This window comes from Bidens hawaiensis, unplaced genomic scaffold (assembly GCF_021521415.1).
Source record: "Bidens hawaiensis isolate Kalapana, Puna unplaced genomic scaffold, B.hawaiensis_p1.1 tig00026837_1, whole genome shotgun sequence".
Classification (NCBI taxonomy): Eukaryota; Viridiplantae; Streptophyta; class Magnoliopsida; order Asterales; family Asteraceae; genus Bidens; species Bidens hawaiensis.
Genome location: NW_027494319.1, coordinates 156,264 through 228,352, shown reverse-complemented (window position 1 = coordinate 228,352; position 72,089 = coordinate 156,264). Strand labels below are relative to the sequence as shown.

Sequence of the window (72,089 nt, the reverse complement as noted above, 5' to 3'; positions counted from 1 at the left end):
CAGTTGGAGAAATCTAAGTAGGCTTTTCAGTTAAACGAGTTCTAGGGTTTTCTAGCTCGGTTTTAGTGAAAATGGCATGTAAATGAAGATTTTGGTTCTGGAAACATTACAGGGGACTATGTGGATGGCAGGGGACATCCAAGAGAAATTTGGGATTTTTCTAAGATCGTTTGGTATTTACGACATATTTAGTGTTTAAATGGTGTTTAAAAACAAATAAATAAATTTTAAATATAAAAAATAATTCCGGAAATATTTTTATAAAATTCCCCACTGTCAAAAAGTGATTTGTGCAAAATTTAAAGATCCGAGACTAAACGGATAATTATTTGTGCTAAAAAGAAGATAAAAACAAACTTTTAAAGTCTAAAACGCATAAACCGGTAAAGTTCGTCTAAACGAACTGACTGGTGTATAAAAACCCTAAAAATGAACTATTTTCATATAATAGAGTTAAACAAGTAAAAATGAATCATACGAAAGTAATTCGGATGATTTGGGTATTTTTAACCGATTTAACAGTTTCCGGTACGCCAAAGACGGAAACGGGTCCCGCGGCCAATCGGGGCGTCTAAACCGAGCTCAAATTTCACAACTTTAATTAAATTATCAGTCAACCACTACTTTCGGGTCGTGTGTGACCAAACTCATTTTTGAAACGTAAAAAACGGATAACCGTGCTAGGCACGCAAAACGAGAAAAACGACTAATAGTAATTGTGACCATGGAACTCTAAACGATATCACAATCTGAGTCCGGAGAAGTGTTTCTGGGTTAACATTGCCCCCGGAACGGTTACAGTACTGGGTTAACAGTGTCCCCAGATGTACCGGTTAACACGGTTAAAGATTATATAAACAATAATTGTATAATAACGATCGTAGGGATCATATTACAAGATTTGGACGTGTTAGTTGATAATGATTGTTGTTACCTGCTTGCATGTGCTAAGGTGAGTTTCACGAGCCCCTTTTTCTGAATTGTTTTCAAATATTTTCCCGGGGCGGAAGCATGTTACTATTGAAATGTTTAAGTACATACTGAACGCATGGATTTGCGTGTATTTATAAATATTTGATTATACGGGAATCGTACGGAATGGGTACAGTACTGGGTTAACAGTGTCCCCAAATGTCTCTAGAAGTGTATCGGGGTTAACATTGCCCCCGGAATGGGTACCGTACCGGGTTAACAGTGTCCCCAGATGTCCAAAGAGGTGTTTCTGGGTTAACATTGCCCCCGGAAAGGGTACAGTACTGGGTTAACAGTGACCCCAGATAATATTATATTATGATATTGATTTATCAAGGTTTACTCAAATTGTGAAACTCACCAACTATTCGTAGTTGACCCGTTTTCTCACATGCTTTTCAGGTACAACTAAAATGAAGTGATTGCTTACGTGCTAAGTGCTTGATGTGTGTAAGATTTGCGTGCGGGATGTTAGGATACATTATAATAAATAGAATTATGAATCGTATTGTATGATGTGTGTATCACCTAGACGGTAATGAATTACGAGATAATGTAATTTTGAAGTATATTAATGCATTCAGTTTTCTTTATAAACAATGTGGTTGATATCAGAGGCGTCTGTTGCATCCCGTTTACGTTTCCGCTGCGGTTTCGGGGTGTTACACCATCGCGGTATGCGATGGCCATAAATAGAAAGCCGTCGCGTATCGCGAAGAATCTTGTAGCTATGTCGAGTCAGCCCTAGGCCTGCGTATCCTCCACGTTGCGGTACGTGATGGAGTTAGTTGGATAGCTTATCGCGATGGGAGACAAAAATACTAAGGCGGACCTTAAGCGGCGATGCGAAGTGCAAAGTGCGCCATCAAAGCGCCACATTGCGCCCATCGCACTTCGCCCGAGCCCGTGCGCGTTCGGGTGCTTCGCACCCTCCGCTAGGACAACTGGGTGTGATTTGTCTTATAAGAACATTAACAAATAAATTTTCTTTCTTATAGAGAATTCACTAGTTTTATAATCTAGCGATGTGGGACAAGGACTTACACTCCTATTTATACCATGGTGGAAGGCTCTCCTTTTTCTTCCTCCACCAATGTGGGAAGGAATTTTCTCCTTTGTTTTCCTTACTTTTTCCTTTATTATATTTTGTGGTTTGTTATATCGGGTATATTAGAAATTTCAAACCCGTCCCAAACCCGCGAATAATTTCAAAACTAATCCCAAACCCTAATGGGTCGGGTATGTCGGGTTTCGGGTTTTCCCACTGGGTTTGGTTTTCATTGCCATCCCTATTAGGGGTGATTGTTGGCATGTTAACTAATGCCCAACCTGTTACAAGTTCGGTGACCGGGTTGGGTTAATTCCTTGAATATGTTTGGTGAATTAAGGGTATTTTAGGGATTACTAATTAATGTGTATTACAATTTGGGAGTTATCCAACTTGTTTGTTCTTTGAGTTACTTATTCATACCTGTGAAATCTTCCATGGTTCCATGATCGAGTCTAAGTCACCTAAACGCGATTAGAATGTCACCATTCCGACTACTATTTCCACTTGAGCACATTTAGCTTTGGGGTTCGCCTCTCATCCACTACCATTAAGCCCAAAACATGTACATGATATTTGAGAAGAGGCATTCCTTATGAACCCAATATCAGTCCACACAAAACAAAACGATGTAAGATTTGTCTAACGTGTTCAATTGAAAGTCAACGCTTGCGGGATTCCAAACTCATCTACATATACTATTAAAGCAAAATCGTTATTTCACATGTCATTCAATTAGAGTAGCTAACTAGGATGCCAACTACTACTATTATCATTTATAGAATTGAATTACTAACAAAGTTATAAAATGTAACTTTAAATATTGTATTAAATGAGGTTTTAGATATTTATAAATTATAAAATTTTATTTGTCATTATTTATATCTTATGTTACCATAAGGTATGTTATTACATATATTATTAAATTTAACTTTTTGTTGGAATTTTTTAAACTCCCGTTGTGTATTACACGGGCTATATTCTAGTAGAATTTTGTAGCAGGTTGCTAGTGATTTTTAAAACATTCATTCTTGCACAAAAAACGAAGAACGGGAAAACACCAATGAGATAAGGTCCAAGTCCAGTTAGAATGGGTCCAAAGCTGAAGCCTCTAGATTCGCTTCAACACTTAACTCGGTATTGGCCGGATTCAATGATATTGATAATACATTCATCACAGAAAATATGAATATGTGTGGTACTAGGGAAATTGAAGATTCTTACCATGAACTCATGAAGATTTAAGTCTGTATGTTGGTCACTTAGACCAAAACCCGTTAACCCTGGGCTAATTAGAGTTAAGAGGTATACTCTACACTATGGCTATACGCCTATACTACATGCCGTTTATATGTTAAATGCTTAAATGTAGGTGTTGTTTGTTTTTGAAGACAAAAATTGTCTGCAATCGGATTTCATCTGATTTAATGTCTGCAACTGAAGATGTGGTCTGAAGGTCTGCAATCTGAAAATATAACATTGTTTGTTTTATAAACTGGAAATCGTCTGCATAAGCTGAAAATTAATTACATATATATTACAGTAGATAAAAATCATTTAACGTTTGTAGACTGCTAAAATAATTAGTAGTGGCGTACGCACTATGGAAGTGGGTGGTGGTAGACGATTGTGGTAGGCGGTGAACGGTGGGTGGTGGTGGTGGACGGTGATGGTGGCCGACAATGGGTGGTGATGGTGATGAACGGTGGTGATGGGTGGTGGATGGTTGTGGCAGGTGGATGGTGGTGGCGGCAGACAGTGGGTGGTGGCGTGGCGGGTGGTGGTGGATGGTGGTGGCGGGTGGTGGTGGCGGTGGTGGACGGTGGTAGTGGGTGGTGGTGGCGCCGGAAGGTGGTGGTGGCGGCAGACGGTGGATGGTGGTGGTGGTGGTGTTGGACATTGGGTGTTGGTACTTGGTATGATGTTAAGAAGTGAGAAGAAGTGTGAAGATGATGAAAAAAAACTTATTTTTAAGACCATAAAAGCAGTTTTCAGATCTTTTATTTTTTTAAAAACAGACAGTCTTCAAGAGCTTATGTCTGCACGCTCGCAAACATAGGCTCCTTGCAACCCTTATAAGCAAAAACAAACACAACAGTGTTCAGTTTAGTTTATAGGTATACTTTACACTAGCTATAATACTTCATGCCGTTTATATGTTAAATACTTAAATGTATACTCTAAAGATAATATGTTATTCCAAATTAAACACTTTATTTAATCACTGATTCATTCATATAATGAAATTATAATAATGGATACAAAAATGGTTTTGGTTGAGTTAATGGAACCCAACTTAAAAATGGTTTTGGTTGAGTTAATGGAACCCAACTTGTTAATGTACTTAGTGAACATATGTCGCTAGGTGTTTCAGAAAACAGTTTTAACATTTAATAAAAATCACAAGAATTTTAAAAAGTATGAAAATTTGTTGATGGGATTTGCCAGTTTATCATAACAGGCTGATTCTGTTGGGCCGATACTTTTGGGTCACAGTTGTCGCTTCAATCTTTTTTAAATGGGCTAACACCCAAATACCCAATCGTTCTCTTCTTTCTTTCTTTTTTTATTTCACTAAATTAAATCAATCTCATTTTGTTTTAGACTGATTTCTTAAAGTAATTAAATTTTATACTAAATTTAATCATGATTGTTACTCATGAGTAAATATAAACTAGTTCTAGCAAATTATATTGTTTTAGTTCTCTTATTATTTTGTGATGTGCTCCAAGTGCTATTAAGTGTTGTTTGATTATGACAACTGCTCTTGTTACAATAAATAGTTGCCGTTATATTTTAAAAGTGTATATGTTTGTATAAAGCAAAATTATAGACTCGTCAATGTAAGTTAACTCATTTAAATATGTATTCCAAAAAGAGTTTTAAGGTTTGCTAGTAGTTGTAAAGAGAAAAAAACGACATTAGAGACATGACATCTAGCTACCCTGAGAAGAAAGTATCTTGGGTTCTACGTGACACCTTTGTAGCACACCAAAAATTTGTTTCTCCGCTCTTACTTCTCATATCTTTCTTCGTTAAATGACAAATAATTTAGAGTGATAATCAAATCTTCTAAAAAATGTGTGTTATGAGGACTTTAATTCCTAAATTTTCATTTAACTAAATCATTAATTGTTAACCAAAGATTGTTTTATAATTCTTAAATCCTTATCATTACTAAGTATATAACATTATATTTATTCAACTCATGTAGTACACTGGTTTTTAACTTAGTTAGATAATAATGGACTTAAAAATAAGATAAGTATACCAATAGTATATAGCACATGAAATAGTAAAAAGGCTTACACATCATAATTTACTTGTTTGGACCATTAAGGATATGATATTATGATGTAACCTGATCTGCTCATAATTGAACTTGTCAAAGTTCTGAATCATAGATATGAACCATTCAAAGTTGACAAGAAAATAAAAAATCCAATGTACAAAGCATCAACCTGATATACAATACTGAAACAAGGCTGTTCTCTTTCAACATTTAGATCTATGCATATACATCTTTGTAACCAGTGTGCATAATTAATTGCTTTTGCTTTTGCTAAAGTAATCATGTATGCATATGCAGTAAAATACATTTATCTTTATTCCTTGCTACTTGGAAAGCTTACACTTTAACTTGAAATGTCTATCAAAACATTATTCATTTTTAAATTCAAAAAAATTAAACTTGGGTGTTGGCCCAACCCGGCCCATGCTAAAAATATCCTATGCAATCGATATCGCCGATATATCAGTGATATATCGGTTATCGGTCCTTGACGATATATAAATCAAAATCTCGGTTTAGAATATCGGTAACGATAATATCGACGATATTGACCGATATTGGACTAACCAATATTCACAATATCAGTGTTTTAAGTCTTAATTATCAACTTTTAGTGTCCAATGTTAGTGTTTTAAGTCTTAAATCAATTATTATTTGCTACAATTGTTAGTGTTTTGTAATTTGCAAAAGGTTAATTTGTTAATGGTATGAGACTCAAATGTCGGTCCTTGACCGATATCCGATATTTTTCCGCATTAACTGCTTAGAAAATATCTCCATTACCGGACCGAACCAAACCGACCTTACACGGTCATTTTAGCTAGCACCTCTAGTTGATTGACAATAATCATTTATATACAAGAAAGAGACCTTTATTGACTTCTGATCAGTTGAGCATTTCTGTACCATTCATTCATATACATTGTGGGACTATTGATTAAGAAATAATACAAGTGAGCAAAAAGGGTGAAAGTTAATCTCAATTCATTGAACAAATTATAAACAAAACTAATAATTGTTTCTTCTTATTTGAACCGTTAACTACAGTTTTATAAAAAAGATAGACCACATGTCGAAACCAACTGAAATGGTCAGTCTGCTTCGATTTAGACAATTCAACCAGTTTCAACGGTTTATAAACATGCCATGAAACGAGGGGAAGGAAATCGGGAATAATAATGTTCTATGAATATTTATATCTTTTGGAATAATGTTCCCGCGTTACAAAACCTTAGAATCATATTCCTTGACCCTACTAACCATATATTTCTTTGCCATAATATGTCAATCAAATTGTTGATCCAAAGGTACCACCCTTGAGAATCAGATTCACAAGCTAGAGATGCATTGTTGTACAAGCCAGAGATACATCTCCTATTCTCATGATGAATTATTTTTTGTTTCATTTATTGGTAGCAAAACATTACCAAGATTCTCTAAGAGTAAGGCCATTATTTGGGAACATCTGATCCCTAGGAAAGCATTTTTCTTTTTGTTGATTTGTTACACTCACATATAAGTAAAAAAATAAATTAAAATAAAGTAAAAGTGGTGTGTTGCTACATTGTATGTATGTAAGCTTTTATAAAAGCTTCTTTAACTTGTTTGCTTTCCCATTTCTCAACAAAGGGGTCAATGCTATGGTGGCTTGTACTTTGTGCATTGAGACTTGTACAATTGGGTTCAATAAAAGAGCTTATTCTTGAACAACCAGATGAACAGATGAGAGCATAAACAAAAAGTTGGGTTCAAAGGAGATTTTGGATTATAATAATAGTCTTGTAGTAAGGATGTGTCTCTTATTGGGAGTTGTACAAGTGCTTTGAATAGTTGTACTATTGGATAATATGATATTGTAAGATATTTGAAAAGTACCCAATGGTTTGAGAGGTGTAGTTAATGAGTGAATCATTTTTTCACTTTTATGACTATAAAATCCAAAATGCTCCATTACAAAGTAAAAGAATTTCAATGATTTGATTTGTGCCAAAGGGTACATAACATACACCAATGGGAATGGATAATGGGAAGACCCACTTTATTCCATTTGTCTTTGTTTTCATTTGTTTAACCTAGAAACATGGTTACAAATTAAAATATGGAATGATTTGTGGGTAAGACTCTCTTACTTTGTATAATTTGTTCCATTTTGATTGAACTAACAATGAATTTAATGTTTGATTGGAAGATAAAAACTGAAATTCGAACATATATTGTTAAATTTCTAAAGAAAGTTCGTATTCGATTCATATTATACGAAATTAAACCAATAAACTTATATCTTTCACACGTTTATCACGACATTGTTGTCATTTTTTTATTATCACCATCATTTCGTAACTGCCATCATCGCCGTTGGCCCATGAAAATCACGTTACATTTTAAAAAATGAAAAAATCAATCATGGCTTTTTAGTCAGCTAAATGCATTACATATTTAGATATATATCAATTTCGCAATCACTTTCTTAAAACTTAGATTCTTTATTAGATGTCAATTTCAAATTTTTAATAGACTCAAGTTCTTTAAAAAAATCACAGGATTAGGTACATGAGATTTCAATGATTAAAAAGCCGATTAACCGGTTTGTAATTGATAATACTATTGACTTAGCATTGAAATTCCTCACATCCAACCATCAACAATGGCTCAGCAACTTTAACTAATGGTCTAGAGCGAAATTTAAAAACGATATATATCTATTAAAAGTGAACTATGGTTTCCGTCCATGTGGTTTGTCTAAATTTGCGATTTTAGTTCAACAATAGTTTCAAATTTGCAATTTTCGTCAATTTGGTTTTATTTCACTTGCAATTAAATCCAACCTCAGTAGTCCCGTTAAGTCTAGTCGTTAAAGTCATCAGCGTGCCCCTCACGTGAGGGGTAGCTTTGTCTCTTTTTTTTCCCAAATACCCCCAAACCCCTCACGTGAGGGGGGCTTGCAAATTAGGGTTGGGGTTTATTTGGGGAGAAAAGGGACAAAATTGCCGCTCACGTAAGGGGCACGCTGATTGGTATAACGATCAAGTTTAACTGAGTTAGTGAGGTCGGGTTTAATTGCAAGTGAAATGAAACCATAGGTCACATAGCAAAATATCATAAATTTGAGACTATTGAACCAAAACCGCATATTTAAATAAAACACAGGGACAAATACCACAATTCACTCATATATTAATCTTTTGCATATGTTAATTTATTTCAAGTTTATTTCTCTAACTTTTAATTCAAATTTTTTAAATATCACCTAAAATATTTTTGAAATAACCAAACTTTTTCAATCTATAAAATTGTCAAAACCCATTTTTGATAACAATTCAGTTTTTCTAATTGTCTAAACCCATTTTTTATAACAATTCAATATTTCTAATATAGTTAGGTATATAACCTCTTCTTCTATAGTCTATTTTGTATGTGTAATGGAATAAACAAAGAAATAAAATTAACAGACAAATAAAATGGATCATTGTCATTTCATTATCATGTCTGATTAACCTATAAGAAAAAAATAAATTATTACATTGTAATGTTCAATATACAGAAAAAAGACAAAGTGATGATATACAAATAAAATAAAAACCTCTTAGCCTAAAAAAAGTACCCAAATAAGACAGTGATGGTGGCGGTAGCGATGATAATGATGGTAGCGGGGGCCGCAGAGGTCGTAGTAGCGGTCAGGATGTGGTAGCAGCGGTGGTGGCGACGGTAGTGGTAGTGGTAGTGGTGGTACTCCTTTACCCTCATATCCGCCTCTTAAAGCATTCCCTACTCGTTCCCTGTCATCATCTCTAAAACTACGCTAAAAATTACTATATTTCTCTCTCTCGATTAATTAATAATATTTTTTTATATTTTAATCATTATAATTTGTCTCTCCTCTACTTACAACAAAATTCAACAAATATTAAAAAATAAATAGTGAAAAACAACCTATCCTGAAATTTACAGATAATCACTACATTTTATCTTCCCTCCATTCATAACCTTGTCATATAATTTGCAAATCTCTCTCATAAAATTTAAGAAATAAGTTGGAAATGCTCTAAAAACTGTAATAAAGTATTAGAGATATATATCTCTAATATAAAGTTCCAACACATTCTTTACGCCTTTGGTGCATTGACTCAGTTTGGGCACAACACATAACGGAGAAAAGATATATGGAATGCCGATAATCGATGCCTTCAACCCCCATATTCACAACTCTTCATACGATAATGCAACCAGTGGCGAAGCTTGGACGTGAACGTCGAGGGGGGGGGTTTAAATTTTTGGTTGAAAACAGGTAAATTTACACTACGCATAAAATATTTCGAACAAAAAACGGCTAAATTTACACTAACGCGCGAAAAAACAGGGGGGGCCGGGGCCACCCCTGGCCCTCACTATCCTTCGCCTCTGAATGCAACCTTTCATCATAATATGTTTCACAATCTTCTTGTACCATAATCAACAGATCGAGTTTGTGTACACGTCTCTATGAATCGTCTTAATCTATTCACCATCAACATGACTGTCTCTAGACGAAAATACCATATTTGACAAAATGATCAAGTGTTAAATTATACGGTTAAGAAGTCATAAAATCATGATATCACCGGTTCTTCCCTAACTCGCTCCCGTACGATAAACGAGATGGTCAGAAGGGTTGACCAATCAATGATGTAAGGTTGTGTTGCCTTGTATATATATATTTTTAATTTGATTCATTTTAGATAAATAATATTCCAGATATTCCAGATAAATAATCAATAATGTAATAATGTATCCAAACTTTTGGTTGAAAGCTGTTGTACATTTGAATAAACTTTTGGACGTGCTTATATAAATAATAATGATTATAATTTTTTTAACTCAATGAAAGTAGGACTAGGGGTGTTCATCGGATCGGATAACGGATTATTCGGGTTATTCGATTCGGGTTATTCGGATTTGAAAATTTTTAGACCCTATCCGAAATCCGATCCGATCCGAATAAGGAATATTCCTATCCGATCCGAATCTATCCGAATTCAATTCGGATCGAATTCGGATAATATCCGAATAATCCGAAATTATCCGAATAATCCGAAATAAACCAAAATCATATTTCTATTTATTTGTTCATAACATTTAATAGTTTAGAATCACAATAAACATACAAACTGGAAAATACGAATTATTATTAACACAAATTTAAAGTTTAAACTTCAAATAATAGTCTAATAAATATACTAAACCGGAAAATATGACTAAAACATGTTTTTTATTCGGATTAAACGGATATCCGAATAATCCGAACTTTCCGAATTTGTTAAATTTCATATCCGTATCCGATCCGAATCCGAATTAGTTATTCGGATATTCGGATTGATCCGATCCGAATATCCGAATAAGAATTCGGATCGGTTTATTTGGGTTTCGGTTTCGGTTCGGATTTCGGGTTTTTCCGAATTTCGGATTTCTTGAACACCCATAAGTAGGACTTGATCAAGTCAACCCATTGGGTCCCCTCATGGTCAAGAACATGGTCCACACGGCGTTTATTAACAACGAGCCATGTCATGCCATGGTGCATAGGCTATGTGCCCAGACCAAGTCAAAAAGTAAAACCAACAACGTCATTTTCCTTTACTTAGTAGTAACGGCTACATACATACATAGGATGCTTCTCGGTTACGTGTTTGGTTGTTGACATAAAACAAATTAAGCCGTTACAAATGTACAAAAAGTCTTTCCTAGTGGACTCGAATAACGTGAAATAAACAATTTTACTGGATATTATTATTTTTATAATATCATCGTGCTAACTTTTTTATGGAACAACGTTTTGTCAATTATCTTTTTTATATAGCTTTAAAATTATAAGGGCTATATGTTTTTTAAAGTTATTTTTACGCCACATGTATTGATTTTTTTTTAATAAAAAAATATATATTTGTGTTGTTATTACTGTAAATAAATTATGGAAATGAAATTATGTAATGTATATTACAATAAAAGTTTGAAAGCATTAATAAATAGTCGTGTGTTATGTGTTTGGGATTTTTCAAATGCATGTCTCAACCTCTCATACATTTTTTTTAATTTATTCATTAACAACTCACTTGTTTATATTATTGTTTGTTTGAATGGAAACTTCCTAATCGGTCACTCATCATTCAGTTAATTTATTCGTAAAGTATTTGGTGTTGATTCGTCGGTAAAATATATGTAAGTGATCCATCAGTGAATTGGCACAAATGTCAGACAATGCCTTCAATTGGTAATATGTCTGTGATGCTTCCATTTGTTATCCCTCGGTAAGATCACGGTAATCCGTCGATAAAATATTAACCCACAACCTTTTTCTCCTCCGTTGCTACCTTCATTTGAGAGGTCACCAATAACTTTGTTCGTTGTTGAAGTTGCTTTGATTTGTGTGATTGCTTCTATCAAAATACATTTAATTGTGAGGTTGTTATCTCATCCACAATCGTTGCTACCAAAATGCATCATTGTCTCATTGGTATTGAATGCTAAATTTCCTAATTAGCCCAATACTGCTATTTGTGACCAACATAAGATTTATGTGGAGTCTTATAGTGCATTTGATTGTTAATAATAGAGTCGCTCCCGATAATCGTTAATAATTTTGGACGAAATACGAAAAAAAATTAGGTCTTCAGTAAAAAAAATATATTTTATTAAACTTAAACAACTAAATATTTAATAGGCTTATTGGTTATGATTTCAGTTGTATAAAAAAAATAAATGAGCTTATATGAAATGAGTAATTAGGTTTAAACATTAAGATTACATAATGTTTTGCATACACACACGCGACGCGCGCACACACACATACATATATTCTAAAAATTTTGGATCTACCAGGATGATCGGGCCGGGGACGGTCACCCTCTCCGCCCCTTCAAAGCCGGCTCTAGTTAATAAGACTAAATGTAATTGATATCTATGTCGGTATCGTATCATTACCGACTACAAAAATTTTTAGTACTCGTATTCATTTTTATGTTTTTCCATTTCAATGCAGTCAGTTTCAGTATTTTTCGATACTCTATCACTCTCGGAACTGAATCGGTATTACGGTATTCGGTTTTAGAGTTGTATTTCAGGAAATAAAAAATTTGTATTGACAATGTATAACTACGTAATCCTACTACTCAACGATTAAAACCAGGGGTGACAATTTTTGACACAACCTAAACCCGACATGAAGAAAAATAACTTTTGAGTCAACTGATCGACCCGTTTAAAAAAGGGATCGGGTTTGGGTCGATTAGCACAATCCGTTTAAAATATGAGCCAGGTTGCGTGGACCGTGTAAAAACGTGTTGACCCGTTTAACTATTTACAAAAAACTTTTATTATATTTTTATTCGTGTTTTTTCATTTTTCATTTTCTAATCTTGTAATATTCAATTTATTTTCCATATTTTTAATAATTCTCAAAAAATATATATATAATTCATATTACTCATTTACTCTACCGATTCTAAATTATATCAATTTTGTTTTTAATATTTTTTCCGGTAAATAGGTTAAGCGTATCACGTTTTGGTTGACCCAAATTTTTGTGTGTGTGGGTTAGAGTTGAAATCTTTGACACAAATAATAATATAAGTTGGTTTCGAGTTGCATATTTTAACCCGTCAATCGGACACGATTGACACCCCTAACTAGAACTATATATTTTGTTTCCAGTAAGAATGTTTTTAACCGGTAACACGTAGGTGAAAACATTTTTTAATGAAAAAAAATTATTAGAATAAATCTAACTAGTAAGTGATTAGACAAGATGATACAAAATTACAAACCTAGAAAATCAACTCCTAAATACAAGTAAATGACCCAGATAGGCTCGTACGTGAATTTTTTTTATTTGTAGTGATACGAACAAAGTTTATCAATATGTATTCTCACACGTATAAATATCATATTGTTTTAACTTTTATGGATTCAAATTTGATAAGTTTAATATCAGACAACGATTAATATCTCCATGTTATCATTTGATGATATATTATATTGCATACTGAATATTCACAATATCTATCTACTTATAAAAAACAAACATAGTAGTGATTCGGAAAATCAATAAAAATATTTGCTTAAAACATGTTCTCCATTAATTTTAAATGCATAAAACATATTAAATTAAGTATTAATTTTCAGGAAAAATGATATTTATGATTTTTTTTTCAAACGGTGACTTTCACAATAAAGTTATCTTACTGCGCAAACACGTCGCGCCCCACCACCCCACTCAGGCCAACTATGTTGACATGATCGGGATCCACGCTGGCATCCGAGTTTGGCTTGACATTTCCGTTAAAACCCAGTTGGCTCACCCCGTCCGAAGGCACGACAGGTTTTAATGCTCTAGTAAACTCATCGACGGTCACCCCGTCCGAAGGAACGATGTGTTTCTGACCATGCGTCTTGCTGTGATTGGTTTGTTAACTCAGCGACGGGACAACCTAACGCATCGCCAACGATGCGACAGAAGAGGAACAAAGCTGGAATTTCGAATTTGAGAGGATAAACTTAAAAACTCTCTATTAAACACTATTATGAGAATTTTCCATTTACAAAATGAACTAGCCCCTACATTGGCATTAGTTTCCAACTAGCAACTTGACGTTTAAAAAAGGCTTTTTTTTTTCTTTTTTTTTTGAAAAGTAAATGTTGTTAAGACATTACCTATACTGAAAAGTAATATATAGAGTACAAACCGATCTAGAAAATCGACCTTTAAGAGTTAAGGGCATTCATATTGAGTCTTCCATATCAGTACTCTCAATATGATATAAAGGAAAAATAGAGAAAATATAAAAAATGATAGAGAATTAAGGTACGTACACACATATATATATTGAAAGGCTTATATTCGCTGCATATTTTGTTGTGAATGTATAAAAAATAAGAAAAAGGATAAAATAAGTGTTTATGAGTAAAATAACGAGTTAGATTAGCAGTTTTATAAAATATAAATAAAATTTAAAGAAAAATGTGTTTTTAAACTGATTATAGATACATAGATAGCGACTCCAACATGAATACTTAAAATGCAAATACACGACCCAAAACACATAAGTAAAATTTATGTAGGTTCCTAGCCGGATCTACAAGGAAATATCTCGTTCTACGTAGGTGCGGAATCCCTACGTAAGACGATACGAGCGTAGAAGCGATATACGTTAAAACACAAGCTAAACACGTTACAATACCCAAAAGACACGTTGTATTGCAACTAATAACACGTGATATTCAATCACCAATTACACGTACTGGACTCGTTAATACAAAAGAACCCGTAGCCTAACTTAAATACACTTCGACAACTTCGCCTAACATGCTACGCGAAGTTGTCACTAACTTCGCTTAAACCACAAGTTCGCTTATAACAGGCGAACTTGTGAGACAAGTTCGCTTAAACATCAATACAAACCAACAAACACTATTACAGACACTCGATACTGAACTACTGACATCATGCACCAACAGACTCCCCCTTGGCAGTAGCTTCATATCTCTATCTTCACTCACGTGTCTCGTAATCCCAAAACTCTCGTATCTCCCGTCTTCAAGCATGAACGCTTTCTCGTACACAAACTGAAACTACTCTTTGGTATTTTTTGGCTTCTTCTTTCCAAGCAGGAATATAAAATATCTTCTTCTCGTTCAGCACCTGCAAGTCTGCTTGAGACAAATTCACTAAGTGCATAGGATCATACACTCTCAGCAACTCTTGTTCATCTTCATCCTCCATCACTGCCTCAGCCGTTTCACTATCAACGTACCACCATTTCAGATCCTTTAGCACATCCTTGGGCATTTGCTTCATCGGCACTTCTTTTAAGCACCGGATCGGCTTATACTTCATTATCATCCAAGGCTTGCCATCAGCTCTCATTCCTCTGTCTTTATCCTCAACGAGCTTTCCTTTCTGCGGTTTCAACAGCACGAACTTTTTCTCCTTTATGCTTTCTTTCCAGACTATCTTTCTAATAATCCTAGCCATGTTATCATCACTCCTGTTTACCAACCCCAACTTGGCTAAGTCCTTCACTTCACACTCAGGCAAAGTATTCAACGACCTCAACAACCTCTTGAAATACTGAACTCCATCATAACGCTTAATCACAAAGAGCCTCAACTGCTCATCATATAACCAGCAAATAATCCCCTTTTTCGATTCAGTATACCCTTTGATGTTGTAACTTTTCTTGAACATAGTAGGGACCGCCGGTTTCTTAGTCTTTACGAACCACTGAGCGTAGCCTTCTTTCCATCTTGGCTGCTCTTCCCATTCAGTCTCATCACATTCCGTATCTTGACCCAAATCTGACTTTTCAACTTCGGGAATTTCATGCTCAATGTTATCCTCCACAATCTCTCCTTCTTCAACTTCATTGTCAATCACAATCTCAGCCCCTATCTTCTTGATCTCTTCCAACGGTAACACATCATCATCACCTATAACATCATCATCCAACACCTCCTCAGCCTCCACTACCACCACGTCATCACCCCTCGATCCGCCAGTTGCACCAGTTGACTCCCCCTGAGTTGTGGAAGTCCCAAGAGCTTGTTCAGTTCTTGTCAACTCTCCACCTGCATCTTTCGATGCATTGGAATCATCGTCTCGATCGTTTCTCTTCTTCGTCCTCAGCTCGTCACCCTTACAGCTCGTCTCCCCCTGAGATGCCAAGAACTGTTTCAAGGCATCAAAAATTTTACCATGCTCAATCAGGAGGGACGACTGAATTTGATTCTCTGCAACGAGGCGCTGAATAGCGTGAGTCTGGATCAGATTTACTCTTGACTGTTCTGCCACGACCCTTTCAAGAGCTGCTATTCTTTCTGAGTCGGATAGGGTTGCATCGAAATCAAACCTCATATGTGAAATGTCTTGAGCGTACGGAGGAGGGATTCCCAAGGTAACCGGCACATCAGAAACAGATGGAAACGTAACCGCAGGTGGTATCGTAACAGACAACCCTGCAGTGGCAACAACCGTCGACTCAACAAACCTTGCAACGACCTCAGATGGAGTAAGAGTTGGAGGGGGCAAGGACACAATCTCTGGAGCCGGGAGTTGAAATGTAGTGGGTGGTATGCCAAAGGAGGATGAGGTAGTCAACACGGGAACACCCAAGCTGATCGGCCCTGTAACTGTCAATGATGTAGGGACCATAGTCATACCAGACAGTGCGGGTGGAGAAAAACGAACCACCCTCGAGCTCTCACCAGCTCCCGATCCTTCACCCGTTCTTGCCCTTCTTGCTCGACGAACCAACCATTGTAAATCCTCCTCAAAATCTGATTCACTATCATCTGTGTCTCTCTTTCTCTTTCCGTGAATTCTTTCTTGAGTAATCAGAATCTGTCTTGCTTCAGTCACATCATCATTTGAGGAGTCAGAATCAGTTCTCTCCGTATCATCCACAGTCGTAGCTGCCATTAACACATCCACACTAGAGACCTGTGCAGTCGAGACCTGTACCTCTTCCTCTGGATCAATACGTTCCATATCGAAAAATCCTTGACCGCCGAAAGCAGCTTCAAGGTCGACGTGTTCCTCCGGTGCCACAACAGGAGCAGCAGGCGGAGATTGTTGTACCTCAGGTGGTGGTTGAGGTGCTTCAGCCTGTTGCGGTGCCGGATCCCGAAACTCGTCCCCACGAGCTGCAACATACTCCGGGTTGATCAAGTACCCAAATAACGGAGTATGTCGAGGACGGAGCTCTGGTTTACTTCTGGCACTTGACGATCTACATTGGGCGAAGATCCTCTTGCTGACACTCTCCACATATCGAATCGGACGGCGCTGAGGTAACGTGGGAGCCACGTGATTCAAGATCATTTGAAGGAATCTTGGATACATCAAGAATCTCTCACGCGCCACCGCTCGTCTTTGACGGTCTATCTCATAGAACACCATCTGACTGAAGCTATAACGCTTGTTGTAAGTCAATGTTGTCATCGCCGACTGCATCGTCGCCCCCATTCCATCCGTACCAGCCTTTCTACCCGACATGCACACGATCATCACGTGCATGAGAAAGCGCCATTGATCTAACAGAAACCCCTTGCGTCTCTGGGTATCCCCCAATGGACCAGAATAGCCCATTCTTAAAAACACACCATCTCTGAATGGAGCCACGAAGTCTGTAGGATCATCTCTCGTTTCATCTCCAAACTGCAGAGCAACCCGTATCTGTTCTGACGAGAACTGCACTACCTGATTGTTAACCGTTGCACGCATAACTGGGGGCTCAACTCTGCAATCATACTCAACAGTCTGCCAGAAATCTTCTATGTTTAAAGAGGTGGGCAGAGTTGTAGTAATAGCGTGGAAGATACGCGAGCGGATAAGAAAAGAGATGATCTCGCGATAATCATCAACACCGCTCGCATCCGGGTCCAAAGTGATGTACATGTTATGCCCCGGGAAAAACTGACGATTGTTATCTCCTCCTTCGTCACCACCAGCACCTCCTGCTCCCGCTACAGCTGCCATATCTGCACCACAAACGGTCTAAGTTAGATAAACGTCAAAGCAAATCACAACTTCGCTTGTTACCATGAGCGTAGTTATGATTGTTTCTGTATAGGCGAAGTTAGGGAAAGGGCGAAGTTGTTAATAACTTCGCCTTTACCACAACTTCGCCTGATAACAGTTAATATAATTTTAAATGAAATAATTAAACATGCGAAGTTAGGTATGAGGCGAAGTTATGGACAACTTCGCCTAAACATAACTTCGCCAATGAACAACTTCGCTTAAGATTAGTTAATTAATAAAGCACAGGCGAAGTTAAACCTTAGGCGAAGTTATCGCCTAAACTGTAACTTCGCCTGAACTGAAGCGGCAACAGTTTAGAGGCTAATCGAGGTGAGATTTGGATAATTTGATGATTGAGGACTCAACAAAACATGTTTTTAAGGAGATCTAGACGATCAAGTTGATTACGACCACGTTAAAATAAGTTTGAAAAGCGGGTGTTGAGAGTTTGTATGAACGGGGTCACAAATCAGATCAAAACAACCTTTGATTAACGCCATTGATATAGATTATAAGTTAGGACGACACCACACACCTTTAAATCGGATTAAAAACTGAGATAAACAACGAGTTGTGATTCGAGATATAACTTCGCCGAGGGATTATGTGATAAGTTCGCTGAACTATGAAAATTGTAAAGAGATTGACCAAAAATCTTCTTTATACAGGGTCAAAGTTATACAGGAGAAGTTAGGGTTAACTTCGCTTACCCCTTAACTTCGCCTGTTTAACAAGTTCGCCTGTTAACACAACTTCGCTTGTTATGAAATTTACACAACAAGCCCTTATAAATTGAATATTATGCAGTTAACTTTTATAACTTCCTTTAAAGAGTTAAAAGTTACGATCAAAGACCAAGTAACCAGGTATAAAACCATAAAATGACATAAGTAAGATAAAATCTAGAAATAGAGTACACGGGATCAAATTTCAGTCTCGTCGGGGACCAGCATGTTTTTTTTAGAAAAGATCCAAACAAGAATCATACTAATTAAGTGACTGTCACATAGATCCATGTTCAGCTGTATTATGACATAAAGAAACAGGTTGTAAGCAGGTAAACAACTTAGTATGGTTTCATCGCTTCAGTGATACGGGTTAGGTTCAATTAAGCTCAAAATACAAATGGACACCACATCAGAGATTGTGATGCCTCCTATCTATTCTCAAAGCTTATTTGGCTTTCCCCAAGTCACCCCGAGTTGACCTCGACCCGTAGTGTCTGATTAAGCTGTAAATACATCGATCTTCGTCTCGTTCTCGGTCTTGCCTCTTGATTGATAAGTATAACATAATAGACTTCAGAAGGCTTATTAATAATTTTTTTTTAAAGATTTCCATAGCCTTAAACATTAGACTACTGCAAGTCCCGAATCTGGATCACTGCAGTTTCTTGACACACTATCTTCTCGCGAATCAGAACACTCACGGGCTCGTGTATGACTGGGTAATCACTTTTCGGCCTATCATTCGGAAAGATATATATGGAGACATAGACAACTCTTGATGAGTTGTCCCTTTAAATCAAGATGATTTAGTTAGTATCACTTCTACTTTTACGCACCATAAAAAGCTACCATAACATACAATGACTGTTCTAGAGTCTTTTAGGCCTAATAACTTCACTAGTTAAGCACACAGAACTAGTTTGTGTATCACTTTCCAAGGTTGGATCAATTTTCATATAAACATTGTATAGACACTCCTTACGAAGTAGTAGACTTGAAAAATTATTTCATCTCCCTTAAAAATATTTTAATTTCTATCGCCCCGATCAAGTCAAAGTCTTCAGGTAAACGGCTATCCTGAAGATCCAATGGATCAGCTGGACCGACCACATACGAGTATGTGTCCTTCTAACTAAGTATGAATGGTTAATTTTCAGTGAAAGAATAAAAACACATCATAAACCGCCCCGGTCACTTTCAATCAGTTGGTTAATGGCTATCCTCATAATCTACTGGTAGAAGTGAGGACCAAACACATCCGAAGATATGTCCTTCAAACTGAAGCAACCGACATAATTCTAAGCGATAGTGACGTTTTTTTTAAGTAAAAACAAGAAATACAGTTACTCGGGATTGATCATCCCATTAAGCTCAACAAGGTTTTGAAAACGAGTTCTGTCAAACGCTTTAGTAAACAAATCAGCTAAATTATCTAACGAATCAACCTTTTCGAGCAATATTAATTTCTTCTCAGCATAATCCCGTATAAAATGATGACGAATGTCAATGTGTTTAGTTTTGCTATGCTTTACGGGATTGTTAGTTACTGAGATTGCAGCAGTGTTATCTATGCAAATAGGAGTATGAGTGAAATTCAGACCGTAATCGCGCAATTGCTGTTGTATCCAAAGAACCTGGGAGCAGCAGTTCGATGCTGCCATGTACTCTGCTTCACAGGTAGAAATGGCGACTGAGGTCTGCTTCTTGCACTGCCATGACACTAATCTGCCTCCAAGAAACTGACATCCACCTGTTGTCGACTTCCGATTCTGATTGCATCCTCCATAGTCAGAATCCGTGTAAGCGACTAACTCCAAGTCTCCCCCTTTCGTGTACCACAACCCCAGCTTAGGCTTGCCTTTGAGATACCGCAATATCCTCTTCACACCCTTCATGTGAGATTCCTTTGGGTTTGCCTGAAAACGAGCACAAAGACAAACTGCAAACATAATATCAGGTCTGAATGCAGTTAAATACATTAAAGAACCTATTATTGCCCGATATTGTGTGGGGTCCACGTCTGCATCACCGTCTGAATCAGCACCCAGTTTATGGTTGACGCAAACTGGAGTATCAAATGGAGTGTTGTCCTCCATCTTCAAGCGTTTGAGAACGTCTTGGACATATTTAGTCTGATGGATAAACATCCCATCCTTCTTCTGATCCACCTGCAATCCTAGAAAGAAAGTTAATTCACCCATTGCACTCATTTCAAACCTCTTCTTCATGACTTCTTCAAATTCCTGACACATGGCGACTTTTGATGCAGCAAAGATGATGTCGTCCACGTAGACTTGAACCAGAAGAAAGTCTCCTCATTTTCTCTTAACGAACAGTGTGCTATCGATCTTTCCCCTTTCAAGCCTATTCTCAAGCAAGTAATCGGATAAGGTTGCATACCAGGCACGAGGGGCCTGATGTAGCCCATGTAGCGCTTTACTTAGCTTGTACACGTGATCAGGAAAGTCTGGGTCAGGAAATCCCGGAGGTTGCTCAACGTACACAACCTCATCGACTTTACCGTTAAGAAACGCACTTTTCACGTCTAACTGGAACACCTTCATCTCCTTGTGTGCAGCAAATGCCAAAAACAAACGAATCGCTTCCAATCTCGCCACAGGAGCAAACACTTCATTGTAGTCAATCCCTTCTTGCTGATTAAAACATTTTACAACCAGCCTCGCCTTGTTCCTGATTATTATTCCTTGGAGCCTTCATTACTATCCATGCCTCTGGTATCTTGAAACCAGGATACAGTACAATCGCTTCATTTTTGGTAAAGTGCACAGTGTAATCTTTGTCACAGATCTGAGACACACTCAGCAAATTATGCTTCAGCTCTTCAGCGAAATTCACCTTTTCTAACTTCATTTTACTGTTAGTCACCGTCCCAGTTCCAGTAATTCTACCACCACTCTCTCCAGCAAAACTTACTCTACCTCCCTGAACAGGTTTCCATTCGTGTAACAACTTCTTGTTACCAGTCATGTGCCGGGAACAGCCGCTATCCACAACCCATAGGTTGTTTGCAGCCCTGTTCAACTGTCCCTGCACGATTAAAGCAAAGGATTAAAATCTGGGGACCCAAAACCTATTGGTCTTGGGTCGATTAAATCTGTTAAAAGGCATCCCGTACTTTGGCTGTCCAAAGTTAGTATTAGAATGATTTCTGTAAGTCCTAAAAGGATACCTTCTTGTAGATTGACTATGAGGCCATCCAAACCTTCGTGAATTAAATGAATTATAACTAGTGGTTTGGTTGTTAACAGGGAAAAACTGAGATCGATTTCTTTGAAATCCTGGATTAGTCCAATGTCTGAACTTTGATGAGTTCGCATTCTTACCATTATAGTAATTACTGTTGGTTTTATTCTCAGTTTTCGAAGGCCTCATACCTCTTAATCTCTGATTCAGAGGGCAATCAGCAATCAGGTGTCCTATTTGATTGCATCTGAAACAGCTCCTGTGTTCAACCTTTGTCTCAACAGTTGTTTCAGATGTTGAGGTTGCATTACTACCCGTTTGCCTAACATATGGTGGGACATACGGGTTTAGAAGGAAATTCTTTTCAGTAGGTTTAAATTCCTCCCCACGTCTTAGTATCACTACCTCTTCATTTGTCTCACTAGCTTCGGATGTCTTGTCCGAATTTGATGAGACAGAACTTGGAACAGAAATCTTAACACTCGAAACAGACTTTGTCGTATCTTTTTCACTCAATTCAGGTTTTTAAATAGAAACTTTGACAGGAACTGTCTGACTAATCTCAACATCAACAAATTTCTGATTACTAGGATCATATGTATAGTTATGATTATAAGATGGTGGAACTTAAGAATATCCAATTCCTCCCCTTTTAACTGGGGAACGTTGATCACTTACGAGATGATCAAGCATTGCAGAGGAATTTCTAAACTGATCAAGTTTTCTGTTTAATTCCACCACTTTCACCTGGTAGTCAGCTATCTGTTTATCCCTTTCAACAATTAGTTTGGTTTTCTCTTCTAACACTTCATAGCTAAGATCAATTACTTGCATTTTTTCAGCTAGACTTGCTTTAAGACTCCTGATATCTTTTTCACTAGCTTTAATCTTTACCGAATAACTATTTTCTCTAGTTTTAGTGTAATGATGATCTTCTTTTAATGTTTTAAATTGAGTGTCCAAACTAACAAACTGATCAGTTAATGTTTTCAATTGTTCAGACAGATTTTCACATTGCATACAAGGAAGTTCAGAACTTACCTCTGAGAGCTGATCATTCACCTCTGCCATATAAGCTTGATCTTCTCTAGTCTCTCTGTAGCTTCCTTCAGTTTCGATGTTAACCAGGTTGGCCTGTTCGAACACTTCCTCAACTTGCAGACTCCAATTGTATACCCCGTTCTGTCTGGATACCATCGCCCTATTCTCATTACTTCCCCCATTCGGTTGTGTTGGCCTGTTCTGACTACGTTCTACTCTTTCATTTGTGCATTCTTTAGCAAAGTGGCCATTCTGTTGACAGTTATAACACCGAACCTTTGACTTATCAAACCCTGGTCTTTCGCCAACGAACTTTCTACCAGTTTTCTTCATAAACCTTTTAACTCTTCTTACTATCATCGCCATCTGCCACTGCAGATCCATCTCTTCCAGATCATCAGCATCGATCTGATCATAGTCTTCGTCTAAATTTGCAGGGTCAACAATTTTACCTTTGATGTAATTTTCGTAAGAAGCAATGAAAGATGCATAGAGAGCAAACTGCTGTTCAGCAGATTTAACACTCATGGGCATCTGAGAGTAGTTGTTTTTCAGAACATTTGAGGAAGAGCAGCCAGTTGTTGCTTGAGGTTTAGAAGAATTTGTTCCACCAGCTACGAAACACACATCACCATCCATGTTGAGAGTTACATGACCCTCAGGAGTTGAGTTAGAGCTCGAGTCTCCCTTTGAGTAGTAAGCAGATGATTCTGACTTTGAACTTGAACTTGAAGTAACTTTCGCACCATACATTCCCGGATCCTGAACCTGATCAGTTGGTGTCTCTTTTCGAACCATGTTAAGTTCAAAAGTTCGTAGTTTATTGACTGCTGTTTCCAAGTCGATGTTTGCAAACTCTTTATCTTATCTCATCAAGACAGTGTACATTTCCCATTTCGGTGGGAGAGCATCAAGAAGTTTTTCTACGATCTCTTCTTCTTTATAGTCAATTGAATAGTTTCTGAGTTCGGTCATCAAGTGGTAATACCTTGTAATGATATCATCAAGTGACTCATTCTTCAAATACTTGAACACCGAGAATTGGGTTTTGAGAAGCTTAATCTTGGATGCACGTATCCCCACATTACCTTCATATCGGTTTTCAAGCGCTTCCCACAGCTCTCTGGCGGTTTTGTATTTCCTGAAGGTGTGAAGAATCTCTTGCGGAAGAGCCATTGTTATCACAGCATGAGCTTTGCTTTCTGCCTCATACATCTTCTTTTCTTCCTCTTCCATCTTATTGTACTTCTTTATTTGTTCACGACCCTCAAACATAGCCGTTGGTGGAATGTAACCATCTTGAATGCACACCCACATCTTAGCATCTTGATATTTAACATATTGTTCAAACCGATCTTTCCAAGCAACGAAATCGGTACCCTTAAGCATTTTCGGAGCCTTAGTAGCTGAACCTGCTTCCACCTCCATTTTCACCAGTTCCGTAATATTTATAGAAGTCATCTTTGGAAGAAATACGAACGAACACTCAAAGAAAACAAAAATAATTTATTATTCTGAGCAGTACAGTAGGCGAAGTTATATTTAACTTCGCTTAAGTCTTAACTTCGCTTGATTTATCAACTTCGCTTTCTTCACAACTTCGCCTGATGTTAACTTCGCTTGACGACAACTTCGCCTAAGATAAGCGAACTTGTGAGGTATGCGAAGTTGATGATAACTTCGCTTAATCTTATATCTTCGCCTAAACCCTACAAACAGTGGCGGCAACTTCGCCTAATGAACACAACGTTTTTGCAGGTTTGATTTTGACGTTTTGCGAGGTATTCGAAGGTGTAATGGGTTAATTTTGATGGAGGGAGGTGAGGAGGACACAAAAACTCGGTATATTAACGTAAACTCGTCCCGCGAATAGTCGAACGGAACGATTTCTACACCCGTGTGATAATCCCGAACCACACAATCACGAGCAAATGCTCTGATACCAATTGTAGGTTCCTAGCCGGATCTACACAGAAATATCTCGTTCTACGTAGGTGCGGAATCCCTACGTAAGACGATACGAGCGTAGAAGCGATATACGTTAAAACACAAGCTAAACACGTTACAATACCCAAAAGACACGTTGTATTGCAACTAATAACACGTGATATTCAATCACCAATTACACGTACTGGACTCGTTAATACAAAAGAACCCGTAGCCTAACTTAAATACACTTCGACAACTTCGCCTAACATGCTAGGCGAAGTTGTCACTAACTTCGCTTAAACCACAAGTTCGCTTATAACAGGCGAACTTGTGAGACAACTTCGCTTAAACATCAATACAAACCAACAAACACTATTACAGACACTCGATACTGAACTACTGACATCATGCACCAACAATTTACCAATTAAATGCAATTGGATTAATGTTCTTAATGTGATGCAGTGGTAGGAAGCCTGAGTTTATTAATGGAGACTCAGGTTCGATCCCCACATAAAACACTTTGGAGAGGGCATGAGTGGCTTAATGAATGAACATCGTGGTCTTTGTGATATATGGTTCGATCCTGGGGGTTTTACCACCAGTGGCCTTCGGATGGGTGAGTGTTCCCCCATAACTGGAGATGACTTGTTGCTTTAGGGTTGTACGATTGGGTTGGATCAGCTGGTGGTGGCCTTTTACCATTAGGTTACCTCGTACGGAGTGTCTATGCAATTTTATATTTGTTAACCGCCGAAAAAAATGCAATTAGAATGTATGTTTACTTGTTAAGTCCTAAAGTGGTGCATATAGATTAAGTTTATAGACTCGTGGATATTTATTGTTACTAGTCATTATGTTATGAATTTGTTCTTGGGTTAGTGATCAAGTGCTATAGACAAAGTTATTAAAACACATACATATCTTTGGATTCAAGTTTTAGAAAGTAAAAGAAATTCACATTTGAAAAAAAATATATATAGATATAGGAAGTTATTTGGTATGCTTAGAATAACGTTATAGAAATTATGATAAAAAAATATGTATAGTTGGTAGAAGGATTATTCTATGATTTGCATATAACAATAATGATTGAAAAATAATAATTGGAGTCAAAATGATGGAATCTCTTGAACACCTCACATGAAGTTTTTGTCAACAAGAAAATATTTGTCAATAATAAAATCATGATTTTTTTTTAATTTTTTTTTGTCTCACACCAGTTTATTATTCATGCCACATATGGATCAAACAAGTTATTATTACAATAGAAAACCAACTCAAAAACTTGTTACAATAATACTCCATTGATTACACATTAAAGCTTAAAACCAAACCCTATATTTATAATCTAGTCCTAACTTGGTGACCAAGACATTACCATAATAATCAAATTACAAGTAAGAAACTAAACCAACTTGACCAACTTAGGTCCTTCCATATTCACCAACTTGTGAACACGGTTCGAAATTACCAACAATCACCCCCGTAATTTCGAAACCGTAATTGTAACTTGATTTTTCTTGTTCTTCAGCCTTTGATCGTCTTTAGTTCTTAATCCAGTCCTTTGGATCACGGTTCAACCCTTATTTCCAACTTGAAATCGAAATTTGAATTGATTAACCAAGAAAATCAAACAACGGTCTTCTTGTCATTAACTTGGGCAACAAATATGACTCGGCTTTGGTTCCGAGGTCCCTGGAATTAATAAACAATAACTGAAGCATATACTTAAAGCAATCAGTCGACCGTCCTTAGATCTTCCTTGGCGACTCTGATCGGTAGACCCTAGATCTCACTTTGTATACCTCTCATTGGAAAAAACAATGGGCCTAATTTCTTCACGACGGATACAAGGTTCCATGCGGCGACTAGATCTTGATATCAACCCTGAATACCTCAAGCTTGGACCAAGGTTAGACCAAGCTCGGATAACACTTCAAGCCCTATATTTAGAATCTAACCCTAACTTGGTGACCAAAAAATTATTATAATAATCATATTACAATTATGTAACTGAACCAACTTGACCAACTTGTCAACTTAGGTCATTCCATATTCACCAACTTGTGAACACGGTCCAGAATTACCAACAATTATTAGGTAAGTAAGGAGGGGCACTCTCGGGTTAGAGGGTCGGGTTGACATCAATTTGGTTTAGAGAAGGAAAACGGAGACCGTGTAATGGTTGATGTGTTATGATTAGTGTTTTACATTAAATAAAAATAATAATTCATCATAATCTTCATCATCTCGGAATGAGATGTGTTTTGGGCACCATTAAAAGGCGACACTGGGTTCCCAAGATTGGAATTCCATCGAGTAAATTATCTTCGGGGTGGTTGTTATTGTGGAGAGTGTTGTTTTCTTCTGGGAGTCTTTTGAGGCGGTAGTGCGAATTAGTGGGGGCCGATTGAGATGGAGGATGGATTAGTGACTGGTTTTAGCCATAGTTGGGTCATTGATGATTGTTTGGTTGGAGCTCGAGGAGCTTCAATGGGCCTTTTTAGGTAATTGATAAAAATGGTTGCTGCAACTAGTAGGACTAGATTGAAGTCTTAGCTTGTTTATGAAAACTAAGGATTAAAAGACTTGTCAACTGAAGATTACTAGAGTCATTAATGCATGGATGTTTATTTACTTGTGTGACATTTGTCGATTTTGCAAAGGCTTCAAGTGAGAGATTGCCTGGGTTAGTGAAGCCTTTGTTTGTTTTAATTAAACCCAAGTCACCAAACCACGTAAAATCGTTTGTCGTTTATTATTTTTTTGTTTTTGCGTGAATAAATGTTTGTTTGTTTGTGTGTTGTTCAGCCGCGCCACTTTTATTCATGAATGGTTCTAAGACTATCCACATTCCACAATGATATGGGCGTCCTTATGAGCCTTTAACTGTCACATCATCTGTCAGATAATATTATTACAAATTCTTAAAACCTCAATTTCATCTCCAACCATACAAATATCCTTAACCTTTTAATTTCCACCTCATCACCTACTTATTACACACACTATTTAAATAATTTTTTTTACTTCGCTCCCACCTTTTCACGATAACCGAGACAACACACATACACTTGTGTAAGGCTATATGTAGTGAATGAGCTACAAAATTGGACGACTTGCGTCATGTGACATCCAGTCAGCAAATGATGTGTTTTTGTTTTAGGGGTGTAATGGTGTTGTAGCTATATATATATATATATATATATATATATATATATATATATATATAAACCACACACATAGCGTTATAATAATAACATCCTTCAAACATAATGACAGACGATAAAAACAAGTCTCCCCCACCTTGTCGCCTATTTTATCGCCTAAGGGTCATTATTGTCGCCCTAATTTATTACCCGCTATACATGACTAAGAGCACTTTATCTAACGGCCTAAATGAATGAACACCTTCCAATGGTAAAAAACCTCTAACCTAAAGACCCATTAAAAATATAGTCTAAAGTTGGGAAATATCATAGAATGGTAAGCATCTCAATTAAATAAATTAAGAATTTAACAGTCCATTAAAATATGGGCACACACTTGTGTAATGCCATTATTACTTTGATTGATTAATATTAATAATAATAATAATATTTGTATTACATTATTATTCTCTTCAATCCCCTGGTGGGTCCCAATTTTGAAATATGTGACACAGACGGCAGTTTTCTCCTCCTCTTGACCTCCTCTCCACTTCTTGCTGCTCTGCTCCTTTAAATCACCCCACTCTCTCTCTAGATAACAGAGTTTTTAAATAATAATAATAATAATAACATGCCATTTGTTATAGTATTAGCCCTAACTATAACAAGATTATTAGGGTAATGTGAGAATTTGAAGATAATAAAGAGATCACCACTATCTGTAGCAATATGCAATAAGAGAAGATGGAATATGTTATTCAGTAACTTTTGTTGATGGTCTTCATTATTGTTACATGCGTTAATATTTATAGTACAAACTTTACTATTTCAAACTACTATTGAGGTGACTATTTGGGGAACAAACGTATATGATTGCTTTGAAGAAATGGTCATCCAAAAACATGGATAAAATCGTACGTTGAAAAAGTGGTCATCCAAAAAGTGAAAGCGTCGGTGCTTTATAACACTCCCCCTTGGATGACACTTTTTCAAAACTTCGGGGTCTTGAAGTACCGCCTCATTAAAAACCTTGCTAAAGAAAAACCCAATGGGAAAAAGCTTTAGCTAAGGGAAAAAGAGTGCAGTATATAGCTCCCCCTCAAATTGCAGGTCGTTACATTGTTCGTACATGGCGCATGCCAATATCATGAACATGTTTCCTGAATGTTGCTGTGGGAAGTGCTTTTGTGAAAAGATCAGCTGCGTTGTTGCTGGACTGGACATATCTCATTTCAACCTGATTGTCTTTAATAAGGTCTCGAGTATACTCAAAGTATCTTGGTGGTATGTGCTTTGTTCTGTCACTTTTGATATATCATTCCTTCATTTGCGAGACACAAGCTGCATTATCTTCATAGATAGGAGTTGGAATTCGATCTTTCTCTAGTCCACAAGAAATCAATATGTGTCGTGACATAGATCTTAACCATACACATTCTCTTGAAGCTTCATGCAATGCAATGACTTCAGCATGATTTGAAGATGTTGCAATGAGTGTTTGTTTCTGAGAACGCCATGAAATCGCAGTTCCTCCATTCTTAAATACATATCCAGTTTGAGATTTTGCTTTATGGGGATCAGATAAATAACCTGCATCTGCATAACCAACTAACCCTTCTTTTGAATCGTTAGGATAAAATAAACCTAAATCAACAGTTCCTTTTAAATACCGAAAAATATGTTTAATGCCATTCCAATGTCTTTTAGTAGGGGATGAACTGAATCTTGCCAATAAATTAACTGCAAAAGAAATGTCAGGTCTTGTACAGTTAGTAAGATACATAAGTGCTCCAATTGCACTGAGGTATGGTACTTCGGGACCAAGAATCTCTTCATTATCTTCGCAAGGACGAAATGGATCATTGCCAACATTGAGTGATCTAACAACCATCGGTGTGCTTAAAGGATTTGCTTTGTCCATATTGAAACGTTTTAAGAGTTTCTCAGTATAAGTTGACTGATGCACAAGTATTCCATTATGCATATGCTCAATTTGTAAACCAAGACAATATTTGGTTTTTCCAAGATCTTTCATTTCGAATTCTTTCTTTAAAAGAGCAATTGCTTCATTAATTTCTTTTTGTGTCCCAATTAAATTTAGATCGTCAACATACACAGCTATGATCACATATCCTGATGTTGTCTTCTTGATGAAGACACATGGACAAATAAGATTATTTGTGTATCCTTTGCTTATCAAATAATCACTCAAACGATTGTACCACATCCTTCCAGATTGTTTCAGTCCATACAAGGATCTTTGTTATTTGATGGAATACATTTCCTTAGGCTTTGATCTTATTGCATCGGGGAGTTTAAATCCTTCGGGAATTTTCATATAGATGTCACTATCTAGTGATCCATACAAGTAAGCTGTGACAACATCCATAAGGCGCATCTCTAAATTTTTAGAGACTGCTAAGCTGATTAAATATCTAAACGTAATAGCATCCATGACAGGAGAATACGTTTCTTCATAGTCAATTCCTGGCCTTTGAGAAAAACCTTGAGCTACAAGTCTTGCTTTATATCTTGTAACTTCATTTTTCTCATTTCGTTTTCTCATAAAAACCCATTTATATCCTACAGTTTTCATTGACTTTGGTGTAATGACAATAGGTCCAAAAACCTTTCGATTGTTTAGTGAGTTTAATTCAGCTTGCATAGCATCTTTCCATTTGTTCCAATCTTGTCGATTTTTACAATCATCTACAGATTTTGGTTCAGGGTCATCATTTTCTTCCATGATATCGCTTGCCACAGAATAAGAAAATATATCATCAATATTTTCCATTTCATCTCGATCCCACATTATATGTGATTTACCATAGTTTATTGACAATTCTTTATTGGAATCATTTATTTCTTCCTGAGGAAATGTTATATCATTTATTCTTTCCTGAGGGAAGGTTTTGTCAATCATTCCTTCCTTAGGGTCAGTATCCTTCTCAGAACCCTTTCTTTTTCGAGGATTTTTATCCTTTGAACCGATTGGCCTTCCACGTTTTAAACGTTTTTGAGATTCATGAGGTGCATTATTATGGTTTTGCTTGCTTGGAATCTCAACTCGAGCTGGAGCTTTAGCAGCTGGTATATGAGATTTAGTGACCCTGTTTATATCAGTAAATGCATCAGGTAACTGATTTGCAATTTCTTGTAGATGTATTATTTTTTGAACCTCTGTCTCACTTTGTTTTGATCTTGGGTCTAGGTGTAACAATGATGGCACACACCATGATATATCTCTTTCTTGCTTTTTCATTTCTCCCCCTAATGTCGGGAACATTGTCTCGTTAAAATGACAATCAGCAAAACGTGTTGTAAATACATCACCTGTTAAAGGTTCAAGGTATCTTATGATGGAAGATGTTTCATATCCAACATATATTCCCAACCTTCTTTGGGGACCCATTTTTGTGCGTTGTGGTGGTGCAATAAGAACATACACAGCACAACTAAAAATTCTAAGATGAGAGATATTTGGCTCATTTCCAGAAACAAGTTGTGTGGGAGAGAATTTATGATTTGCACTTGGTCTCACGCGGATTAATGATCCAGCATGCATAATTGCATGGCCCCAAATAGAAACAGGGAGTTTTGTCCTCATTATTAATGGTCTAGCTATTAGCTGTAGGCGTTTGATCAACGACTCGGCTAAGCCATTTTGTGTGTGTACATGAGCAACAGGGTGTTCTACAACAATCCCCACAGACATGCAATAATCATCAAAAGCATGTGATGTAAATTCTCCCGCATTATCAAGCCTTACTCTTTTAATGGTATAATCCGGAAAATGTGCACGTAATTTGATAATTTGAGCAAGAAATTTTGCAAAAGCAACATTACGAGTCGATAATAAAGAGATATTAGACCATCTGCTGGATGCATCTATTAAGACCATGAAGTATCTAAATGGTCCACATGGTGGATGAATTGGTCCACATATGTCACCTTGAATTATTTCAAGAAACATTGGTGTTTCTTTATCGACTTTTAATGGCGAATGCCTTGTAATTAATTTTCCAAGAGAACAAGATGTACATTGAGGCATTTTATCTATTTTATGGATCTTTTGACCTTTCAGTGGATGCCCATGTGTATTTTCAATGATCCTTTTCATCATTGTGGATCCTGGATGGCCTAATCTGTCATGCCATAAGTTTATGATACCAGAATCGCAACAATTTTCTTTGACTGCCATATGTGCTTGAGGCACATTTATATATGTATAATGCAAACCAGAATGGAGCATTGGCAATTTTTCCAATATTTGATCTTTGCTTATGATATGCAAATATTTTTCATTACTAACAGTCCTTGACTGAGTATCATATCCATTATGATATATGTTTCTGAAACTCAACAAATTTCTTGTTGATTTTGGGGAAAATAAAGCATTTTCTATTTTGAGCTTTGTACCATTTGGTAATGCTAAATTAGCTTTTCTCACTCCTTCTATCAAGTTTGTAGGACCTGATATTGTATTGATGATCCCTTTTGTTGGTTTCAGTTTATAAAAATATTTTTTAGATCTAAGTATAGTATGCGTGGCTCCACTATCCGCTATACATATATCTTCTTCATTTGTTTGATCTTGTGCTCCGGTGATTTTCATTTTAAATCTTGAAAAATATTAAGAAAGAAAAAAATAAGTGTATAACGAAGACATATGATATTTTAATAAGAACTTTATTTAATTGAAACACAAGTAGTACATGAAAGAGGAACTACATAATTAAAGATAATGAGAACACACTTAATAACTGCATCTAATTATAGTAGTCAAGCAACTTTGTTTCAAAGTTCTACCCCAAAGTCTTCAACGCTCAGCTCAGCATTGATATTATTAAAGTTATCAACATGGTTCACTTCTTTCTCTTTTCCTTTTAGAGAGGCTTGGTACAGTTCACACAGATGTGGAGCTGTGCGACAAGCCTTTGTCCAGTGGTTTGTACTTCCACATCTAAAACATGAAGTGCCATTGTTTTCGGACCTACCAGCTTCATTCCATTTATTTTGGTGGTTGGAAATGGTATTGTGTGGGACATGATAATTACTGGCTCTCTGGTTACGACCACGACCACGGCCACGACCACGACCGTAAGAGTTATTGTTCCATTTGAATGGATGCTTACGATCATTAAAATGCCTTTTGTCAAAATGACCACGTCCACGGCCTCGTCCTCGACTTTGTTCCCATTTATGATCAGAATTTTTATGAGAACTTTTGTGAGCAACATGTGCTTCTGGTATGGCTAATGAACCCGTGGGACGAGATTGATGATTTTTCATCAATAATTCATTATTTTTCTCTGCTACAAGGAGTAATGCATTTAGATCAGAGTATCTCTTAAAATTCTGCAAACGATAATGTGTTTGCAAGTTTATATTTGATGCATGAAACGTGGAGAAAGTTTTCTCTAACTTTTCTTCCTCTGTTACGGGATACCCACAAAATTCTAGCTTTGAACAAATTCGGTATAAAGCAGAGGTGTAATCATTTACCCTCTTAAAATCTTGGAACCTAAGACTGTTCCATTCATCTCTAGAAGTAGGAAGTAAAACTTCCTTTAGATGACCGAATCTGCTTTTCAAATCTTCCCATATCATATATGGGTTATCATAATTAAAATACTCATGCTGTAGTAATTCATCAATATGTTTATGGATGAAAATATCAGCTCTTGCTTTATCCTGGTCAGAGCAATCATTGTATTCTTGGATTGCGTCTAACAAATCCATAGATTTTAAATGTCTTTTGACATTTGCTGTCCAAGACATATAATTTTCTCCAGAAATGTTGAATGCAGGGAATTCGAGTTTTGCTATATTTGACATTTTGTTGCTTTGTGTCTATTACCTTTCTTGGTTAGGATATAAGCGGCTCGTGCTGATAACGTGTTATAATATTAGCCCTAACTATAACAAGATTATTAGGGTAATGTGAGAATTTGAAGATAATAAAGAGATCACCACTATCTGTAGCAATATGCAATAAGAGAAGATGGAATATGTTATTCAGTAACTTTTGTTGATGGTCTTCATTATTGTTACATGCGTTAATATTTATAGTATAAACTTTACTATTTCAAACTACTATTGAGGTGACTATTTGGGAAACAAACGTATATGATTGCTTTGAAGAAATGGTCATCCAAAAACATGGATAAAATCGTACGTTGAAAAAGTGGTCATCCAAAAAGTGAAAGCGTCGGTGCTTTAGAGCATTCTCATCCAACCCCTCATATTATGTGAGGGGTGTTTTTATAATTTAGAGAGTGATTCAGGTTGTTGTGAGTGAAGAGTTTTTATATTTTGGAAAAAATAGTGATTTTTCTGTATATTTAAAAAGTTACTGTTCACCCTCTATAATTTTTTAATATATTTTGAAAGTGGTTGTGAGTGAAGGAAAGAGAAAAGGTAATGATAAAATTTATAAAAAGTATTATTTAATTGAAATAGAGAGAGAAAATGTAATGAGTTTTAGTGTAATTTTTGGTTTAAGGATAGGGAATAGGATGAGTATCCTCTTATAACACCATTTTTATTTCTTTTGGGTGTGTGAATGTGAATTCTCTCTACGTGAAGCAACAAAAGTCTTCTGTTTCACACCTCTTTCTCTTAATCCCATATGCTGCTGCTGCTCATTCATTTCAAGAATCTTATTATTCTTCTTGGGTTTGGTTTTACTTTCCCAAATTTATAATAATCTTGATTTCTTCATCACACTTGTTTTTTACCCTTGTTCCCATCTGGGGTTTCATCTTTTCATAACCCTGCTCACAAACACACCAAATACCAGGTGAAAGATTCAATCTTTTTTACTTTTTCTTGATGGGTTTTTACTGTTTAACCTTGAAATATCAGTTTCTTGGATTTTTGGAACTGGGTTTGTGTTAATTTTTTAAAAAAATTTGATTTTGTGTGAAGGTATGGAGGAAATTGAAGCTGCTAATAGAGCTGCTGTTGAGAGTTGCCATAAGATGCTCAGTCTTTTGTGTAAACCACAAGATCAAGCTCAGTACCAACACTTAATGGTCCAAACAGGAGATGCAGTGGTTAAGTTCAAGAAAGTTGTAACTTTACTTGATAATAATGGTGTTGGCCATGCCAGGGTCAAAATGGTCAAAAAAAATTCAACCCCTTTTCCTCAAAACATGCTTCAAGAATCCAAAACCAACACAAACACAATCATATACCAGCAGCAACAGCCACCAAAACCACTTCAGCTTCTGTTAGAATCTCATCCAGTTAAAGAAACTGTATCAAATGTTGTTAAGAACAACACTCTGTCTTTAGGGAACAGTAATAATAATAATAATAATAATAATATTAATATTAATAATAATCAGCTTTCACTTGAGTTAAGTTCAAATGGGAAGCATTCTCTTCAAATTTCCCAAAATACCCCTCACCCATCTTCTAATTACCATTTCCTCCAACAGCAGAAGCTCAAACAGCAAGCTGAGATGATGTATAGGCGTAGTAGTAGTAGTGGAATTAGTTTGAATTTTGATAGCTCAACTTGCACCCCTACAATATCTTCAAATAGGTCTTTTATGTCTTCTTTAAGTATTGAAGGCAGTGTGGCTAATTTGGATGGCGGTTCGTTTCGGTTGATCGGTTCGTCTCTTTCCGCTGATCAAGCGGCTTATCAACACAAAAGGCGGTGTTCGGTTAGAGGCGAGGATGGGAGTGTCAAATGTGGGAGTTCTGGTAGATGTCATTGCTCCAAAAAGAGGTTATTTGTTAATAGTTATTAATACTTAATATTATACATTTCATAAGTAATAAGTCATAAGTCACAACTATGCAATTAATATTAAGATTCTAATTTGTTTAATATTGTTTTGTTTGATCAGAAAACATAGGATTAAGAGGTCAATCAAAGTACCTGCTATTAGTAACAAGCTTGCTGATATACCTCCTGATGAGTATTCTTGGAGGAAATATGGTCAAAAGCCTATTAAGGGTTCTCCACATCCAAGGTACCTCAATAATATTATTATTTAGTAGCATGTGATTATCAGCATTACTAGTAAATTGTCAATGTATGTGTTCCAAATGTGTTCCTCTTATTGCAATTTGTTTTAGGTTGGTAGATCCATTGGTTCTTAATGTGATGGAGCCTAAAAAGTTCCTAAATTTATGACTTACACTAAAGTTTTACAACCTTTATTGACTATAGATATTAAAGCGGTTGAATCGGGGACGTTTTTTAGCCCCTCCGTGACTTAGTAGGCCCCGTAACACTATAGACGGACCACGAACCACTAGTGTCTATAAGTCTTTTGTTACTATCTTTTGAGGCAATAAAAAACTAAATAGAAAATGTGTTTTTTGTGACAGGGGTTATTATAAGTGTAGCAGTATGAGAGGTTGTCCCGCAAGAAAACATGTGGAGAGATGTTTGGAAGATGCAACAATGCTTATAGTCACTTATGAAGGTGAACATAACCATCCAAGGTTACCTACACAATCCGCAAACACCTAAAAGTTAAAACTACCTTAAACTAGAATTTTAGTCCTATGTTACCTATTTTGTTGTTTGTTTCTTTAATCGGGTCGGTTGGGCTGCTCCTGTATATATTCTTAACGGGTTTTTCGGGTATATTATTGGAGCTAAAATTATGGCTAGGTTTGGTTCGTCGGTCTTTGTGGGGTTCGTTTAATCTTTACTTTATTTTTATTTTATTTTATTTTTTCTTTTTGTTTTAAGATTAGTGTAGGGTTTTATTGCTGGTAATTGGGTATGTAATTGACTGAAAGAAAGTCACTATTGTTAAAAACTTAAAATGTTGGATTAATTTAAGGGATGATGGAGTTGGTGTATTTGAGTTGTTTTTAGTACATTTGACTATGTTAATTTGTGTATGGTCTTGCTATATATAGCAAGTTTTGTTGGGGGGCAATTGGAATTATTGAATTGGTTATCATTATCATTTATTGTTGAGTGAGAAGTCAATTATGGGTGTTTTATTTAGTCAAAAAACTTGTTCTTAGGCTGATGGGTGTGGGGCTTCAACGGGGGCGCTAGAGCCCCTCCGCTCGCGCCCCCAGGCGCTAACACCACACCACAGGGGCGCTAACGCGAAAATCCATGCAGGCGTGAGCCTGTTAGCGGGAGAAGAGAGAGAGGAGCTTGTTGAATTTTAGAAAAAGAGCCGTTGGGCTCTTATTAAATTAAAAAAAAAAAAATTTCCTATATAATACCCCATTTCACCCATTTTTATACCACAACTTCAAACCTTCACCCAAAATCAATTCATCTTCTCAACTTTTTTTAAAAAAAATGGCTGGAAATTAGTACCCAAACCTTGATTCAGATTATATTGACGACGATTTATGGTCGTCACCGCACCAACCGATGTTTTATTCGGAGCCGCAAGAATCATCCGGCTTTCAACCATCCAACACACAACCGTCTCCTAACTTTGTTGTTCCGGAGACACAAGAATCACACGGTGAAGCTACGGGACCAAAAAGACGCGTCCACCGGAAAAAACAACTTGCAACGGACGGGTCAGGACCTAAACATTGCGGAGGAGGAAACGTCTTCACCGCCGAGGAGGCGGCCATTGGGAAGGGACGCCAAGGGGAAAAAACCGGCTGAGGGGGAAGCCGTAAACATCGCCAATCTTGTTGAATCCCTCAATAAATTCAACAAAACCATGGAGGTGGTCTCTAATGACAAAAAGGAAAAAAGTCGAATGAGAGATTTGGACTTTCTTACTAGAGATTTCAGTAACCTAAATCCGGTCGATCAAATGCTAATGGAAAAGCAAAAGGAACGTATCCGAAAGAGGTTGATCGAAGAAGACCAAGCCGAAGAATAAGAATAATGTTTTTTTTAGTACTTTAATTTTTATTTTATTTTTAGATATTAATGTGTTTTTTTATTAATGTGTGTTTTTTTTAATAATTTATGAGTTTTTTTAATAATACGTTGTTTGAATATATTTATAAAAAAATAAAAAAAAAATTCGCTGGAGCCCCTGCTGGAGCCCCTCCACACCAGGGCCAGGGGCTCCAACGGGGGCTCCAACACCCCCCTTATCCAGTTTCTCTCTCTGCCACACGTCATAATATTATTGGTTGGAGCCCCTATTAAAATCCCCATTAAAGCCCCCCACGCCCCTCAGCCTTAACAACAAAAACAAAGTGTTGATTTTGACTTTGATGTCACATTCTTAGAATCTTGACTATAGTGTCACATCAATGGTGATTTTTCACTGCATGTTGTATTATATTAACCAGTTAAATATGAAATATTTTGTTTTTATAGTTTTTTTAAAGGTTTTTGGTAAAGACTTGATAGTAGTAAAATTATTTGGGTTAAAATGAGTTGAATTGGCTATGTGTGTAGGGCCGTCCAAATCGCTCGTCACTCAAATTTGCTCCTCGCTCGTTCGGAAAATGCTCGCTCGTTTTTTCGCTCAATTGAAAACGAGTCGCTCTATTCGGTTTGATTTGTAAACGAGCCAAGCAAACGAGCAAAGGCCTACTCGGTTCGGTTCGGCTCGAATATTTTTAATGTATTTTATATATAATTATATATGAAAAAATATATAAATATATAGACAAAACACATAATATAAGCTTGCAATTATTTTTACCCATTTAAATTTTTCATATTCCGTCAATTATATTGTTTTATTTGTTCGATTTAAGTTTTTAGAATACTATAAGTTTGTTTACATTATCATTATATCTTACTTCAAACTTATTTTTAATAAAAATTTACAATATATTACACGTTTGTTTAAAAACTACTAATTTATTTATAAAATATATTATTTACAACCTTTTAATTTGTTTATTATTGAAAATTTTAAAGTGAAAAAGAAATAAATAATGCTCGAAATCGCTCGATGTTCGATCGAAAAATGCTCGATTCGATTTTGGCTCGTTTCGGTTTTCGCTCGGTTCGAAACTTTTTGAAAAGTAATAAGGTGTTTGGGATTGCTTATATTGTGAGACGAAAAGTTTCATAAGTTACACTTTTGTAACTTATTAACTTAATGAAAAATTATAAGAAGACAAAATAAGGAATCCCAAACACCCCCTATGTTGTATTAATCGGGACCACGCTGACTTCAGATTTTGGCTTGGGTGTTCCCTGGAAAACCATATCGTCAACTGCCATTTGACAATTGTGCCACCACAAGAGCAGAACTCCCTAGCGTAACACACGATAAGACGAAACCTTGGGTGGGCTCGGGATTCAAAGCGACAACCTCGCAAGGCCTTGCTCAAATCTTTCAGTGCTATAACCCACCAAAAGTGACATAAGTGAAGATTAAACTTGGATCTCCACCAGAGAACCCAACCTCTTATATATAATAATAACCGAATCATAAAAGTCATTGTTTTTCAATCGGTTTGGTTTGTTCAGTCATTTTGTTTTTAAATTAGATTATTTGGTTTTTATATTTTATGAGTCTTGTCCCAGTACTAACATTTCCCATCTATATATGCTTTCACAATAAAACAAAGATTAAACACAAATACACAAAGCATGCCCATGAACACCAGAGGCATGACTAACTTTATTTACAAAACTAAATCTTACCTAAAAAAAGTCAAGATCAACTAACTTTATTTACAAAACTAAATCTTAAAGAAACAAAATCAAGATCAACTTTGTTTATCTTAAAAATATATAAACGAAACATTCCTAAATTCTCTCAAGCCATCATATTGTTTTATTTGTAAATGGAGACTTCTAATGCATTTGACTTGAATTCACGGGTATGGGTCTCACCAAACCCAGATAGCCCTTAAACGGGTTATAACATCTCATTAATTAAAAAATTAATATTATCAAATATTTAATATAAAAATCCTATAAAGTAGAGATATACTAAAATTTAACATCCTATATTTAAAAAAAAGATATTATTTATAAAAGAAATTTTGGGACAACATATTTCATTAACACAACTAGCAAGAAGCTAGAAACCGAACAAAAGAAAACAAGATTACAACATAAAATTACACCAATCTTTCAACAACAAATTTTTGAAAGACGAACGATTTTTTATCCAAAGAAATCCCAACGTTTTAATGTCCTCCACAAATTTGGCACAAGCCGTCTTATTTGAGAAGATGATATCGTTTCTAGTCTTCCAAATGCACCAACACGCTGTTAGAATGATCCCGTATAAAACCTTGTTTTTTTGAGTCCCCAAATTAGTAGTTTCATAATAATGAAGCAAGTCGCGCATCGAAAAAGCATAGATGGGAGGAATGTGACACTAGTGGCTAACAAATTGCCAAACTAATGTGGCAAAATAACAAGAAGTGAAGAGATGATCACTCGTTTTTTCGTATTCTCCACATAATCTACACGTCACCGAACCCACTTCAATGTTTCTTTTGGATAAAGCCACGAGGGTCGATAGTCTCTCCATTTCCGCCTTCCAAGCATGAATGTTTACTTTTTTAGGCACCCAACTATTCCACTTAAAAATAAACGAAGCACGCAAATTTGAGTTATTGAACAAAATATTTTTCATGGAGGATACCGAGAAAATTACGAAAGGTTCACTATGACAAATCCAACGGTCCGGGTTTTGCTTAAAGAGAGTTGCAACAAATTTAAACAACTCGAGAGTTCACTCAATTCACATCGGTTCAATTTCTTTCTCTTCCACCGCCATTTCCAAACCGTGTTGTTGAGAGTTCTCTCATAACAAGAGATCACCAAACATGTGTTAACTTTTTTCATTCAAAAAAAGATTAGGAAATATTCTTAATGGTTGTTGAGTCATCCACAAATCAATCTAAAACCTTGTTTTATCTCCGACACCCATCTTTCTTTGATAAGACTACCCAAATTAAGATATTATTTATATCTAAGAAATAATTTTATGGTAAAAAAAATAAGCAGGTCATTAGTCTCACCAAACCCAGATAACTTTTAAATCTGGTTATAACATCTCATTCATTTGTGAAACTCTTTTAATATCAAATCATAAGTATATTATTAACTTCTTTACAATAAATAAAATTAAAATCCAAAAAAATATATAAATATTGTAAACCAACCTCATAATACGGGGATAAAAGCTGGTAGTCAATAAAGAGTTCCATGACAAGGTCGGGGTGTTCCTTATTCGAATCATGTTGTTTGGCAATAACAAGTGTGAAATATGAGATTTTGTTTGCAGCTGTGGCCGATGATTTTGCATTAATATCATATCATACCCTTGTGTGAAATATAAGATTTTGTAAGATGAAGAATTGATACATTGGCTATTCAGAGACTAGAAATGTGGACGGTGGGTAGGGGTTGAGCCTGAACCTTGAATCTGAGCTCGAGCTTGGCTCTCTTATTACTATTAATTTATTTATATACTTGCATATAACATAGTAAATATCATATTTGATCATAATTGTATGCATATTAATAACTTGACTAGCTGACTGGGGCAGATGTTTTCCTGTTCAACTCTCGGACATTATTTTACCATACTAATAAAAGAAAATGTTGAAGCTTAGGTGTCAACCCAATATTTTTTTTATTTTTTAATCTCTCATCTCATTCATTCTAAATATCTATGGGTCATTGGTCAATATCATTTTGTTAATTGGGTTATAACATAGTGTGGATTTTATTCATCATTGAGTTAAGTGTCTTTTCATACCCGGGGTTTAACCAACTATGCAACTTTAGTACATTTTTTTTAAATTTCATGCAAATAAACACCTGACGTTTCCGAAATCATGATATTTTATTACTTTTTGTTAACCTTTTTGTTTTTTCCATTAGGAATAAAATAGTTTTTGTTTCTCTCATTTACTTAACCATTTGGTCAAAAACAAATGAGCCAAACTACTTTAATAAAAACACAAACTGAATCACTTTTTTTAACAAAAAGAAACGAACCTAACCAAACCACTTTTAACAAAAAAAAAAAAACTTACTGAACTACTTTTTTTAACAAAGATAAACGAATTGAACTACTTGAAAATGCAAACAAACCGAACCACTTTTTTTTGACAAAAATAAATGAACTGAGCCACTTTTTTTAGGAAAAATAAACGAACCAATTCACTTTTGTTAACAACAAAAATAAACAAACGATGACACTTAACTCTTCATTGTTTAAAGATTTGTAAATTTCACATTTATAATCACCTTTAAAAATATTTGATGCTAAATATAGTGAATTATTGGGTCGGTGGTTGTTTTTCAGCACTATAGAAATATATATATTTAGGTATACATTTATATTGTTTAATGACATTATGATCTAGATCATTGTCTATACACATTAATTATTATCTTTTAAATATTGTTAAACGAAATTACATTAAGTTCAAATTTTCGATCATGTATAGTACACGGGGTGAAATATGGAAAAGATTCATTTCATAAATCGTGAACTGAAAAAAAATAATTCATAATTTACTTCGTACATTAAATTAATTCATAAATATTTTGAGAATCACAATTGAAATAACGACCTTATTATTTTTATTACTTGACAAATCACGTGTAATACACGGGTTCAAAAGCTAGTGTAAATATATTATAAAGAAATTTATATAAATAATAGACTTCATTTGTTGAAGTTGGTACGAGCTGGGCCTTGACTCAGTTTAACTTTGCCCCGATTTATCAAATGCAGAAGAAACTGGATTGTTGCGATGGGTTAACAAAGGGTCAATGATACTTTGCGTCTTGGGCTCTTTGCTCACATATCTTTTAGCCCAGCTGCAGCACCACAGGCCCAGAGGGTTCCTTTTGTAATTCGGCCAAACCCTTTAAATCTATATCTATATCTATATCTATATCTATCTCTCTATATCTATAATCTATATAAACGAAGACATAAAAATCCTACGTGTCGTGATGTGGTCGCTCCCCCTTTTTTTGGAGTCACCAGATTTGCTTTATTTCTAAATGGAGACTTCTCATGCATTTGACCGGAATTCATGGGTATGAGTCTTACCAAACCTAGATATTCCTTAAACGGGTTATAACATCTCATTAAATTAAAAATTATTCTCATCAAATTAATTATGTAAAAATCCTATAAAATAGGATATAATAAAAATAATATCTTATTTATTTTAAAAAGATATATATATTATTTAAATTAAAAAAAAACAATTTGATATTAAAAAAAATAAACGGGTCTTGGTTCTCATCAAACCATAAGTATATTATTAACTTTCATAAATATTAATTATAATTAAAAAACTAATTTCATAGTAAAAAAAATAAACGGGTCTTGGGTCTCATCAAAACCATATAGCTTTTAAACCGGGTTATAACATCTCATTTATTTGTGAAACAATTTATCGTCAAACCATAAGTATATAATTAACTTTCATACAATAAAAAATATAAATTAAAAAAATAAATAAATATTAGAACAAACAATCTAAAACAACCCCCGTAATATATATATATAAACGAAAACATAAAAATCTTACGTGTCGCGATGTGGTCGCTCCCTATTTTTTTGGAGTCACCAGATTTGCTTAATTTTTAAATGGAGGCTTCTAATGCATTTGACCCGAATTCACGGGTATTGCTTATCAAACCCAGATATTTCTTAAATGGGTTATAACATCTCATTAAATAAAAAACTAATCTCACCAAATATTTAATATAAAAATCCTATAAAGTAGAAATATACTAAAAAATAATATATGATTTATTTAAAAATATATATATAATTTATAATTAAAAAACCGATTTTATAGTAAAAAGAATAAACGGGTCTTGGGTCTCATCAAACTCATATAGCTTTTGAATCGAGTTATAATATCTCATTTATTTGTGAAACAATTTATCATCAAACCATAAGTATATTAATAGATTTCATAGAATAAAAAAAATCAAAAAATTAATAAATATTAAAAACAAATAATATAAAACAACCCCCCGTAATCCGGGGGATAAAAACTAGTATTATATATAATGCATCACTAATGGGCATATTAAGACACTCAATTTTAAATAATTTGCAAATTTTCAAACACATAATGCAACTTGGGGTAAAGTAGTCATTCTAACACTAATTTCATGTGGCTTTCGTATTTCTTCAAATCCCGCTCAGCTTTAATGAACTTTTGGAAATTTAAAAAATAGTTACAACTTTGAAACCCCCCCCCCCAATCTTTTAACTATATATTATTTATAATTTCACTTTTAACCCAAATTCCCTCACGATTTTTAAACGGTCATAACTTTGTCATACGTTAATAGTTTTTTTTTAAATTGCACCATAAAAACGATCATTTAATTCTCTTTAATTTGAGTATGATATTATCAGAGTTTGTTTTCAGTTAAAAAATAACATCATACGTATAGGCGTTTGTGGTCCGACTTTGATGGTTTTAAACTAAGTCGTGAGCCAAGCCGTTTTTTGTCAACGAAAATCGAACCAAACCGTTGAAATTAAAACCCAACAAAAACAAACCATTAACAATGGTTAGGTTTCGGTTTCATTTGTACTTCGATACTAAATTGAGTTTAAAATAAGAATTCTTAATCCACGATTTCAAATGGAACAATGAGTACCCAAAAATCTCTTACGTGATTACCAAAGTCTGTATTTCTCGTTGTATCGCGCGGGCACTCGTCTAGTTAGATTCATATATATCGTCAACTAGCTTTTGAACCCGTGTATTACACGGGATTTGTCGAGTGATAAAAATAATAAGGTCGTTATTTCAATTGTGATTCTCAAAATATTTATGAATTAATTTAATGTACGAAGTAAATTATGAATTTTATTTTTTTTCAGTGCACGACTTATGAAATGTATCTTTTCCATATATCACCCCGTGTACTACACATGATGGAAAATTTGAACTTAATGTAATTTCTCGTGTAACAATATTCAAAAGATAATAATTATGTGTATTGGTAATAATCTAGATCATAATGTCATTAAACAATATAAATGCATACCTAAATATATATTTTCTACAATGCTGAAAAACAACCACCAACCCAATAATTGATTCTGTTTTGCATCAATTGTTTTTAAAGGTGATTATAAATGTGAAATGTACAAGTCTTTAAATAATGAAGAGTTAAGTGTCATTGTTTGTTTATTATTATTTTTTTGTTAACTAAAGTGAATTGGTTCGTTTATTTTTGCTAAAAGAGTGGCTCGGTTCATTTATTTTTGACAAAAAAAAGTGGCTCGATTTGTTTGCATTTTCAAGTAGTTCGGTTCATTTATTTTTATTAAACAAGTAGTTCAGTAAGTTTATTTTTCTTGTTAAAATTGGTTCGATTAGTTTCTTTTTGTTAAAAAAGTGATTCGGTTTGTGTTTTTATTAAAGTAGTCTGGCTCATTTATTTTTGACCAAATGGTTAAGTAAATGAGAGAAACAAAAACTATTTTATCCCTAATGAAAAAAACAAAAGGGTTAACAAAAAGTACTAAAATATCATATTTTGGAAACGTCAGGTGTTTATTTGCATGAAATTTAAAAAAAAGATTATAAAGTTGCATAGTTAGTCAAACCCCGGGTATGAAAAGGCACTTAACTCAATGATGAATAGAATCCACGCTATGTTATAACCCAATTGATAAAATGATTTTGACCCATGATCCATGGATATCTGAAATTAATGAGATGAGAAATTAGAAATTAAAAGAAATATAGGGCTGACACCTAAGCTTCAATATTTTCTTTTATTAGTATTGTAAGATAAGATAAGATAAGATTGGTCTGTCAGGTTGATTATATTTGGGATTGAGTTTGAACCTAGAAATGTGCTTTTTCTTTTCATAAATACCGGTTACGTACCGATAGTGTACCGGTATCGTACTGTCACACCCCGACCAAAGGCGGCGGAACATGCTGGGGTGCAACGTGATTAGACAAATACACAAGACACTGTTTAAAGTGACAATATTTAATCAGCTCATTTTATTTCATAAATCAATAAACAACACATCTCGTTCATACAAACAAATTGAATACAAGTAAACAAATATATTGTTCGTTTTACTAATATCCTAATAGTCTTGGTAACGTTTTTCGTCAAGTCCTCGAGTCAACAAAAGTCAAACTTGTAACATTTCATAAAATAAAGTTTGTCAACACAAAGGTTGGTGAGCAATTCATAAGTTTGAGCATATAAGTATATAGTGATAAAAAGCCACAAAACTTGTATACGAAACAATAAATAAAAGCAATAACTTGGATAAATAGATATCACTAGTAGAATTACGTTAGCGACACCTAGCTACAAGGGGATGCCAAATAGTATAGGATTTTATAGTTATCGTTAATTGCGTTACGTTAACGACACCTTGCTATAAGGGGATGCCAATTAGTCTAGGATTTTATAGATCAACCAACCAAAAGCGATAAACACATAGGCATATAATCATAGAACACCAAATCGAGCAAGTATTTAAGTAAAGTATACAATAACGTTTGTGGTTTATGATTCAAGAATAAAACATTTAGTTGAATAAGTATGAAATGTCACCCCCAAAACAAAAGATGGAAAACGGGGTATGAAAGTACTCACGTTCAAGTAGTAAACTTGAAAGATGATAATTTGGAGATTTGCCGGAACGACGAGTTTAACGAATAATGCCTAAAAGGAAAGAAGTCTTGGATTTAGAAAGGTTGTCTTTAAGATCTTTAAATAAAATAATTGTTGTGAAAAGTAAACAATTTAAATTCAAGGTTTAAAATGTAACTATTTGAGAATTTATAACAATAACCCCTTTAAAAATGTAAGTTTGCTCGAAACCGGGTTAAAGTATCTAACCTTAATATTTACTTAACCTATGTTAAGTAATAAGGTGGGAAAAATGCAAATATGCAAGTTCCTTTGGGATAAAGATACTAAAACAGGTCTTTAACGAGTGTTTCGGGTTGTTGGTTCGGGCCTTGATAATTGGTCAAACCCAAAGTCAACTTTCCAAAATAATGAATGTTATGAGATAACTCAATAAAACTTTATAAGACTTAACCAAGTATGTAGATCTATTGTTTTAGAACTAACAACGTACGTTAAGCGAGTGTTCGGTTTTGTCGGTCCAAACTATGTTATGAGATCAAGTTGGATCCAACAATTCCAAGTACTTAAGAAAATAATTAAAATCAGTTTGTAAACTATTTTTAAAGAAATATATAAGTCCTAATAGCTAAAAACACACTTGTGTGTCTTAAGCGAGTAAAAATCGGATTGGTTCGGTTTCCATCTCACAATACGTTCCTTGATGGTCTCCACATGCCCAAATAACCAAGAACTTGTACAAATGAATTTAAAAACTTAAATCTAACATAAAGCATGTTTAAAACAATTATTTAACAAAACTAGTAACAAGTTCGGTTCACGGTTTGGACTATTTACGGTTAAACCGAGGTTAGTCTCTACAAACCTCCACCATGGAACTTCATAAATATGACAAACAAACTAAAAAGAACATAATTTATACAAGATTAATATGTGCAAACAAGTTATGTGTGTGTATATATATCAAGAACACGAAGTCCTCCATGAAGCCTTGCCTTACGAGGTCCGAAACTTAACCAACCGGAGTCGGAGAAGTAACTACCAAAGGTAACAAGGGGTGTGTATTATATATATGTTGTACCACCATAAACAAGTATTAATAAGACTACATAAGCTAAATAGAATGAAAGATTAAACTTGGTTTGACATTTGGAAGTCAAACCTTCAAGAACACATAAATAAAACAACCTTGGCTCTATGGAGAATTGAGAGTTTTTGGAGATGTAGCAAGGAATAATGAAGGGGAAAGGGTGTGTATATATATGGTAATGTTGGTGGTCAAATATGGGTGTTAAACACAAGAGGTTTCATGCAAAAAAGGGTCAAACAAGCACAAAACAACAAAAACGAGTTTGCTGATCTGACACAGCTCGCGCCGCGTGACCATAAACTCCCTCCCCCGTCGCGCAGCGCGACGGGGTGCTGACAAATTTTTTTAATTTTTCAAAATTGGCAGAAATGGTCCCCGAAGTTCGTTTTAAGTGATGTTTACGCGTTTTAAAGACCGAAGTGAATGTTTTCAAGACCCAATAAGTGTAAAACAATATTGTAACATAAAATCCAATATTTTATATATTTGAAATGTTCGGGATATAAATCGGGTCGGTTTACATGATAAACGAATACACAAACGAATACAAATAGGACCCGAAATTGACGAATGTCACATGTACCGAATGATAGTAAATGGTACCAGTATTGGTATTTCTTTTTCTAAAATTTGGTATCGGTACATATAAGATCGGTATTGGTAGCGAGTTTATATAAGATATATCTAGAGGGATTTTAGGGATCTACTTCAGTTTCTGAATATATTAAAGATTGAATCTACTTAATTTTTGTGAATTTTAAGCCACTTTGTGTATTCTATTTGTATTCATTATTTCAAGTGTTAATTTAGTTTTCTTTTTTTTTTCTTGAAAACCCATTGATCAAACATTTAGGAATACTCAAGATAATATTGAATCTTTTATAGTTTTGTAAATAATACGATAATCAATGATATATAACTATTTAAATTCAATTGTTATATGCTAAAAAAAGATAAAACGCTAAAACAGTATCGAAGCGGTAAATTACTGAAATATCGATACCGATACGGTACCGGTACCGATTGATATCTTCGGTACGGTATTCGGTACCTGCTTTTTATCAAATTCGGTACCTGCTTTTTCTCAATCAATTCTTTTGGCATCGGTACCGACACGATACCAAACCGATATACATTGTGTTATTACAATTATTATTAGACCCAGTCTGATCCAAAGTTTACTTCACTTTTCAGCATAAATCATCACTTGAACACATCAGCATTCTATAAACATTAAATTAATAGTAGGTGTTACCTTTGGCACCCCTGCTACCTAATCATGGACATGAACTAGTACTATCATATATATTGTTGACTGTTGTTTGACCTCAAGACAGTCAACATATGTAGTTTGATCTCAGGAAAGTCAAAATTCACTGCAACATGTTGTTGTACTATTGTTTAACCTCAGGAAAGTCAAGATATGCAAATGGTTTTCTATTTTCAACTTAAACAAATGACATTAAACATCAAGTAAATGTGTCATATGGGTCAAATAAAATTGTCATAAACAAATGTCAATGAACACCAAACAAATTGGTCAAATCTAAAATGACCACATTTTTACTAATAAAATGTTTCATATTCTATAATCTTGAGAATCCAACTTTCCACTTGAAGCAAGACCTGAGGATAAACCGGAGTTGTACCTGCATTCGCCATATCATATTTAACCATTAGTAGTTGATATCACAACCCCAAAATTCATTTCAATTATATGCAATTCAATCATATAATCAGTTGGCAAAAACTGTAGTACATATTTTTAAAAGATGGACAAGAGTTTCAAGTCAACCGAGTCATCCCATTTTGACGCATAGCAAAAAATCCTATCTGAGTTGTTGCCCAACTTGGTAAATTGGCACATTTTGCTACTGTTACCCAAACCATGTAAATTCTAAAAATGGGCATTGCATAAACATAAACTACTTAAATTATAAAGTGTTGCATTTTTGTAACATTCGTCAATTTCCGGTTTTATTTGTATTTGTTTACCCGACTTGAATTTGAAATTCGGATCTTCCAGTATCAATGAAAATGAGTATATATTTGTGTTTGATTCATTTCATATTGTTATGTCATCTAAGCTTGTTGAACAATCCTTAAAATCGCTTATTTAGGCAAAAATTTGCATTTCTATAAAGTACAGGGACTGATTGTGTCATTTAACGTAAAATTGTGGATCCTGACATTTGGCCGCACATCGCGATAGGGTTGATACCTATCCGTCGTGATACCCTGCCAACCAGTAGATCAAAAAGTTTAGTTTTGGTCCGTGTTTGACTCGTTTAACACGATAATCCATCTTAATCTCGTTTATTATTAAAACTAACTAATTGCCCGCGCGATGCAACAATGTACACTCAAACGCAACCGGTGTTAGTACGTTTGTAACCTCGCAAAGGTACGTGCGTAACCCGACGGTGGTATGCATTTAACGCGGCATCGGGCGTGTAACCTGTGCCAGTAAGCGCGCCACATAATGCCTATACGCGAGCAACCCGACATGTATAAACAATGTCATCCACATAACTGATGCTTAAACGCGCATAACAGGTGGCGACAAGCAAGAAGCAAAGATGAAATGTACAATAATTTCAAATAAACTACTTTTAACCCAGTCTTTTTTTACGGACATGTTCCAACCCGAAAATGTGTTAACCCGAAGCCCGTTTTGACAAGAACCCTTTCGATCTAAACCTATCCCGACATGAACTAAATTAACCCTTTTTGTATTAACCTGTTCCAACCCTAACATGTTCCAACACCATTAGTCGAACATGTCCGACCAATTGCCGCTAATAACTGGTAATCATGTAACATGTTAGTTTTTAATAAATTAATAAACTATAGCAATACCATACTCAAATTAAAGATAATAAAATGCTCATTATTATGGTGTATTTTTTTAGAAAAAATATTAACGTGTGAAAAAGTTACGGCAGTTAAAATGTCGTGGGGTAGTTGGTTAATAATTAGGGGGGAAATATGTAACTATTTAATACATTAACAAAACTTTATTGAAGTTGAAGGGCCAATACTGTATATTACTTTTGAATAGGCAAAGCCTATTTTACCCCTACATTCTTAAAATTATATGCATTGCTACTTGTACAATATGCAACAAAAGTGGCACATCTTAAAATTAAGAGGTCTCTCACTCCTATATTATATATAGTATAGATATAGATATAGTTTATTAAGCCTAGAATATTCCATTATCATAATATATCGAAAACCAATAAGTTTTATCATCTAACTCATGATAAAGATGTAAACTTGATTACTATCTTCGTACTTTTAAGTTTTAAACGAATTATCGCAAAATTATTGATAAAAATGAAGCTTAATTTGGATTCCTATATTAAAAAATGATCATTTACCTCCATTTTCTTCTAATCAACTTGTAATTTATACGCTCTTTCACGAATTCAAGCTCCATCAAGGTGTTCTTTAAGTAGTTTGACCACGAAAGTCAAACGGGTCTTATAATCCTAAATCATTTAGTTCCTCATTCAATTCTCGGGTAAGTTTGTATTTTTCCAGTTATTTATCAACCCTTTAATGGAAGCCCTCATCTAATTTCAGTAAATTTGGGGGATTTCAAGTTCAATGAATCAAATTCAATTTAGGGCTTATGTTATGAACTAAATTGGGGCTTTTCAATTTGACTATGAATTGACCCAAATTAGCTTATGTTCCTTCAATGTTTTATATTTGTATTTGTGTTTTGGTCATGTTGGATATGAATTTAACCTCAAATTAACATTCGGGTCAAACACGAATCGAATCCAGAGCTAGCTGGTTCTCCCCGAAATGCGTTGAGTAGCAGCAGTTGACTGGACATCTAGGGGTAAAACACTGTTAACAGTGCGGGCCGTGAGAGCGGTACCAAATTGAGGCAAACTCAGAAACTAGATATGACCTCAAAATAACATGGGTCAAGGTCGACCAGTGAGACGATGGGGGATAAGCTTCATCGTCTTGAGGGAAACAGCCCGGATCACCAGCTAAGGCCCATAAATGACTCGATTAAAAATGAACTTTCTATTTTTCATTTAAAAATCTAAGATTTGACTAATTATTCTATTTAGTTATCATTATTCGCATTTTTATGGTTTTAACCTCATGTTAGGGATCTTTCGTTGAATCAGATGCTTAACTTCACATTTATTATTTATCATCTTCTAAGCTCGCCTATTTTCGAGGTGAGTAATTCACACTTCGTTTTACCTATTATTTTAGGAATAACATGCATACCAAACCCCAATCGTTGTTGTTGTTGCTGCTGTTGTTGCTATTGTTGTTGTTGTTGTTGTTGTTAATTCCTTAATCACAATTCATAAAAATGTGTTTACATGTCATTGCTAGTTTATTGTTAGATGTTACTTGTCAAGGTGTTCAATTGTTGAATGTTGGTCTCATCCTTTGTCACACCTGGCCTCAGGGGCCTAGCCGTGTGACCCATAGTTGGTACCATTTCTGTTAATTTATCAAAGTTTGATTACGCAACGGAAAATCATTAGTAAAATATTTACTTTTATAACATAAGGAATTATGATGCATATAAAATTATACATCTTTTAACATCAAATAATCTCTAAAAACTGCACCTTCTATCGAATAATATAGTTCAACTAATTACTTATCATGTTAAAATGTTTTTTCAGGTAAACCCAAGCCTCAAACTAAGAAACAAATGAAAAGCCAAAGCAAAATCAAAGAAAACAATGAAACACGACCCCATGCCTCATGGAACACGCCCCCATGCTTTCATGTGCAAGTAAAGACAAAAAATTGTAAAAAAAAAAAAGACAAAATACTGGACAACTGGACACGAGGTTGTGCCTCAGAAGACACGAGGACGTGGTCACCTTTCAGAAAAGACAAAAGAAATATAACAAGACACCAAAAACACGGGGCCGTGCCCCCATGAAGCACGCCTCGTGGTGAGTCATCATGTACGATATGACAGAGCATTAAATGCGAGAGGACGGATGGAAAAGGGGGCGTGCCTCCATCTACACGGGGTCGTGCCTGATCACCAGACTGCCTATAAATAGTGGAGCATGTTGCATTTAACAAGTGTGCTTGAAGAAAACTTCTATACGGATTTCTTTTATAAAATCACCCACTTTACACTCATATTGAAGGTCTCGTGGAGAGTTTGAATGCTTGGAGGCTATCATCATCATCATCCATCATCATTGAAGAAGGAAGATTCATCCATATTTGATTAGATTGTTCTGGTTTGATCATGTGTTTGTTATATTCATCTCTTTTGATGCTCATAACCATGCTCATTATGAGCTAAAACTTCATTTATTATTTAATTTCTATGAAGAAGCTTTTTTACTTAATGATTATATTAAACATGTGATTTATTTTGGTAAAGTATAAGGTTATTTCTCAATTATCATTTGATGAAAAATGTTTTATCACTTTAACTCAATACATCAAGGTTGATGATTAACAATCATTCATGATTCACTCATGTTCTTGGATACTAGAAATGGTAAAAGAATACCTTGATAATTTATTCAAGATAAAACATGGATCCTTATATTGTACTTAGAAAGATGAGATATAAGCTATGATCTATTTATCTAGTTTTGATAATTCAGAAATAACATTGTTAACACGATTTCTTAGGTTATCATGCTAGTTAAAGAAATCATATGTTAATGGAATGTGTAATTATAACCTAATTAAATCAACCAAGGGGAGGTTGTGTGAGTCAACTACAATCACACGAAATTGTTAGAATTGGTATTTGATAAATCGAAGTCAATTCTAATCTTTTACTTTACTAAACTGGTTGCCTACTTAAATTGACATTCTCGTGGTAGTATGAGATTAAGCAATGATGGACTTGAAAATATGCATGCTACTTTCTTTTATGTCATATAATATGTTCACTTAGAAATGAGAGACTATTCTATCATATATTATTAACGCATATATTATTAACGCAAGTTTATCACATGCTTATTTATTAATCATCAAGGAAAAATAGAGTGGATTCTTGATCTTAGATGCTAACCTTCATATAACTGAATTACTCATTTAGAATTTCTCTTCTTGTCACCTACATATTATATATATATATAAGTATTTCTATTTGTTAAAAGGTTTAAAAATCAACCCTAAAATGATTAAAACTCTTCGATTGAAGTAAGACGAAGATTCATTATTAAAAATATTTGTGTCCACGGAACGATACCTGGTTCTTACCAATACTATTCTACATATATGATAGGTACACTTTCCTTTTTTGTGTGTGTTTATTCTTAGTAGAAATAACTTTTATAAATTTAAAACACGATCTTGTGTGAAAGCAAAAATTCATCCCTTATATTTTATACCACTCAGCACATCACATCAAATTAAATACCCTTTTTTTATTTTTTAAAAGTACTTGCTTTAACACAAGTTTTACATATGTTTCGTTTACAAAATTTAGCTGAACCATCAGTTGTATTCTATGCCTAGCGATCTTTTATCTCCACCGCGCATATCCACTTCTATACCTTATTCCTGGTTACCTGGAAACACTTTTTAAAAATATGTCAGCTATATGCTGGTGAATAACGCTGACTCGATAAAAGGTTTTCATAATTCGTTATGACACAATCACCAATAGCTTTCAACGACTCAGTGGGTCTCAATCCCATATCATCGGAACTAAACATACGCACAAACCACTTAGTGGACGGTTACGCGCCCTAGAAACAGTTACTTGCCTCATGGTCAGTATGTCTGTAGTGTGCCCACTATAAATCATATATGTAAGGATCCAAACACATGTGTACTTTAGCCTGAGTGTCTAATACTACCTTGTATCAATACGTTTTAGAGGATTTGAACCAACCCTCATGTAAATACTTTCCTAACTCTTTACATATGGATAACCCTTCATAATCTAAAAGAGTAGATATTTCATAAATATAGAGGATTCGTACCAACCCTCTTATAAAATCTTTTCTGACACTTTACGTATGGATAAATATCCTTAACTTTAAAAGATTATATACTTTGTAAAAAGGTTTAAGTATTGAGCGTATTCACCTTTTGATAAGATGTTCAACCAACAATTTCTTTGTGTTTGATGAATGATTACCTCAGACCTATAGTTCGAGAATAATAGTTTAATAATTTATCTAGATCGAATGATCTAGCTTCAGACCTTTAGTCCAATTTATAGCTTTAAACCTTGATAAAACATTCCTTTTGATATAAAAGTCATTTTTATTCAAAATGTGTAAGACCCCGTTCCCGGTGCCTCACTCTAGACATTGGATTTACTCATAAACACAATTCTACAAATCAGAGTTTATTAAAACTTTCGCGGACTATAAAACTTTAACCCATCTTTACAAAACATTCAAATCTTGTCTTTGAAACATAACATGAAACATCATATTTAAAACATCATTTTTTTCATCTTCAAATGCCAGCCGCTCAATCCATGTCATGTGTCATCCCCATGCTAGCTCATTAAACATATAGACCTGCGTGCATACTAAAAGTTAGCTACGCTGAGTGAGTTCTAATTAATCAAGCAACATACAATACCTTCACATATCATACCTATACACATATCCGAAGATACATATTCATACTTATCATGTTACCTTTCTTACATACATACATACATATTTACGTATCTGAATATACCTATTAATATCTTGTCCTTAAATATCCATAAGAGGAACATTACACAACATTCATTACAGGATTATCTACTAAAGTCCATAGAAGGAACACTATATATTATACATAGAAGGTACAACGTGTATTATCCATAGAAGGAACACTATATATTATCCATAGCAGGAACAACATGTACTATCCATAGAAGGAACACTATATATTATCCATAGAAGGAACAACGTGTACTTTCCATAGAAGGAACAATATTCACTATCCATACAAGAAACTCAATATATTATCCATAGAAGGAACAACGTTTATTATCCATAAGAGGAACATACGGTTAATCATATAATATCCAACTAAGGAACACTAATGGGGTCCACAGTCCTTATCTACGTTGTTACATTCCACGTCAATGTCCAAAGGAAGTTAGAGGGATTTGTCATCCTAAATTACTATGTCAGACGTAGAATGTACCCACGTAAACAAGCATATCACATCATAACATGCAGAAGCACTGGGAATCCTTCATTTTAATCTTCTAACGATCACCTTCCCTGATGATACGTGCAATATCCGAAGATCGTTCATGTACCGACAGCATTCATCTATATCTTCAACAATTTTCACACAAATTATATATGGCATACACTTACCCCTTAATGTAAGGGTATTTACTAATCACATTGAGTATGCACACATCCCAAAAAACATAACAAGGAAATGGGGCTAGAAACTCACCTGAACGGCTGAACTCAGTCCCTTTCAGAGTTAATGGTAACTCCTTTCTTTAACTGGGCACGACTAACTGTATAACAGTTACATGTATCAATCAACTATCACTATCCATATCGTATATCTAGTTTAATATAACCCTCAACGAACGGGGGTCCGGGGGCAGCGCCCCTGGCAGCGGTGTCTAGGGGTGGCAGCCCCTAGCATGGTTATCACACGAAACCCAATTTCACTTATCTTGTGATCAACCCAACTAGTTAGGCCCACTTAAACCAACTCACTTAGGAACAACTTCAATTGATGATGTTTTTATATTCGAACCTCCATTGTTGACAATACATGTGTAAATTGGTGTTTCTTGCTTATATGTATGTCACGCTTCATTTCCAGGACGTGTTCATGAACCGTTATGATATCATGAATGATGAATTACTTCAAAATGAGGGGTTTTGTAAGACACGCTACAATCTACCTTAATAACAAATAAGCAATGCTAAATTAGACTATAATGTGTATTAAACACTCAAAACTATGAACACTTATGAAAAACTTCTATATTCGACCACTTTCTATTAAAATTCTAATAACAACCAAAACTAAACTCATCAACATTAATGTAAATACACCTTAGAAAGCCAACAAAATTCTATAAATAAAACTTAAAACTCCTATAAAAATCCATAAACTATAGACAAACTAAATCCCCAATAAATTAAACATAGACACACACAAATCTTTCCATTCAAACCCTAATTCCAACTTCAATCCACACTCCACAACTTCCTTTCTCCACCGTTGATTAAAAACAATCCAACGGCCTACATTTAAAACATTACAAACACCCGGATCCGCGTCATAACCAAATCCACCAATCAGCTTTTAAGAATTAAATTATTTAAGTCCCCACATATCTCATCTTCTTCACACACACAAACACACCTGCAAATCTAATTTCACCGGAACCCTAACCCTAATTCTCATTTCGTCAAATTAACGATGGCTAAGGCTGCTTCTGCTCCCAAGACCAGAAACCCACCTCAGCATCCTTCTTATCTCGAGGTTTGTATATTTTAATTTCATTTTTATTGTCTATATATGTATATAATGTTTATATTAACAATAATGGGTCTGATTATTTTGCTTTAATTGAACATGCAGATGATTAAGGATGCGATTACAACGTTGAAAGAGAGAACCGGTTCAAGTTCTCAGGCGATTGGAAAGTTTATTGAAGGCAAGTACAAGAATTTGCCGGCTAACTACAAGAAGCTGTTGGCTGTTCAATTGAAGAAGAATGTAGCCGATGGTAAGCTGGTCAAGGTCAAGGCTTCGTTCAAGCTGGCTCCCAAGAACGCCGCTGAGCCCGCGGCTAAGAAGGCCAAGCCGGCTGCCAAGCCGAAGCCGACAGTCAAGCCGGCGGCTAAAAAGGCTCCGGCGAAGAAGAAGGCTGTTGCTACACCTGCAAAAGCTAAGCCGGTTGCCAAGCCGAAGACGCCGACGAAGGCAGCTGCCAAGCCGAAGGCTAAGCCGGCGGCTAAGCCTAAGGCAGCTGTGAAGCCGAAGACCCCAACGAAGCCAGCGGCTAAGAAGGCAGCCGAGCCGAAGAAGGTAGCAGTGAAGAAGGCGGCGCCGGCTAAGAAGGTAGCAGTGAAGAAGGCGGCGTCGGCTAAGAAGGCAGCCGCGCCGAAGAAAGCTGCATCTGCAAAGAAGGCGAAGAAGTAAGGAAGAGTGATGATAAAGTAGGAGGACTTGTAGTGACAAATTGTTTGTTTGTAGGGGTTTGTTTTGTAAATTTTTGAGACTGACGTCATCATCTGGTGTATTTTGAATTTTTTGCTTTAATGTTTAAATCCAGGATAGACTTACAGACTTGAATCTCGATGTTTTTTTTTAATTTGTTTTTGTTAATGTTAATGACATGTTGAAGTTTAGAATTTGATTTCAATGGTAAAAAAAATGTTACGTATTTGCAAATTAAAAATTGAATGATTAAAAAAAATGTTATTTCATGGCTTCAGATTTCTTTATGGAATACTTGAGCTCTTTCTGAATGCTTAACCTTGTTGGTGACATAACAATGTCTTTCCACACCGAGCCTTGTTGATTTGCTGTATTTGTCCGCTTATAAAGTTTGTATATTGAGTCGGCTGTTTCGTTTAATCGTTCTAGCATCTTCAGTATGTTTATCTCTTCTGGATCGACTAGTAATGTCTTTTCTTTATCTTTCCATCCTATTAGCTGTATACAAAAAATAGACAATCCTTAAGTTAGTAAACTGGTATGTGTACGCATATTTTGTAGCTTCGGTTAAATGTCGAAATTAACTAAATAAAAGGTGTAAAGATGTTAAAAACTGATCGTACTGGCCGGTTGAACCGGTTATCCCGGATTTTGGTAAGGTAACTGATATTTAGAGTTCGGTATTTTTGAGCGGCTCGCTAGAACATTGTACCGCTGGTTTTTAAATAAATACTGCTAAAGAGATTTTTGATACTTTTTTAAGCCCATATGTTTAAAAATGACTTTCAATCTATCCGATAAATTTGAAACGAGTAAAATCATTACGAAGATTCGTAAATCAATCACCAATTTTGTATCATGCAAATGCAAGACTGGTTTCTTTACATTTTTTGTAACTGATTAATTTTGTATATAAAGTACAAACTTCCTATTTGACTCGATCGTTGTTCATGTGTGATGTTGACGTTCAACCGGTTGTACCATTTTTTAAATCAAATCCGGTACGTGTAAAAAACCGGTTTATAAAACATTGGTTATTATACTACACATTGCGTAAAAATTTAAAACATGTTTCCTTGATTTTCTTTTTACACATTTTCAGGCAAAATCGACTTTTTAGCCTAACTCCGCCTATATGTGTGTATATACCTTTGGCGGTCCATCTAGCGCGTTGGTCAGATAAAGTCTTGCATTGTCGACAAGTTGACAGTAAGTCATAAACGCATTTGCAAATCGTTTGTGTGATGTCAACTGTGATCTAACCCTCACAGCTCGTCGGCACATAATGGCCCTCCTGTTAAACAAAATCTATAAACATAACGGGAAACACGAAAAAAGGGTATAAAACTGATTGACGAGGTTACCTGACGCCTCTTATGACAGCTAAATAAGGGTCACAAACAACACCAACTAGTTCTATCCTGTATGGTCTTCTCTTTTGGTTACCATCTATTAACTCATTTTCTTCTTCAAGTTCCCAATATCTCTCAATAACACCCCCATCTGACTCCACCTTGTAACCGGGCCCCATACGGTAACGTTTGCGATGAACGTTTCTTGCCATTGTTATCGTCTGCACGACAAAGGGGACCCACGATAGGGTCCCGTCCATGATTACATCTCTGCCTTCGTTTAACGCTGTTACAAGTAGCGATGACGCTGCATCTGTGGATGATTGATGCACCTGTAAATTGTATAATGAGCACATTTGCTTTTTGTAAATTATACATATAACGAGCATACTTTTAGCTGCTTTCGATAGGGAACACGCCTTTTGTTTTGAAAGTACGTACCCAAAAGTGGAAAGCAGCTAAAAGTATGTCATGTTATCATGGAAAGTTCCGTCACATAATTATTTTGTGACGGAAAGTTCTTTGGTAAAATATATTAAAAAAGGAAGACAAGTCGGGCGTGCCAGCTCAGCGGTATGAAGCATGTCGTGATGGCCTCTAGAACTTAAAGCTCTGTAAATAACATCAGATTCTTTGAAGGCATCTGCCTCTATTACAACCGCATTTGCTGATGCTCCGGCCCAAAATGGTCTGTACACATTTAACACAAATAACATAAATATCTTTTACATGGGCTATGAATGATAATAATAATAATAAAGTTGCTTACTCTTTAAGAAGGTCTTTAAGAACAGTACTCTTTCCAGCTCCCATGCCACCACCCATAAAAAGAAGAACCGGGCTACGATCTTTGTGTGCCATCGGGACCATAACATCCGTACACTCTGAATCATCTGCATTCGAAAGGCCTATCGCCTTCATTTCTTCTACTAATGTCGTGAACACTCGTGCTACTTTTAGGTTCTTTGTCACCCTCTCAAATCTTTGTTCCCTGTCTCATTTCAAACAATCTTAACATCAAGACATCATTAATAACCGAATCTATGATTCCTTGTATAATGAGTTTGTTGGCACATAGGAACACGAAAGTGTACCTTGTCGCTTGCATGACTATGTTCTTGAGCTTCTTTTTAGGTTCATGTCCATCAGGACCCAACACCTAAAATTTCATAAGGAGAACTTATCATAGTATTATTTTTAAATCGCATTCGATAAATTATGTACAGGGTTAGGTTTATTACAAAAGAATAAGTATTGTAAGAATAATTTTGTACTTTCTTGAATATAAATACTAATGTTATGTAAATAAAACACCGTAAAATTAATTTGTTCATATGTTTCGTTCCTCAGAACTTTAACTGTTTACCTACACGTGTAGATTCGGGAGAGAGAAATAAATATTGCAATTTAACTATTTCCTTATACTTTAAAAACATATTAAGATTTTAAATAAATGAATGTTTATTTTGATTTGTATTGGTGTTGTATTGAACAAAAAAGTGTGTTTTTATACCTGAGTGATCATATAAGAAGCATGGCTCCAATGAAAAGCAAAGTAACTAAGAATACATCTCTCAAATTCCTCAACCAATTTTATGAACAATGAATCAGCCTGCGGGTCATCACCGAAGAACGAAATCATATCTTCCTCGCACCCTTCTTCTTTCCTGATATAATCAGCAGCTAATTTGCACAAATACGGGCATTCTCGATTATCATGAAAGCCCATCTGCCGAGCTGCATTCATCGACATACACATAAACACACATTTTGCATACACAAATCGATATTGTTTAATCAACTTTGGACGGTGTTTATACCTACATAATCATGGAATCTCTCAAGCTTCAACGGCTGCCTGGTTTTTGAAACTCGAATCCATGGGATGATCTTATTGTAATCTATTGTTTTCCTGGATCTGATGTGCATAGCAGCGGCAATGATCAAACCGATTGACGATGCAAAGATGATTTGTGTATACGTAGGGATATTTTCGTCGCCGAATATTTTGGATAATAAATAATCTTTGAATTCAGATGCAATTTCTTCACATGTCAGCATGTTTGAGATTTAGATTTGTGTTGCAGGAGATAAACACAGGAAGAATATCTTTGGATCTGATATTTGCAGAACAGAGGAAATTGTGAGCAAATAATTGAGAAAGGAATTTGTGTAAAATGTTTAATTCTGTTTTGTGTGGTTAGTCATAATTTAATATTTATTATTCTAATGATTCTTTTTAAATATAACAAATAATTTGATTATCTAACCATAACTGTAATTTTCACCCAAAAATTACATAATTTAAGTATGGTAATTAAGACCAATTCTTTTGAAAGGAGGTTAATTTGAGTAATAATTAGTTAATTACGCACGCTTTCATTTGCCCCGATTTAAATTCTTATAAAACTTGTTAACTTAATAAACGCTCTGTTGAGTCAGCGACGCCTCCACCATTTTACTTCGCCGTCACCTGCTCATCTCCGCCAATTTTTTCCGCTCTGCACATTTTTTTTTTACTTTTTTATAAAAGTTATCAAAAGAAAATAGTAGTTACAAAATTGCATGATGTAAAATACCTTATAGCATGAAATTTGAGAAGATTTATTTCATACAAAAACAAACATAAATAACAAAAAAAGACAGAACAACAAACGACCTTATTAAAATGTCTGCTTACACAATAACAAACCTACAACACTTTATATATTAATATTCACGTTGCAGAAAGATTTCAACATAGCTAAATCATACTCTCCCTAGAACATAAACATGATGTAAAACGATTAATTAAAAATCACATTCATCTCAACTTATTTAAACAAAACCAATCATATCAACATACAATCATACCGATTATCGGTAACATATGACGGAACATCATCTTCATATTCAGATAGGTGCAGAACAAGTAGTTCTAAAATGACCCATTTGATTGCACCGACTGCAATGCACCACCCGTTTCTCCCGTCCTCTATCTTCTGACCGAACCCTCCTTTTTCTTGGTCTTCCCGGTGGTCTAAGTGATTTTGGTGGATTAATAATAATCTCACTCACATTACCAGCTTCACCTTGTGAAATCCCATCTGTCATTTCTTTCCAAAGTGTTTTATCGGGAACCGGATGAATCGTTTGTGAATACGCTTTCCTGTAAGTTGCAACCGTAAAAGAACTTTCAGTAAAACGATGAACATTTTGTCTACACGATAAAAGAGCCGCAACAGCATGAGCACATGGCAGCCCGTAAAGCTGCCATCCCCGACACAAACAACAACGGTTTCTGATATCAACAATATTCGTCCCTTCATGTGAAATGACCTCAAATTCAGCCTCGTTTGCTCTAAGAACTTGATAAGTGCGTGCCCGATCGATAGCTTCTGAAACCCGTCTTTCTGCAGAAGGAACAAGTATTGAAGTCCACTGCATGCTCGTTTCACGTCTCTCGTTAAACCACGTCATTAACTGCCTACGAATGCATTCCATCATTTGAATAATGGGAAGCCCAGAAGCTTCCAGGATCCACGCGTTTAATGATTCGACTATGTTAGCAGTCAAATGACCAAAACGAGTTCCTTCAAAATAAGCTGTAGCCCATAAACGAGCGGGAACACGTCTAATCCAATAAGCAGCTTCTTGAGATATCTCTTCAATTTCCAAGATTTTGGATTCAAATTCCATAACGGTTAGAGCGTTTGCTGCGTCCCATAAAAGGTTAACAATCATGGTGTTGTTGAACTCTTTTCTAAAACTTTCACTAAGATGCCTCATACAAAACCCGTGAAAAGCTGTCGGAAAGTTGGCTTCCACACCGTCAACAATACTTTTTTGCCTGTCGGATAAAATTGTAAGCCTCGGCATGTTTTCTGTGTTTATTTCCAATAAATTATGTAACTCAGAAAGGAACCACATCCAGTTTTCACTACTTTCTTCATCAACAACCCCAAAAGCCAAAGGAAATAACGCCCCGTCACCATCAAAACCCGTGGCAAAAAGCAATGTCCCAAGATACTTGCTTTTTAACACGGTTTTATCAAGCCCGAGAAGCGGTCTACAGGCATTCAAAAACCCGTAAATCGAAGCTTGAAACGAGATAAACAACCGTTGAAAACAGTTATCATTTGGATTCACATAAACCGAAGCTATACTCTCGGGATTTGTGCGTCTAACTTGATCACAATATTGTGGTAAAAGACGGTAATCTTCTTCAAAAGAACCACGCAAAGCCGCCATGATTCGTTCTTTACCTCTCCAAGCTTGTTTATACGATAATGTAATCCCATGAACCCGGTGGATTTCTTCTAGAATCTCTTTCGGTTTGCATTGAGGGTTTTCTTTGAGCCTTTGTTCTACAGAATTAGCAACCCACTGAACCGAAGCTTGTTGATGACCGAGGTGCGCAATCCCACCACACGTGTGTTCAGCATGGATGGTTCGGATGGTGAAAGTGGGGACACCTGGCAGCTTAGCGGCGTGTATCCTCCACGGGCACCCTTCACTTGCACACTTGGCAGTAAACCGAGTTTTATCAGATTTGACAGTTTGTATCTCGAAATGTAGAGCAATTGCAGTGTATCTTAACGCCCTTCGACAGCTGGCAACATCTGGAAATTCTTGACCAACCATGAGTTCATAGTTTGGGGGCGGGGTTAGGGTTCGGGTTTGGATGACTGGGGTTGTGACCACAAGATCCGGGTGTTGAACTGATATCGGGATCACACCCATTTCAGAGTGTGAGTGTGGGTGCACCACGAGGCCTAAGTTTTCATCAAGTTCGTGATTCTCAACAACCGTTAAACCATGATTATTAGGTAAACCTAGTTCGTGAGGTTGATCAGACAGTACCAGATGAGAATCATGGGATATGGGCTGTTCTTGATCCATACCATGATCAAGATCATCACCATCTTCATTGTTCTCATCATATCCATTATTATGCTGATTGTTATCCTCAAACTCAGTTGGTATCTCATGGTTCATTAGCAACTCATTGTCAATACCGTGACCGTGATCGTGACCGTGGTTATGTCCTACACGCATATCTTGATTACCATTTTCGCTTAACTTAATGCCGTGCTTGTGGGCATGCCCCAATCCAATATTACGATTCTGCCCACCAACCAAACTCTGACCGTGCCTTAATCCCAATTGCTGGTTTTGAACCAATGGAACGTCTGTCCTTGGTCCAATAATCATCTCATGGTTATCCATGGCGAATATTTATCACCCGCAGCACCTTCAAACAAACCCTTGGAACCACTAGATAAGAAACATCAAAAGGCCTGTTTCAACAAATGTTCAGAGTCAAAAATTACTCAAATCATACAGTGATTCAATATATACACACATTCCACCAAAAACATTAAGCTAAACATGTTTAATTCATCTTTCATAAGAAACTACAAAATTAACCGCCATACATAATAATACGCTCTACCTATATTCTATCACCAGTTGTTGCTAACACAGTTTATGAAAAAAGTCCACCTTTTAACTCGAGAATATTCCAGATCAACTAAATGAAAAGTAGATCTGAATAACAAGAAAATTAGAGTTGAAAGACTTACCGGAATCAGAAGGGATCGCGGAAGAGGAAACCGTAGATTGGTGAATCGAAGAAGAAACCTGCAAGAGATGGTGTCATAGCGTGAATTGGAAAGTAGAGGGTAAGTTGGAATTGGCGGGTGATTTATAAATATAATAAAGAGTAGTAATAAGAATAAGAAGAGGTGAAATACCTGAAAGAGGGCTGGGGAGAAAAAGGGTAGAATTGGGGAACGAAGAGAGAATGAGAATTAGGGTTTCTTTCTTTTCTCTTCCCAACAAAGGGTATTTAGGTCACCTCAACTCATCTATCTTCTCTTTCATCGTCCTCTATTCCCTATTTTACCCCTTCACTTCTCCTATATTTTATTAAAATTATGTTTTATCCAAAAATCAAAATATTAGTTAGGATGTTTAATTGACACTAGCTTCTTCCGCTTGGGTTCTTCAGTTAAATGACTTAAGTTCGAATTTTATTTGTTACTTTGATGAATATTGGCAATGAAGGATTTGAGTTAGACCTTGTACAAAGGTTGTTAGGTTGAACCCTGAGCCAACCAGGGTTTTCGTCCCACCGTGTGTTACGCTAGAGATTTCTACTCTTGTGGTGGCACAATGACTGTTTAGTGGCAGTCAGCAGTATGGTTTCCCGGGAGAACGCCCAACCAAAACTCTGAAACCAGCGTGAACCCGGTTAAGATAACATAGTTTGGTCAGAGTGGGACATCAGGACTCTCTAAATTTGGGAGTGGGTAGCCTAAATACAAGAAAATCGCCGTTCAAAAAAATGTAATACTTTATTCTCCTTTTATTTTATATTTACTTACTTTTTTTAAGTAAGCGAAATTTACCAAAATGTCTCGTTAAAACAAGATAGTCAAGGTTTTATCCTTCAAAACCATAATTTTGAATGGATTTGGATAATCCGTTAACATGAAATAAACCATATAATAAACATTCAAACAAACATCGAATTAAATAAAAATACAAACCCGGCAAATTAACAAAACATACACAAAGAATAGTCGAACTTCAAACAAAGGTCGAAATAAATTCATTATCCATCATAATTCTAAAAGTAAAATTACCAATACGAATAAAAGCAAATTTCAAAATAATTAAATCATATGTTATTTATTTGGATATCCGAACTATCCAAATAAGAATTCGAATCAGATTTTTCAGGTTTCGATTTCGGTTCGAATTTCGTCTTTTTTTTATTTCGAATTTCGCGGCCCCCTTTACACACAAGTATACAATCGGCCCATAAAGAACCCAAGATTAAATGGACTACAATATATAAATCACAAGCCCATCTCACCCTTCCTCTTTTCACATTCACATGCAGTTCCGGAAGCTTTCAGAAACATCCATCCAATCTTCAAGAGAAGAGAAGCCAGCTAGAACTTGTGATCTCATTCCATCACATGAACCAACAACAGCAATCACCAACGCCTATATCGACTGGAAGGAGACGCCACAGGCTCACGTGTATTACATGGTGAGTGTTAATTACGTATTGAGTTAATGACTGATGATGAACATACATAGAAGGTGTGATATGTCATATTTGTGTGATGTGTATAGCATCATCCGGTGAACTTTTGTGTTATGTTTTAAAAAGAATAATAATATTATGTAACATTTTTTTAGCATGTTGACATTCTAATGATTATTAATTCTTTATCAAAGGCATAACAGTTAGATATCGGATTTTCTGTTTGTAAGAATAATATATAATAATGGAAAATTGGTTTTTATTGGTCCCAACTATTTTATTTTTGCCGGCGGTGGTCCCAACTATCATTTTGGCTGGCAACGGTCCCAACTTTCACATACGTTGAATCCACCAGTCCGCGACTAACGGAGTACTAACTCTGTTAGGTAAAAGCTGATGTGTCGTCCTAGTTGTCAAAAACTGCTAACATGGGCATCCTACGTGGACCGGCTGTGTCACTTCCATCTCTTAAGCAAACAAATGATGGCATAATTCTTGAGCAAACAAACAAACAAATGAAATTTTCCTTAATTGGAACAAACCGAACACATCTCTTGGTTCGACTCGCAGCTGCTGCGGATTTATCTACATTATCCATCTCTGTCACTTCCATTTCACCGCCGTTTTTCTTCGAAACATTTTCGTTATTCTTTTTGCGTCTCCTTCCGCTGCTGCCAACACTATTATTAGGTTTCCTCCGACATAAACTAGCTCTCGGTCTCGAACCATCGAGAGAACCAAAACTAAGCCCTAACTTAACAACCTCCTGACTCACCTTCCTCTTCTTATTACTAACCCTAACATCACCATCATCAAATTCATCCTCCTCAACTTTCACTTGAACAACATCCACCGCCTTCAAATTGGACACGAACGTATCGTAACCGGAAGTACAATAAAACCTCTTTCGGCCGCGATTTCGGGTGTAGCAATAAACAAGCGGTGGCTTTGGTAGATCAAGTGAAAGGACGACATCCTTCTTGGCTTTGACCTTTTTGGACACGTTATTCGAGTATGGCGTGTATGGAGATGTGGCCGAGTAGACGATGTCAAGCGGAACGTACCTAGATGATGATTGTTCTGGATGTGTAGGGGTTAACAATTGGGAAGAAAATGACATCAAATTTGGGGGAATTAGGGTTCTTGAGTTAGAGAGAATTTGGGGATTTAGGGGTGTATAATTTGCGAATTTATGTATGTATAGTGTTTAAGTTTAAAACGTTGGTTATAATACACAGCCGGTCCACGTAGGATGCCCATGTCAGCAGTTTTTGACAACTAGGACGACACATCAGCTTTTACCTAACGGAGTTAGTACTCCGTTAGTCGCGGACTGGTGAATTCAACGTATGTGAAAGTTGGGACCGTTTCCAGCCAAAATGATAGTTGGGACCACCGCCGGAAAAAATAAAATAGTTTGGACCAATAAAAACCAATTTTTCTATAATAATATATATTTATATATGACCATTATAATCATTTATATTATAATAGATCAAAATATTAACTATACCTTATTATATATTAGTTTGGTAATTGTTGATGAGCCATATTATCTATAATTAACTAATAAAGGGTTTCCCATTTGGTGTATATAAAGAGAGATAAATATTAACAGCATAACCTAATCACACACACACACATAACAATTTTGTGTGACTCCTCTCTCCTAAACCGGGTTCCTCTCAAGAACCCTAACACCATCCTTAACTATACATCTTAAAGGGGAACTCGATCAAGATGACAAACATGTCGACCACATCATACTCTGTTGCGGTTACTACTCTTTATGCTGTAACAGGTTCATAGGTTTATTTTTATTCATGTTTTCTATTACTTACATGAAGAACTGATCAACATGTGCTATCAGAGTGATGTTGACTAATCAGTTCTTAACGTTTTCCCTAAATTTGGAATTAAAATCGAAAATCATGAATTTTGATTAAAACCCTAATTTTTTCGGTTTTCATGTTTTGTTAAGAAAACTGGTTATAATTGCTAAAATTCATATTTAAAACTCTAATATATTCGAAATCTTTTAAAAATATGTTTAAGATTTCAATTCTAGAGAAAACTGACAAAATATTCTTCGAAGATATTCTTAATGTTCATCATAAAAACCGAAGAATCGTCCTTATTTTGGATGAATCGTAGGAATAAAATATGTTGTTTCCAATTTTGATTGATTTTTATCTATTAAAAATTTTGAAACATGATATACTTTTATCAATAAAAGATTTCAAATTTTGGATAATTATAATTAAATCTTTTAAATTTGAAACAAGATAATCCATTAAAATTCGATTTCCATCTTTATCATAAATTAGTTTATGGGATTTAAAAATAATTGATGGGATAAAATAATTTACGGTTAAAAATAGTTTATGGGTTAAGGATTTAAAATTAAATTTCGATTTTTTTTTCTATAATGGTTGGTTTACCAAAATCTTGAAAACCTTATAAAACCCGAAAACTCTCATAATCCCTAAAACCCACTAAAAGCCGGCTCACTAAAATTCCCGAGAACTCATAATTCCCAAGAACTCAAAAGTCTCGAATAAATAATTTCCCGAGAACTCTAATATTCCTATAAACTGTTCCCAATTAAATGTTTTGTAAACAATTAAATCTTATTATATTTTACGAAACATAAAAAGCTTAACTTGAGTGAATTTTGATATATCACTTCTACCCAAATGTGATGTGTTACAATTACCATATAATTCAAGTCTAATTGAAAGCTTTTGTTAGTTTTTTCATAACATGATACAAATGTCTCACTTCTGCCCAAAGGTGATGTGTTAGATTTTTATCTAGCAAAACTAGCCCGAGCATAATTAAAATAGTTGTCTCATTTATGTCCAAAGGTGATGTGTTACAATTGTTTTGCACACATACTTAAATAAATTTTAATTCTGCCCAAAGGTGATTTATTTTTTGTTTAAGTAGAACTTTTAATTATAGTCTATTAGTTTGATGTTAATAATAAACATATCACATCTTCAATCAAATATAATGATCCTCACACTAATGATCCTTCATTAATCTCATGATCATAAATTTTAATCTGTATTATTTTAATATCCCATAATATCACTCACTATAACATTCTTCTATAAATAACGATCTTATCAAAATCATCCATTCTAATCTCAAAACAAAACTGAATTTTGTCTCATAAAAAATTTTAATAACATTTAGCTCTTTTCAGTTTTAATTATCCATTAAGACATGATATGACTATCCTACTGCTCTTTCTACTAACAATCATTCTTTTGAAAACTAGAGCATAACAAATGGGATGAGTTAATCATAATGTCTCTTATGATAATGATAATCAAGAACTTATTTAAATAAATGCTATCACTAGAGTTATTCTTGATTTAGTTTTTCCTAATACTAATCAAAATAACTCATAAGATGCATGCATTCCTTCTAAATACTAACTATAAGGTTAAATGGTATCCCTGAATACGTCATAATGTACAATACCATGATTTATAAAATTAAGGGTTCACACATGAAAATAAGTACAATTTTATAGTACATTACATAATAAAATTTTCAATAGTACAATTTAGTGCCTTAAGAATCAACTATAACACTTAGAAGTACCAAAGGAAAATGAGTGAGTTGATCAGCAACATATGTACACGAAAAGAAATGTCTGCTACTTGAAATAAGATGTTATTCAGATCACTACCACTAAAACCTAAAAGAGGATAATTCTAAGGTTCATAGAAAAAGTACAAGTATTACTTCCAGCTTTAAGTTCCTTAAGGAGAAGCCCCATTGCAAAAATATGCCATTAGATTAGGCATAGTCATTACAAGACTATCCATTATTCAAAACAACAACTGGCTAAAATTGATAGTTGTATAATAATGATATTTAAGTCTGCTAATCCTAATATTCCCATTAACACATGATTTGTTGAGTCTAGTTCTATATGTTTACCCGAAATCAACAAATAACTAACACGAGTGTCAATGACAAATTTAAATGTTAAGTTTATTAGAACCATGATAAACTGTCTTCTAATTACGCTTTATGATACCTAAAATATTCTGGAGATTCATCAAAATTCAGTATCAATACTTTGGCTACATTATGACAGTTGTGAGGTTTGCATAGTCAATATAAAGTCACTTTTACCTTAAACTCTCATATTAGTTATCAATATTTGGATTGAAACAATTATAAAATAGAACTAGATGATACTATGTACTTTCACAACTTTTGTAATCATGCAAATAAAATTTTAACAAAAGACAAATGAGACCTATAAAATTCATCCCTTAAAACCGAATTTTATGAGAAATCATGACATGGTTGATGAGGGTGATTTTTCATATAAACTCATTCTTAGTGATTTTAAATCATGTGTTAGATGCCCTAAACATTACTTACATTCGTAGAACTTATTCAAACGGAATATTCAGACACAATTCTTTTATCATTTAAAAGACTATTTACTTGTATCTAATCTTTCTTCTATGGTCCATGGTCTTAAAGAGATCCATTCATATATACTTAATACGATTTCTTCTAAATATGTCCCTAAATTTATTATGACATCTGGATGTGAATGAAATCAAATCAAGTCTAACATATATATGACAGGTTCCCACATCACGTACATCATTGAAACTTCTCTTGTATTTTCCTACAGATATTAAAGATCAGCGGTAGCCTTAAGTGTCTCAATCATAACTTACAAGATTTGCAAGAGGTGAGGGAGTGAAAACTTAATATTATCTCAATTACACCTCTTGTATAAGACACTGCTCTATCACAACACTATTCCATCAAAACTAATCTCTTTAGAATTTACTACTACTCTTACAAAAGTTTCATTGTTTGTTAAATGTGGGCATACTCTGATTTCTTACTGAAATAATCTTCACAAGAGAAACTACGATGACTTACATCATTAACTTGTTTCTCTATTAGAATATATTGGTCTTTATTTATTGACCTTAAGCATGCTAATTTCCTAAAGGTTTTTAAGGTCAGTGGGAGCAGTAAAAGTCCTTATAATGACTTGTAAGAAGTACATAAGGCGGGGGAAGAGAGTCATTAAATATTACTCCAAATTTAACTCTAATTACACCTCTTGGACACCATACTGCACAAACTCTTACACACTTAGAATCCTAAAAATGATAGCAACCTCACCAAGAGCTAATCCATAAAACCAAGACTTTTAAAATTACCTAATAACAACTTAGGAGGCCATCTAGGTTTCAAAACTACTAACATTGATGATTATGTAACCTCTCTAACTAAAGTTGAAATGGATGTTGGAAAGTTTAATGATCCTACCCCTTCTAATTAAACCATTAAATCAATCAATCTTCTGAATGGAACAAAGCTATTATTAGCAAAATTGACTCCATAAGTCAGAATAACATTTGAGATTTGTAGGTTCCCAGCCGGATCTACACGAGATATCACGTACTACGCAGGTGCGGAATCCCTACGTAAGACGTTACGAGTATAGAAAACAATACGATTAACACACGATAATCAAACACGTTGTATACCAACCTTAAACACGTGATACGAAGATCACTTGATTACAGACTCTCTCTGACTCGAATACACGAAAACTGTAAAACTGAATGAATGAATAATAAGCCGTAACAGATGGCTTATATAATCACGACAACTTCGCCTGGCATGTTCAGGCGAAGTTGTCACTAACTTCGCTTGTCTAACAAGTTCGCCCATATCAGCGAACTTGTTAGCAACTTCGCTTATACAAAACATAAAACATTACAAACGCAATTACAGACACTAGACACTGAACTACTGACATCATGCACCAACAGACTCCCCCTTGGCAGTAGCTTCATCTCTTTAGCTTCAATCACGTGTCTTGTAATCTTCAACCTTGTATCTTCACGCATGCACTCCTTCTCGAACACAAACAGACACAATCCTTTGATATTTCCTCGCTTCGTCTTTCCAAGCAGGAATATAAAAGATTTTCTTCTCATTGAGCACCTGCAGATCAGCTTGCGATAAGTTTACCAAATGCATCG

General features: G+C 35.2%; 4 protein-coding genes across 6 annotated transcripts; 2 read left to right on the top strand and 2 right to left on the bottom strand.

Annotated features, from left to right (window-relative positions):
- The first annotated feature begins 34,665 nt into the window (after positions 1 to 34,665).
- LOC143574075 (putative WRKY transcription factor 21) lies at positions 34,666 to 36,770 on the top strand. Its single transcript, XM_077058794.1, has 4 exons — positions 34,666 to 34,718; positions 34,847 to 35,657; positions 35,779 to 35,904; positions 36,266 to 36,770. Exons 2-4 carry the CDS (start codon positions 34,849 to 34,851, stop codon positions 36,408 to 36,410), a joined length of 1,080 nt encoding a protein of 359 aa, XP_076914909.1. The 5' UTR covers positions 34,666 to 34,718; positions 34,847 to 34,848; the 3' UTR covers positions 36,411 to 36,770.
- A 20,009-nt stretch (positions 36,771 to 56,779) lies between these two features.
- On the top strand, positions 56,780 to 57,786 carry LOC143574085 (histone H1.2-like). Of its 3 annotated transcripts, none has more exons than XM_077058805.1 (3): positions 56,785 to 56,970; positions 57,070 to 57,552; positions 57,586 to 57,786. In XM_077058805.1, the coding sequence occupies exons 1-3, from the start codon at positions 56,908 to 56,910 to the stop codon at positions 57,631 to 57,633; spliced, it is 594 nt and encodes a 197-aa protein (XP_076914920.1). In that variant the 5' UTR covers positions 56,785 to 56,907; the 3' UTR covers positions 57,634 to 57,786. The 3 variants fall into 3 exon arrangements, with proteins under 3 accessions (XP_076914918.1, XP_076914920.1, XP_076914919.1); XM_077058804.1 differs by having other exon boundaries at positions 56,786 to 56,970; positions 57,583 to 57,786; XM_077058803.1 differs by having other exon boundaries at positions 56,780 to 56,970; positions 57,070 to 57,786.
- Positions 57,787 to 57,912: 126 nt separating this feature from the next.
- LOC143574087 (calmodulin calcium-dependent NAD kinase-like) lies at positions 57,913 to 61,328 on the bottom strand. The gene is made up of 8 exons (XM_077058806.1): positions 60,824 to 61,328; positions 60,517 to 60,740; positions 60,098 to 60,162; positions 59,773 to 59,994; positions 59,567 to 59,693; positions 59,016 to 59,335; positions 58,801 to 58,945; positions 57,913 to 58,149 (listed from the first exon to the last, which is right to left on the bottom strand). Exons 1-8 carry the CDS (start codon positions 61,062 to 61,064, stop codon positions 57,913 to 57,915), a joined length of 1,581 nt encoding a protein of 526 aa, XP_076914921.1. The 5' UTR covers positions 61,065 to 61,328.
- A 554-nt stretch (positions 61,329 to 61,882) lies between these two features.
- LOC143574074 (uncharacterized) lies at positions 61,883 to 64,809 on the bottom strand. The gene is made up of 3 exons (XM_077058793.1): positions 64,739 to 64,809; positions 64,568 to 64,625; positions 61,883 to 64,282 (listed from the first exon to the last, which is right to left on the bottom strand). The coding sequence occupies exon 3, from the start codon at positions 64,209 to 64,211 to the stop codon at positions 61,896 to 61,898; it is 2,316 nt and encodes a 771-aa protein (XP_076914908.1). The 5' UTR covers positions 64,212 to 64,282; positions 64,568 to 64,625; positions 64,739 to 64,809; the 3' UTR covers positions 61,883 to 61,895.
- Between the last annotated feature and the right edge of the window lie 7,280 nt (positions 64,810 to 72,089).

Bases quoted from the DNA above. Each gene is read 5' to 3' on its own strand.
- LOC143574074 (XM_077058793.1), bottom strand. From the start codon at position 64,211: ATGGATAACCATGAGATGATTATTGGACCAAGGACAGACGTTCCATTG.
- LOC143574087 (XM_077058806.1), bottom strand. From the start codon at position 61,064: ATGCTGACATGTGAAGAAATTGCATCTGAATTCAAAGATTATTTATTA. The intron at 60,741-60,823 runs GTATAAACACCG...CGATGAATGCAG, and splicing joins GAGATTCCATGATTATGTAG to CTCGGCAGATGGGCTTTCAT. The intron at 59,694-59,772 runs GTAAGCAACTTT...AAATGTGTACAG, and splicing joins CTTAAAGACCTTCTTAAAGA to ACCATTTTGGGCCGGAGCAT.
- LOC143574085 (XM_077058803.1), top strand. From the start codon at position 56,908: ATGGCTAAGGCTGCTTCTGCTCCCAAGACCAGAAACCCACCTCAGCAT. The intron at 56,971-57,069 runs GTTTGTATATTT...TTGAACATGCAG, and splicing joins AGCATCCTTCTTATCTCGAG to ATGATTAAGGATGCGATTAC.
- LOC143574075 (XM_077058794.1), top strand. From the start codon at position 34,849: ATGGAGGAAATTGAAGCTGCTAATAGAGCTGCTGTTGAGAGTTGCCAT. The intron at 35,658-35,778 runs GTTATTTGTTAA...TTGTTTGATCAG, and splicing joins TGTCATTGCTCCAAAAAGAG to AAAACATAGGATTAAGAGGT. The intron at 35,905-36,265 runs GTACCTCAATAA...TTTTTGTGACAG, and splicing joins AAGGGTTCTCCACATCCAAG to GGGTTATTATAAGTGTAGCA.